Source organism: Gossypium hirsutum, chromosome A11 (genome assembly GCF_007990345.1).
Source record: "Gossypium hirsutum isolate 1008001.06 chromosome A11, Gossypium_hirsutum_v2.1, whole genome shotgun sequence".
Taxonomy (NCBI): Eukaryota; Viridiplantae; Streptophyta; class Magnoliopsida; order Malvales; family Malvaceae; genus Gossypium; species Gossypium hirsutum.
The window spans coordinates 23,782,322-23,839,717 of NC_053434.1; the positions used below are offsets into that span (position 1 = coordinate 23,782,322).

General features: G+C 34.3%; 3 protein-coding genes across 3 annotated transcripts; all 3 read left to right on the plus strand.

The window, feature by feature from the left end:
* The first annotated feature begins 13,139 nt into the window (after positions 1-13,139).
* On the plus strand, positions 13,140-14,758 carry LOC107895471 (endochitinase). The gene is made up of 2 exons (XM_016820746.2): positions 13,140-13,762; positions 14,260-14,758. Exons 1-2 carry the CDS (start codon positions 13,176-13,178, stop codon positions 14,627-14,629), a joined length of 957 nt encoding a protein of 318 aa, XP_016676235.1. The 5' UTR covers positions 13,140-13,175; the 3' UTR covers positions 14,630-14,758.
* A 21,361-nt stretch (positions 14,759-36,119) lies between these two features.
* Positions 36,120-38,386, plus strand: LOC107958313 (uncharacterized). The gene has a single exon (XM_016894046.2). It carries the CDS (start codon positions 37,354-37,356, stop codon positions 38,272-38,274), a length of 921 nt encoding a protein of 306 aa, XP_016749535.2. The 5' UTR covers positions 36,120-37,353; the 3' UTR covers positions 38,275-38,386.
* Positions 38,387-39,573: 1,187 nt separating this feature from the next.
* Positions 39,574-40,781, plus strand: LOC107958320 (uncharacterized). The gene has a single exon (XM_016894058.2). It carries the CDS (start codon positions 39,748-39,750, stop codon positions 40,627-40,629), a length of 882 nt encoding a protein of 293 aa, XP_016749547.2. The 5' UTR covers positions 39,574-39,747; the 3' UTR covers positions 40,630-40,781.
* The last annotated feature ends 16,615 nt before the right edge of the window (positions 40,782-57,396 follow it).

Consider the following 57,396-nt stretch of genomic DNA (forward strand, 5'->3'; position numbering starts at 1 on the left):
TTCAAGGTGCCTGATTTCGAAAAGTACGATGGGACAAGATGTCCAAAAGCACATCTTGTCATGTTTTGCCGAAAAATAACCGGTTACGTGAATGAAGATAAGCTACTTGTACATTGTTTTCAAGACAGTCTAGTAGGATCGGCTCTTCGGTGGTACAACCAGCTTAGTATGGAAAGGATCCGATCTTGAAAAGACTTGGCGTCGGCATTCTGTGAGCAGTACAAGCATGTATCAGATATGGTGCCTGATCGGATGACTTTACAAATGATGGAGAAGAAGCCGTCAGAAACTTTTAGACAGTACGCGTAGAGATTGAGGGACGTCTCAGCCCAAGTGGAACCCCCACTAACGAAAACGGAGATAACCGTCCTTTTTATCAACACCTTAAAGACGTCGTTTTATGACAAACTAGTGGGAAACGCTACGAAGGACTTCGCGAATATTGTAATATCCGGTGAGCTTATAAAGAATGTCGTCAAGAGCGGTAGAATGGAAGGTCAAGAAAGTTCAAAACGGTAGCACCCATGAAGAAGAAAGAGCCAGAAGCCCACATGGTGAGAATGGGAAGTCGTTATACCCCTAATCCATATCCAAACCAACCCCGACCTCGAAGTTATCCACCTCCAAATTTTTATTATCCCCCTCAAACCCCTTACTACCAAGCACCACCTCCTTCCTACCCCATATACGCCACGAACAACCAAAGACCCGTCACCATATTCCCACAAAACACGGTACCCGCTCAAAGCCAGCCCAGAAACGAACCAAGACCAGCAAGGCCTAATCCCGAGAGACCGCAATTTACTCATATCCCTGTGTCGTATGGGGAATTATACCCAAAACTTCTGGAGAAACAGCTAATTTCTTCCCATTACATGGCACCCCTTAAACCTCCATACCCAAAGTGGTACGATCCAAACGCTAGTTGTGAATACCACGCGGGGAACCAGGGGCATTCCACGGAGAATTGCCTAGCCTTTAAGAGGAGAGTTCAAGGACTCATTGACGCGGGTATCCTACGGTTTGATAGTGCCAGTAACGCAACTGGGAACCCATTCCCTAACCATGCTGAAGGGAATGTGAGCACAGTGGGGAAAGAGGACGAATGGAAAGTCAGAAGATGTGTTTCGGAAATAAGGACGCCTCTGCAGAAAATCTGAGAGGTACTGGTTAAGAAAAGATTGCTTTGTCACGCCGATAGAATTCTCGGAGAAGAAGGTCAAAGTTTTTGCAATTTCCATGAAATTGTAGGACACGACATTCAGTCGTGTAAGGAATTTAAAAGGTTGCTTCAAGACCGGATGGATAATAAGGAGATTAAGGTCTTTAACAAGAGGGAAGAGACCAACGAAAGAGAAGTATAGCGCGGATCGACCGTTAATAATTTATTACGACGCGACGAAAAAGCCGGTGAAACCAAAAATGATAATCGAAGTACCGTCTTCTTTCCCGTACAAGGACGACAAAGCCATACTATGGAAATATGACATCAATATCGTCACACCGGAAGGTGAAAAGCTCAAAGCCATAACTGGAGATGTTGGAGAGGTAGGTCATTTTACCCGAAGTGGAAGATGTTATTCGAAAGAGGTCGAACCAGTGAAGAAGAACAGTGACTGGAAGCAAAAAGAGAAAGAAGTGATGCATGAGGCCGAAGTCGAGCAAGAAATCCCACCCGTACAAGAAACTAAAAAGCCTGTGGATGAGGAAGAAGCACAGGAGTTCTTAAAATTTATCAAACACAGTGAATTAAATGTGGTGGAACAATTGAATAAGAAACCAGCACGAATCTCGGTTTTATCTCTGCTACTAAATTTGGAGCAACACCGGAACGCTTTGCTGAAGGTGTTGAATCAAGCTTACGTGGCAAACAATATATCCATGGAGAAGCTGGGCAGATGGGTGAACAACTTGAATGCATATAATTTCATTTCTTTTAGTGATGACGAAATACCACCTAATGGTAGAGGCTCCGTGAAAGTACTACATGTTACGACGCGTTACAAGGGCTACATAATACTGAATGTGCTTATCGATAATGGTTCGGCACTCAAAGTCATGCCTTTGGCCACGCTTTCCAGAATTCCGATAGATCTGTCCTATTTAAGGCCCTGTCATTCCACGGTAAGGGCATTCGATGGGACAAGGCGTGAAGTTATGGGAAAGATTGATATCCCTTTAGAAGTGGGCCCTTACATTTACAATGTCGAGTTCCAAGTCATGGACATCACACCCTCGTATAACTGCCTTCTAGGAAGGCCCTGGATCCATTCTGTTGGAGCAGTTCCATCCTCTCTCCATCAAAAAGTAAAGTTCATCATGGATGGTTGTTTGGTCACTGTCGAGGGAGAAGAAGACATTATCGCATCTATCTCTGCTGATGCGCCATATCTTGAAGTAAGAAAAGATGCAGTGGAATATTCCTTCTGATCCTTTGAATTTGTCAATGCCATTTTTGTCGCTGAGGAAAATAGAATTTCGGTGCCAAAACTGTCGAGAAATACCAGAATGGGTGTCAAGTTGACTATAGGAAGGGGAGCTCGAGCGAGAAGAGGTTTAGGGAGATATCTGCAAGGAATAGTCAGGGATCTAAAGCCAGTACACCACAAGGCTCGATACGGTTTAGGGTTCCTGCTGGACATGCGTTAAAGAAGAAAGCAGTGGAAGAAAGATCAGGAAAGAAGGATCGCGAGAACATTAAGCCGAGAACCAGAATGGGAGCCCATGGAATTCCCTAATTTGTCAAGAACATTTACGTCTACGGGAATGATATACCCAGGGCAGTATAGTGCACAAAGCACAATGTTAATGATCGAAGAGAGTTTTCAGAATATCAGTATAAATGCATTGGCAAAGGAGCTGACACGAATAAAGACGTCTCAAAGATACGCCCTTGTCCCCCGGGTTTCATGTTGAACAATTGGACTGCCGAGGATCTTCTTGTAGTTTATAAGTCTTCAGAGTAATGCTCAAACGTTAACATTCTGTTATGTCCTTAGATATAATAGAATTCTTTTGTAAGAGCTTGCATTCATTCTTTATCATTTAAATGAATATTAATGAAGATGCATTTTGTCACGATTTTTCGCATTATCACTAATTCCATAATCATTTCATAGCCTATCTTTACATTTGCCTCATGCCATACCATAACAATCAGTTTGTTGGTTTCAATACTTGGATGTCCCTCTATAGTTTCCTTTTCCATTCAACTTTCAGGTGCTCAGATATCAATTGCATGAACAAACCCGTTACGAGTCCTGAAATCGATTTTGAGAAGGCTGTTTGTTTAGGAGAATTCGAAACCGAAGAAAATGCTGAAGACTATGTCTCATCTTCTAACTTGCTAAGAATGGTGGAACAAGAGGATAAACAGATTTTGCCTCATCAAGAATTTGTTGAAACAATAAACTTGGGAGCTGAACAAAGGAAGCAAGAAGTGAAGATTGGGACCTCTATTTCAGGGGGCACCAGGCATAATTTGATTACTTTGCTCCGTGAGTACAAAGATGTATTCGCATGGTCATATCAGGATATGCCAGGATTAGATGAAGATGTAGTGGTCCATAAGCTCCGATTGAAGCCAGAATGCAAACCCATTCAACAAAAGCTAAGACGGATGAGACCTGAGATGTTGTTGAAAATAAAAGAGGAAGTCAAGAAATAATTTGATGCTGGCTTCCTACAAACCTCCAAATATCCAGAGTGGGAGGCCAACATAGTTCCGGTACCAAAGAAAGACGGCAAAGTACGAATGCGCGTGAATTATCATGACCTGAATCGAGCAAGTCCCAAAGATAATTTTCCCTTACCACACATTGATACGTTGGTGGATAACACAGCAAAACATTCATTGTTTTTTTCATGGATGGATTCTCGGGGTATAATCAGATCAAGATGACCTCTGAGGATATGGAGAAAACTACATTCGTAACAATGTGGGGAACATTCTGCTACAAGGTGATACCATTTAGGTTAAAGAATGCTGGGGCAACATATCAGAGGGCTATGGTGACGTTATTCCATGACATGATGCATAAAGAAATAGAGGTCTATGTTGAAGATATGATTGCTAAATCCCGAGGGGAATAAGAGCATGTAGTGAACCTGAAGAAGTTGTTCGACAGACTGAGAAAGTTCCAGCTAAAGCTCAATCTGGCCAAATGTACGTTTAGGGCTACCTCAGGAAAATTGCTTGGCTTCATTGTCAACGAGAGAGGCATTGAAGTTGATCCAGATAAAATAAAAGCCATTCAAGAGTTACCACCTCCGCGCATGCAAAAGGAAGTCAGAGGATTTTTAGGGAGATTAAACTACATCACCCGATTTATCGCTCAACTTACCAACCAATGCGACCCAATCTTTCGACTCCTTCGAAAACATAATCCTGGAGAATGGAACAATGAGTGACAAGTGGCTTTTAACAAGATAAAACAGTATTTGTCTAGTCCTCCAGTGCTAGTACCACCAATGCCGGGAAGACCATTGATATTGTATTTGACTATGTTCGAGAATTCAATGGGTTGCGTACTGGGGCAACATGATGAGTCCGGAAAGAAAGAAAAGGTGATCTACTACCTCAGCAAAAAGTTCACTGAATATGAGGCAAAGTATTCGTCCATAGAAAAATACTGTTGCGCTCTGGTTTGGGTAGCTCGAAGACTCAGGCAATATATGCTGTATCATACGACATGGCTAATTTCAAAGTTGGACCCAATAAAGTACATGATGAAATCACCTGCACTCTCAGGAAGAATGGCATGATGGCAGATCTTACTATCAGAATATGATATCGTCTATGTAAGCCAAAAGTCGATAAAAGGGAGTGCAATAGCTGACTTCTTAGCAACTCAAACAACGGAGGAATACGAGCCATTGAGATTTGATTTCCCAGATGAAGACTTGATGTGCATTACAGAAAAAGAATGTGAGTCATCAAAAGAAAAGTCATGGAAGATGAGCTTTGATGGTGCATCGAATGCATTGGGGCATGGGATTGGAGCAGCCTTAGTATCACCAGAAGGAAACCATTACCCACTCACTGCCAGGCTGAACTTTTCTTGTACCAATAACATAGCAGAATATGAGGCTTGTATTATGGGACTTAATGCAGCAATTGGACGAAACATCAAGACTTTAGAGGTATACGGAGACTCAGCCTTCGTGATATACCAAATCCGTGGAGATTGGGAAGTGAGAGATTCGAAACTGGTCAAATACAGTGATCTAGTGGCAGAGCTGATTAAAGAATTCGAAGAAATAACTTTTAATTACCTCCCACGAGAAGAAAACCAATTGGCTGATGCCCTGGCCACTTTGGCTTCAATGTTCAAAGTAAACAGAGAAACAGAAATAATGCCTCTTCAAATGAGCATATATGAAGTCCCTGCACATTGCTTCAGCATTGAAAAAGAGCCAGATGGACGGCCATGGTTCCATGATATCTTAGAATATGTCAAGAACCAAAAGTATCCCGAACAAGCAAATGAGAATGACAAACGAACAATCAGAAGAATGGCAGCAAGATTTGTTCTTGATGGGAACATCCTGTACAAAAGAGGAAAATATCAAGTACTCTTGAGATGCGTAGATGCTGTTGAAGCCAGAAAAATACTTGAAGATGTCCACGAGGAAATTTGTGGGACACATGTCAATGGTTTCACTATGGCCAGGAAGATTATGAGACTCGGTTACTACTGGCTGACGATGGAAAGCGACTGCATTAGTTTTGCAAGAAAATGCCACAAATGTCAAATTTATGGCGATAAGATTTATGTAGCCCCTTCGCCCCTTCATGTCATGACTTATCCGTGGCCCTTTTCTATGTGAGGCATGGATGTTATAGGGCCAATTTCCTCAAAAGCTTCTAATGAACACCGGTTCATTTTTGTGGTTATTAATTACTTCACAAAATGGATAGAAGCTGCTTCGTTTGCCAATGTGACAAAGACTGTAGTTTGCTGATTTTTGAAAAAGGAAATCATTTGTCGATATGGTTTGCCTGAGAGAATTATTTCAGATAACGCTTTGAATTTGAACAACAAAATGATGAAGGAAGTGTGTGAGCAGTTTCAAATAAAGCATCATAACTCGTCACCCTATCGCCCGAAAATGAACGGAGCTGTTGAAGCAGCCAACAAGAATATTAAGAAGATTATTGGGAAAATGACTGAGATATATAAAGATTGGCACGAGAAGCTACCATTTGCTTTGCATGCATATCGCACATCTGTACGGACATCTACGGGGGCAACTCCTTTCTCTCTGGTCTATGGAATAGAAGCTGTGCTACGTATCGAAGTTGAGATCCCCTCTTTACGAGTCTTAATGGATTCGAAACTAGAAGAGGCAGAATAGGTTCGAGCTCGATATGACCAGTTAAACCTCATCGAAGAAAAACGTTTAAAGGTAATTTGTCACGGACAGATGTACCAGAAGAGAATGATCACGGCCCATGACAAGAAAATACGGCCAAGAGAATTCCACGAAGGAGAACTCGTGCTGAGAAAGATTCTTCCAATACAGAAGGACTTACGAGGAAAATGGGCACCAAATTAGGAAGGACCATATGTCGTAAAGAAGGCATTCTCGGGCAGAGCTTTGATTCTCACTGAAATGGATGGGAAGGAGTTACCAAATCCAGTGAATTCAGATGCTGTGAAGAAATATTATGCTTAAAAAAGGAAAATCAAGATGAAAACCCGAAAAAGGGCATCTTAAAAAAAAGAAAAGAAAAGAAAAAAATAAAAAGAGAGAGGGATCAAGGTGAAAACCCGAAAAGGGCATCTTGATTAACACAAAATATTAGGATGAAAACCCTAAAGGGCGTTCTAATGAAGCAAGCACTGGCTTAAAAAGCAAGGCGTTTTGAACGGTGGGTCAAACAGAGAGACTACAGTATTTGAAGCAGTTCTGAAAACTCGAAATCTCTTACGCAAGAAAGCCATGCTCGAAAAGATTGTTGATTGAGAAACGTGGAAGAGTTCATGCGTTGAATATCTAGAGCATTTGTATTTGTTGAAATGCGATCCCCTTTCTCTTTATGACATTTTTTTTACTATCATTGATTAACTTTCTTTGTTTGCTACATTTGAAATGAATAAATGTGAGGTATCCTTTTGTCCCTACCTGACCATTTTCATGCATCTCATTATGTGGTTCATTTACATGATAAATAGTGAAATGACATACTCTAAACAAAGAAGTGCTAAGCATTACCCGGATAAGAATTTGATAAGTACAAGAGCCTCAAAGCAAGGACAAAGTTTAACCAGGGCCAAAAGAGCGATATCTAAGAAACGCAGATTAGTAGTGAAGCTAGAGGACGGGTACAGGGCCTGAAGAGAAAGTCAAGAGTCAAAGCAATGAACGCAGATCATCAAAAATCATGACGGAAAGGGACATATGACAAGCAAGCCCAAGGCACATAGCATGATCATGTAGGCATAAAGGCATTTAAGGCAAACATGTGCATTTCATGATAACATCATGCATGACATATACATGTATTTCAGCAGAACAAGAGATTTCGATGATAGCTATACTGAATCAAAGGAAAGGACACCTAAGTTCCACCAGATGACATCTTTTGGTATTTTGATGTTTTTATTTCTATCTTTCAAAAAAATCAACTCATATTGCGAGAGGTGAGTTGGGCCTCAGGTCACACACTGAAGTATTTTCAATTTTCTTTTTTTCAATTTATGCTTTTCAAAAATCAACTCATATTGTGAGAGGTGAGCTGAGCCTCGGGGCACGCCGAGGTATTTTTAATTTCTATTTTTCAATTTCTGCTTTTAATTTCTGTTTTTCAAAAATCAACTCATATTGCGAGAGGTGAGTTGAGCCTCAGGGCACGTTGAGGTATTTTCAATTTCTTTTTTTCAATTTTTGCCTTACAAATTCTGCTTTTTAAATCAACTTATATTGCGAGAGGTGAGTTGAGCCTCAGGACACGCTGAGGTATTTTCAATTTTCGTTTTTTCAATTTATGTTTCTAAAAAATCAACTCATATTGCGAGAAGTGAGTTGAGCCTCAGGACATGCTGAGGTAATTTCAATTTTTGTTTGTCAAAACTCAACTCAAATTGCAAGAGGTGAGTTGAGCCTCAAGACACGTTGAGGTATTTTTAATTTCTGTTTTTCAAAAAAATCAACTCATATTGCGATAGGTGAGTTGAGCCTCAGGACACGCTGAGGTAATTTCAATTTTTGTTTGTCAAAAATCAATTCATATTGCAAGAGGTGAGTTAAGCCTCAAGACACGATGAGGTATTTTCAATTTCTGTCTTTAAAAAAAATCAGCTCATATTGCGAGAGGTGAGTTGAACCTCAAGACACGTTGAGGTATTTTCAATTTCTTTTTTTCAAAAAAATCAACTCATATTGCGATAGGTGAGTTGAACCTCAAGACGCTGAGGTAATTTCAATTTTTGTTTGTAAAAAATCAACTCATATTGCGAGAGGTGAGTTGAGCCTCAAGACACGTTAAGGTATTTTCAATTTCTGTCTTTCAAAAAAAATCAGCTCATATTGCGAGAGGTAAGTTGAACCTCAAGACGCTGAGGTGTTTTCCATTTCTGTTCTTCAATTTCTGTGTTTCAAAAAAATCAGCTCATATTGCGAGAGGTGAGTTGAGCCTTGACTCACACGCTGAGGTATTTTCAAATTCTGTTTTTCAAATTTTGTTTTTCCAAAAAATCAACTTATATTGCGAGAGGTGAGTTCAACCTCAAGACACGCTGAGATATTTTCAATTTCTTTTTTTTTTTCAATTTATGTTTGTCAAAAAAATCAACTCATATTGCGAGAGGTGAGTTAAGCCTCAGATCACACGCCGAGGTATTTTCAATTGATTTTTTTTTCAATTTATGATTTGCAAAAATCAACTCATATTACGAGAGGTGAGTTGAGCCTTGGGTCACATACCGATGTATTTTCAAAATCTGTTTTACAAATTTTGTTTTAAAAATCAACTCATATTGCGAGAAGTGAGTTGAGCCTTGGCTCACGTGCTGAGCTATTTTCAATTTATGTTTTTAATGTCTAGTTTTAAAGAGTCAATTCATATTGCAAGAAATGAGTTAAGCTCAGGATCACATGCCGAGTAAAGAATAAAGACTGGAATTAATCGAAGACACAGATTTTATATCCCTGAAATTACAGTGAAGCTAATTGAAGTTGCAGTGGAGCTGATCGATGATATCAGATCTTGCCTTTCTAAAAGTTGCAGAAGAGAAGACCACAAATTTTATCTGACTAAAGCGATGGAAGAGCAGATTGAAGCTGAAGATTTTATCTTTTTGAAGTCACCTTGGAGTAAATCGAAGCTACAAGACATATATCAGAAGATGCAGTGGATTTGATCAAGACAACAAGATACAGTGGTTTGGAAAGAGACTACCTGGATGAGAAGAGCACCAAAGAAGTCCATACTTAGTAAGACCGGGCAAAATTGGCCTTTCTTTGTGTCTTTGCTTTATTCCCGTTACACGATAATAAGTAAAGAGGGGCAGCTGTTGTAGGCCAATTTTAACCTATTTACATCAAAACCCAATTTAACCTTACCTAACCCACCAAAATTAAACCCCAAACCCAAAATCTTAACTACCCAAAGCCCAATTTACATCAAAACCCTAATGGCCCAAACCCTAAGCCCAAATTAAAATAAAAAAACCCTAGCCCACAACCTAAACTTTTCTCAACTAAATCCTAGCCTTTGCCACCACCGACTCCACTAGCCACACTTGCTCCACCACCAACTCCACTAGCCACACTTGCTCCACCACCTACTCCACTAGCTACACTTGCTTCACCACCTACTCCATTAGCCACACTTGCTCCACCACCACTTGTACCTACAAATGAAGATATAAACAATAAAAAATATTTTGTAAATGGCTATATAAGCCTTCTCATATTTTGTATTTAGGGGAGGAAGAAGTTTTGGGGGAGAAAGTTATTGTAAAGGATTTTTGAGAGGTATTTTGAGAGTAATCAAGGAGAAGAGTTATTGTAAAGGCTAGTTTTTGGAGAGGCTAGTTTTTTTTTTGAGATTAATCAAATATCAAAGCAAAAGAGGTTTCTTGGTCTATTCTCGTTTTAAGTTCTTTGTTTGCTTATTGTTTTCCTTTCAGTTTTATTTTGTTTCTTTTATACGAAAGTAAAAATAAAAGGAGGAAGCTTTCCCATTTTTACCGAAAAAGTTTTTTTTGAGGTCCGGTTGCCGTGTACGGTGGCACCGACGGTAGCCGGCGGCGGTCCGGTAACCGGACGGTGACCGGCCTTGTAGCCAGAAATCACCCACCTCTCCCTCTCTTTTTTGTTATTATTATATTTCTTAATATTATATTATATATATATTCTTTTAACATATTAGGTATATTCTAAATTCTATATTACGTATATATATATTATACTATTTTATGTATATATCTTTAATACTATATTATTTATATATTTTTTTTCTACATGTTATCTTATGTATATATTTTAATTATATTATGTATGTATTTTTACACTATATTATGTACATATTTTTTATATCTATTTTATACATATGTATATATTATATATATCTTAACATTACTAGTTATATTTTCACTATTTTATGTATATACTTCAAACACTATATATAGTATATTTCTAACACTATTACTATTTATAAATATATATATATTTTACGTACATACTCTTAATATCTTTATTATGTATATATTCGTTGTTTTTATTTCACATTGGATACTATTATTACGTTTAATATATCGCATGCATTGTTATTGTTTTAATATTGTTGTCATATTTATTATTTGTTTCAATGTATTTCCAACTCGTTTATTTTTGTCTCCCGCCTATTTTATATCATTCTGTTGTTCATTACTTTAAAGATTTTTATTCATGTTTTTACTAATTTCAATAAATAAGGTAATGTTTCGCATTTTGGAACATTGAAGAATTGTGCCCTAACTTACGGGGTTTCGGTTCTCTTGTTGGTTCTAAATAGCTAAATATCCTTTTGAGTTTTGAAATGCACGGATTTCCAATTTAAATTAAAAGACGACCTTGTGCTCGGGAATTCATGGTATTGTGTCCTAACTTACGGGATGTGATACTCCGATATCTCGAGATAAGGAAATCTTTAAACAAATCGATTTAAGCTAATTCAAGAATTTTAAAATCAGTATTAATAGAAAAGATCGTATTTCAAGTCCCTTCCCGATTTTTAATTTTCGACATTAAGACACTAACTAATCAATTCGGTACCAATTTTTTGGGCGTGTCGAGGGTGCTAATCCTTCCTCGCACGTAACCGACTCCCGAACTCATTCTCTCAAGTTTCGTAGACCAAAGGCCCTGTTTTAGTAAACTAAAATTGATTTATTAAAACAAATGTGATCCGATCACACCTGATAAAAGATTGGTGGCGACTCCCGTTTTAATTTTCACTTTCAAACAAAGTCGATCCCCGTTTTCAAAAGAATGGTTTCGACATCAATTATCCGTTTGAACATTAAATGTCAATTTGAATATGGTGTGGATAATGTTTAAAACATATAGATCAAATTTTAAGCACGTGTACCTACTACATTGTTAATATTATTGTATGTTGCATGTTGTTGACTGACCCAATTTCCTCAACAATTACAACTATGGACTAGCTGGAAGAGCCATTGGAGAAGATCTGATAAATAATCCGGACCTTGTAGCCACTAACGCAATAATATCCTTCAAGACAAGCGTATGATTCTAGATGACTCTGTTAAAAAAGTGGAAAGATTTGAATAAAAATATAGACGCAAAAAATAGATTTGAGGAAAAAAAGAAAAAAATGGCTCGTTTTCTATCTAGTGAGTAGTCTAAACTGGTGATAGTTTTGAAAAATATTGTTGTACAAGGTGTTAATATAGTAAATATTCTATTTGGGCAAGATCCTATAGATGTAGGGAACTGAACTGCATAAACATCTATTATGTTCTTTATTTTTATGCACTTTTCATTACTAATGCTTGAAGTAGTTGGAGTTGCTCTAAGCACCGCTTGATTTTGCCTTCAAATATCAATTCAAACTCAAAAATCATTTTCAAATTACTCTAAAAAATTGATATTATTGATATTATCTTAAAGATAAAATGATATTATATCAATAATTGTGTTAATAATTTACAAAAATTTGGTCAAATTTAAATTTTATGTATAAAATTACACAAAATCAAAATTTATTTATACAATTGCATATTAAACCATAATTTATATATAGTTTTTGAGATTTATTTGAACAAAATATAATAAATAACTTATAGAAAAGTTATTAATAATTTAATATTTTTAAGATTAAATAATAGTAATATAATTGATTTTAAATTAATTAAACACTTTTAAAAATATTTTATAATTACATCCCTTTTTAATTCATTAATAAATTGAAACAAAATTAAAATTATAAAATTAATTTACACAACAAACCCGTATATCTCAGGAGAAAGTAAATTAATAGACTATAAGTTAAATTATTAGAGATTAGTGATTTTTCTTTCACCAATTGAGATATTTGGATCTTAACTAAACGCCAACTTATCTCAACTGGTTACTCTGACCTAATTAAATATAATTTAATGTTGATGTGTAATTTGTCAAATTTCTGTTCCTTCATTATCTCATCTTTAATAAATGAACATAGACTGCAAAAAAATCTTCAATAATATCTACATGCCATTAAAATTTCAGATTTATTAACATCTCAACTCTTCATCACTTTCAGTCACCCAATTTAATGTATTATCGTACTATACATTATTTTTATTTTTATTATGCCATAGTTAACGTTAAAATTTTCACCAAAAAATAAATATATTTATTTTTTTATTAAATTAATATAATTATTTATATGACACATACAATATATAAACATAAAAAAATTTATGTATAAAATGACTCAAAATTAAAATTTATATATAATTTCAATATTTATCCGAAACTCTTTCTCCGCAAATAAATTGAAATTTCCTGCAACCGAATGGGTTCTTAAATTCGTATATTAGGGTAATAGGCCCACAAAATGAATGAAGCCAGCCAGCCCTTTTTGAATGGAAAAGTCCAAGAAATATCCAGCAATTATTTCTATATAGTTATATATACCCTCTAGAACTTGTTCAGTACAAAATCCACACAAAGTATCAATGGATATAAAAATGTTGTATGGTCTTTTGACTTTAACTAGTCTAGCAATTCTCTTGCAAGGCCTAGGAACATCAGCACAACAGTGCGGAAGACAAGCGGGAGGTGCACTCTGTGCAAACAGACTGTGTTGCAGCCAACATGGGTGGTGTGGCAGCACACCTGAGTACTGTGGAACTGGCTGCCAGAGCCAGTGTGGTGGCTCCACTCCAACCCCTAGTGGTGGGAATGGTGTTGGCAGCATTATCACTCGTGACCTTTTTAATCAAATGCTTAAGTATCGAAATGATCCAAGATGTCCCAGCAATGGTTTCTATACTTATGATGCTTTCATTGCTGCTGCTCGATCTTTTAATGGATTTGGCACAACCGGAGACCTTGCAACCAGAAAGAGAGAGCTCGCTGCTTTCTTTGGTCAAACCTCTCATGAAACAACAGGTGGATGGCCAACTGCACCGGATGGTCCGTATGCATGGGGATATTGCTTTATTAGGGAACAAAACAACCCAGGTCCTTACTGTACTCCTGGCTCTTGGCCATGCGCTCCTGGCAGACTGTATTTTGGACGAGGACCCATTCAATTGACTCAGTAAGTTTCTTAATCTGTTGATAATTGATATAATATATAATAAATTGCATTCTAAATTGGTCCCAACTTCAAAACGTTTAATTTGATTACTTAAAGTATCAATATTATATCAGTTAGGTTCTTTTGCAACCTAATTGTTAGCTTGAGCATTAAATGTCAACTCGAATATGATGTGGATCATGTTTAAAACATATAGATCAAATTTTAAGCACATGTATCTACTATATAAGTAGCTTGGATATAACGTGTTCAAAAACAAACAATTTTATTAAAATTTGATCCATATATTTTAATTACACTCTACGTATGACTTGAATTGACATTTAATTATTAAATTAATCAGGTTGACAAAATAATTTGATTAGTAAAATAATGATACTTTGAGAACTCGACTACAACTTTTTAAAGTTTTGGATATGTAAAAACTAAACTATAGTTATGCATAACTCTCCAAATGAAGTACTAGTGCATGTTGTTAACGGGCTCAATTTCCTCAGCAACTACAACTATGGACCAGCTGGAAGAGCCATTGGAGAAGATTTGATAAATAATCCAGACATTGTAGCCACCAACGCAATAATATCCTTTAAGACAGCCATATGGTTTTGGATGACTCCACAGGGAAACAAACCGTCATGCCATAGCGTAATCATCGGGCAATGGAGACCGTCCGGTGCAGACACGGAAGCAGGCCGGGTCCCTGGTTATGGAGTCATCACTAACATAATTAATGGTGGGCTAGAGTGCGGTCGTGGTCCTGATAACAGGGTGGCTAGCAGGATTGGTTTCTACAGGAGGTACTGTGACATCTTGGGTATAAACTACGGAAGCAACTTGGATTGCTATAACCAAAGGCCTTTTGGCTGAATTGTGAACTGCACTACCCCACTCCAACAGAATAAAGGCACTATTGAGTGGAAGTTAATAAACAAATCAACAGGATTGTCTAATAAATTTTAAAATAAATAAATAAAAAGTAAAAAATAGAGAAATTAATTACGCTTTAATTTTTAATATTTTGCAAATTTTGATGTGACCGTTGAATTGCAACCAATATCTAACAATCATGTTTTTAGTTAGTTTCTGTTTCTCCGTCTCTCTCCAAAGCTTTTAGCCAAAAACATCATTAATCATTTTAAACTTGAAATTTATCTAAATTTTAATTTAATAAGTAGATCATAATTTTTTAAATACAGCATATGATAAATTTTCAAAAATTTCCCCCACATATATACTAAAAAAAATGATCTAATGTCCTTATCTCAAAAAGAAAAAAAGAAACATATATACTCGAATTTTTATGTTAATATTGATTTTTTTTTCTCAAAAATACTAAATATGTAAAATTATGTATTTCGGGAGAAAAAACTCTATTCGAATTTAAAAACATTTCGCCACTTTTAAATGGTGAGATTCTTTCAACAAAATTTGGGTCAACTTGCCACTCACCCTTTATTTTTTTTCTTGAAGGAATAATCTGATTTTTTTTTGTTTAAGTTTGAATGAAAAATGCAGCCCCTTGACCTTTTTTATTTAAATTTATTTTATAATAAATTTTAAAATCATATAAATTTCAAGTTAAAATATGTTATTTATTATAGTAATATCTAAGCTTGAATCTTTATACTTAGAAGAGGTTTGAATGTCTTTATACTTAGAAAATTTCTAAGTTGAAATTGATTTTAGGTTTAGATTATTTTAAAATTAGGTACTTTTAGATTTGAATAAATTTAGATTTAAGCTTAATATTTTTTTATTTTATTTGAAAATTGTTAAATTTAAAAATATCAAGATTGAAATGATTTAAACTTCAACATGAATCTTAACTATAAATAATTTGAATTCAAAAATAATTTTGAGATTATTTGAATATTTCAATAACTCTTCGAGTTCAATTTAAGTTTAAATTTAGATTTTTTTATATATAAATAACAAATTTTAATTTTTACAAATATTTAAATTTTAAAAAAGAAATTATAAAATTCAAAATCAAAGACCAGATTTACTAAACTGCTAGACTAAAATCAATCTATTTCAAATTTCATTGGATTTTTAGTTCATAAAAAATAATTTTGTAATTAAAATTAAAATTCAAAACTTAATTTAAAAAGTGAAGCGTCTGCGATACATTGCAGCTTCGTTTTTCATTCAAAGTACAAACAACGAAAAGAAATTTAAAAAAAAAAAAACCCAACAAATATGATCGTATTTGTTTTGGCAAGGAAATTGAAAGTTTGCACAACCGAGTGGTTCTTAAAATCGGGTAATAGGTCCACTAAAATGAAGGAAGCCAGCCAGCCTTTTTTGAATGGGAAAGTCAAAGAAAACCCCAGCAATTATTTCCATGTAATATTTATTATACCCTCGTACTTGCTCAATCCCAAACTGAGAATCCACACCAAGCATCAATGGATACGAAAAAGTTGTATATTCTTTTGACATCAAGTAGTGTAGCAATACTCTTGTTATGCCTTGGGGCATCAGCAGAACAGTGCGGAAGACAAGTAGGAGGTGCTCTATGTCCAAATAGACCATGTTGCAGTCAACATGGGTGGTGTGGCACCCCGTCTAAGTATTGTGGAACTGGCTGCCAGAGCCAGTGTAGTGGCTCCACTCCAACCCCTATCCTCCCTAGCGGTGGCGACGATGTTGCCAGCATTATCACTCAAGACCTTTTTAATTAGATGCTTAAATATCAAAACATGGCAGATGTTTCAGTAATGGTTTTTATACCTACAATGCTTTCATTGCTGCTGCTCGATCTTTTAATGGATTCGGCACAACCGGAGACCTTACAACCTGAAAGAGGGAGCTCACAACTTTCTTGGCTCGAACTTCTCATGAAACAACAGGGCAAGTGCACCAAATGGCTCGTATGCATAGGGGTATTGCTTTACTAAGGAACAAGATGACTTTGGAATTTTTTGTGTCACACCTCAAGTCTAATGGGTCAAAGATTAGGCATTAATAGGTAGGAAAAATAATCTATTTAGCGAAGTCCTATCTGCCCAATTATTTATTAATTTTGGCGTGTAGGATGGGCGTATAACAACAATTGTGTAAGTATATATGTCAGATCACTTTGTTAGTTGAAGAGAGATAATTATTAATTAAAAATGTAATATGGTATAGGTGTACGCTAGAAGTATAACACGCCCTGTTAGTTTGAGTTAGTTTGAGTTACCTTACTAGTTAAGTCGTAAGGTAATCTAGTTACGAATCAACTGGATAGACTGATCTGATATTTATTATTTAAGATCATCATTGATGTTCTATTCAGAAACTGTAAACCATTATTAAGGACAACTCAGAGAATGTGTGACACTTATTAAGTTCCACCAAATAAGTTGGGTCATATTTATATGTGCAAGAGAGGTTCTGTAGCGACGTAAAAATTTCGCTTTAGTCGCTAGTTGAGGCGATTATTTGAAAATTTGAAAATGAAATTTCGGTTTTAAAGAGAAAAGGAGTCGCCGCCGATCTTTTTTCTAGGTGTGATCAGACACCTAATAAATCTTCTTTTTTAGAAAAGAAAATTTATTCTTGAACAAAAATGAAGGCCGAATTTGGGTCTACGTGAAAATCTAGAGAAAATAGGGTTCGGGAGTCGGTTACGCACAAGGAAGGTATTAGCACCCTCGCGACACCCAAAATTGGTATCTTGTTAAACACGCGTTGTCTTAATTCTCAAAAATACAAGTTTAATTTAATATTTAATTGCAATCCGATTAAAATACGAGAATTTGAAATTTTTGGTCTTTTAGAAGGACGTCTCGTTTTTAACACGAGCCAATGATATCCACCCAACATAGCGATGAAATCAGTGACTTAGTGTTGAAATTGGCACGTTGCCTTATTTATTAAAAAACATAAAAAAATAATATCATTTGCAATAGGAATTTGTAAATAATGCGAACGATTATACAATTAATGAAAAATATTAAAACGTAATATTAGAATAAAAATAACAATAATATTCAAAATAAAGAAAATGATAATAAAAATAATGTTCTAATAATATAATAAAAGAAATAATATATTTGTAATAATAGTAGAAAATACTAATATGTACATGAAAAATACACATGTATATATATGTTAATAATAATGATAATGATAATATGAAAAATATAACAATAGTAAAATAATGATATTAATACCTAAATATAAACATAGATATAGTATCTAAAATATAATAATAATGAAAATATAAATAGATAAGAAATATAATAGATGAGTAATAAGAAAATGAAAATATAATAATAATAATAATAATAATAATAATAATAATAATAATAAATAAAATGATAACAGTGATATTAGTAATAAAATAATAGAAAATAATAGTACATTAATAATAATATATGTTGATAACAATAATAATATATAAAAAATAGGAATAATAATATGGTAAAAAAAATAATATGTTAATAAAAATAATGGTAGTAGTAATAATAATTAATGGTAATAAAATACATAATAATAATAATAATACATTAAATTACAATAATAAAGTAATAATAGTGATAATGATAATAATAATAGTAGCAAAAAATAATAATATTAGTGGTAATAATAGTAATAATAAAAATATTAATATTAGTATTAATAATAACGGCGTAGTAGAAAATAATAATAATAATGGCAAATAAAAATAATAGTAATAATAATAGCAATAATAAATAGTACTAATAACAATAATACAAATAATTAAAGTTTGAAATTATTTACAAAGATACAAATGATGAAATGATAATAAAGGGAGTGATGATGTATAAATAATATAAGTGTGCTAAAAAGTACACATGTATATTAGTTTGATATGAAAACGTTAACATATAAGTAAACATGAAAAGAAAATGTATAAATAATAATAGTAATGGTACAACGGTAATGATAGCAACAATAACGATAGTTATAATAATAACAATAATAATAATAATAATAATAATAATAAAATTTTTGGGATAATAAAATAGCAAAAATGACTTAAAGGGATTAAATCGAACTTAAAACAAAAGTTTTGGGCCAAATCTGGAGTAAATAAAAGAGAAAATGACTAAATTGCATGCGCAAACAAATAAGAGGGACTAGATCAGGCAATAAACCCTCCCTCCAAAACGCGTACCATCGCAAGGGACCTGATTGAAATCCAAGCATAAATCCGGGGCAAAATTAAAAATCCATAAAAACTTAATTGCGAAATATCAGAAAAGCGGAAGGGCTAAAAGCGCAATTAGCCCTTCCAATGAAAAAACACGCGGATCCTGAGCGGAGCGGGTCGAGTCGCACGGGTCAAGCATGAAACGACGTCGTTTTGGGCGTTTAAGGCCAGTCCCAAAACGACGTCATTTTGGTGGCCTATATAAATCCAATTTTTTTTAAAAAGTTCATTTCTGCTCTGTTTTTTTAAAAAAAGTTATTTTTCCTCTTTGCTCTCTGCAGAGGTCCCTGTTCCGGTGAGAAATTCGACCGGTCGCCATCGCCGATCGCCGCCGCTGGCCACCGCATACGGTGGCCGAAAAATAAAAAAGGTATGTTTTTTTATTCTTTTTTTTTATTTCTTGTATTTTGTATATATCTATATATATGTTGCTTTTTAAAAAAAAAAGAAAGAAAATAAAGGAAATATATATACGTATATTCAAGGAAAAAAGAAAAGTAAACTAAAAAAATCAAACCTTTACGCGACGAATTTGTTTTTTGTGTTCTGCTTGCTTGCTGTTTTTTGTTCTTAAAGAAAAATCAAATCTTTTTTTTGTATTTCTCCAAAATTGCCGAATCCCTACAAATGATTTTTGTTTGGCTTTTTATAGCCATTTTACATCAATTTTTTATTATTTGCTGTCTTTTCTTCTTTGGTTTGCAGGTGCAAGTGGCGGTGGGTGGTGGTGGCAGACGGCATGGGACAGTGGTTAGGCTATGACAGTGGCTAGGAGGGCTAGGGTTTATTATTTTTTGTTTTATTTTCGGGTTGGGCTATTAGGGTTTTATTTTTGGGATGTTTGGTTTAGTGGTTAGGTGGGCTGTTTTAGTTTAGTTTGGGTTTGATTTGTTTGGGTTAGTTGGGTTTTGGGTGTGGGTTTTATGTATGATGTCAAAATTGGCCTACAACAGGTTCTATAGAAGATTCTTCTTCTTCTTGAGAAATGTAACTTTCTGGTTATTTTCCTAAAAATTTAAAATGTACCTTTTCCTGATTAAATTGGAAGTTATTATTCTGGATTTAATCAATGGTTATTCTATTTCCAAGTAAATATGATAGTTCTGCATGTTAGATTTTGATTAAATAAGTCTTTAAGAAGTATAATAATAGTTAGATTGTAAGTGCAAGGTTTTACATGAAGGTTGTCAGCATTTGAGATGATAATATATAGTATGTGAATAAGTTGTAATGGTGAACCTATGTTCTGTAAGCAGTTGTGATTGTTGGATCGTGTTGGATGTTCAAGTATAGAGCTTCGAGATTCAGTTTAAGTGAGTTATCAAGTGAGTCTTTACTCTGACTCTTGTGTGTAGATTACAAGTAAAGTATATACATAAAGGATGATAAAATGCATATGATACTTGGTAAATGAAAGAGTATAGAAAAGGGGAAATTTAGTGCCATGATAAAATGTATAAGTTTCTTTTGACAAGAACAATGATTGGTAAGTACGTACGTAAGGACAATGTGAATAATCAGGAAACATGGATGGTATGATAAGTGAATATTATAAGAATGTTCCTTTTGTGTTTGTCTTTGGTATAACAACTATCTTTCTAACAAGATCGATAGATCACGTTTGGAAAAGCAAGAGTAAGACCATGTGATTATGATTCATGGCATCTTAAATGATATGGAAACATTCATGGTGTAGCCTCCAATAAAATGAATACTAGATTGGCAGAACACGATACATGAATGTGTATAAGATCATGTGGTTAAAACCCATGGCAAGATATGTCTATACGATAGTTCATAGTGTAGCTTTCGAAATATGTAAATTGAATTGGCGGATTATGATACATGAATCTATGTATAAGTCCATGAGGAAGAAATATAACACCCCTAACCCGTATCTATCGCCGAAATAGGGTTACGGAGCATTACTAAACAAACAGAACAATAAACCATTCAATTCATACATCAATGCAAACATAATCTAATTTCATTCACATACATTCATAATGCCCATTAATCGAGCCCTCGAGGTCCTAAAAATACTATAGAAACAATCTAAGACTAAATTAAAAACATTTAGAAAGTTAAAGAAAAAATTGAAAAATTTGGACTGCAAGGGTCACACCGCCGTGTGCCTTACATGGCTGAGCACACACCTGCGTCTCAGGTCGTGTGACTTTCAAAATAGGGACACATAGTCGTGTCCCTCCCCATGTAACTTTCTGACTTAGGTCACAAGGCCAAGCCACACGCCCGTGTGCCAGGCTATGTAACCTTCGAAATGGCCTCACATGCCCGTGTGCCAGGCTGTGTGCTAGGCCATGTAACTTTCAAAAAGAAACCATGAAACCTACAGGTGACACATGGCCGTGTCGCATGGCCGTGTGTCACACGTGACTGAGTCACACGCCCATGTTTCAGGCCGCGTGGACACAAAATTGCCCAAATTCAAGCCATTCTCAATACCAAATCATGCAATCACTTAAAAACCTCTTGTACATATCATCCATGCATCAAAACTTGACCAAAATCTACATAAAATGACCAATTCAAAATTCTAAGATCATTCAACCAATATGCCATACAAGGCACCTCAATTTCAAACATTCAAACATACCTACTCAATGTGACATTAATCAAGCCAAAAACATACCAAATCAACCTATTACATGCCTAACCAATGTACCCTCATTAGTACCACAAGTATATACAATTGTACATCAAAATGAAAGCTAAACACAACTTATCAATTCATCAAATTCACACTTAACCAATGTACCTAACATAGGTACTTTAAATACACATATCAATAACACATACCATTTTTATTTGCATTGTAACATCTACTTCATTCACATATGTCTTATAGTTAACAACATGAACATAAGTCATACTTAACATTACACACATCCAAACCACTTATAAAGACATACATTCATAATACATGCCATATAAACTGAAAAAGGCGTTCCAAAAACTATCGAAATTAAGTTGGATAGTGTGACTTCAGTGTCGAACCTTCCGAGTATCTACAAAAAAAAACCAAGATTAACAGAATTAAGCTATAAGAAGCTTAGTACATCGTCATCTAACCAAAACATACTAGATGCTCACACGAGCCAATCCAACTGAAACACACCAATGCTCAAAAAGCTAGTCCCTCCTGAACACACCAAATAAAGAGTATAATACGAGAGTTCGCAACAAATACTAAACCTCAATTTACTCGGGTAATATAAATATACAAACCCTCCAAAGTCATCTCTACTCCAAACCCTCATAACACACCAAATCACGACTGTACTCTATCCCGCGTTCAATCCAAACCGAGCATCAAATTTCAAAAGTATATATCAAATAATCATTCATTAACAACAATTAATATATATATATGTTGTAGCATGTTATTTTACTCAACAATTCATAAATATATTAAATTCTAAACCGTACGAACTTACATGGACTTAATTGTAATAGTTGCAGAAGTTCAGAGACTATTTCGCCATTTTTCCTTTTCCATGAGTATCTACGAGATCTTAATCTAAAATGTAAAATTTCTCAATTATCAGCTTATATTTTACATTTCAATCCATTTTACAATTAATACCCTTTTATTTTTTAAATTTACACAATTCCCCAAACCTTTACAATTTTTGCAATTTAGTCCCTTAACCTGAAATTCATCAAATTAATCATTTTTCTCAAGTAAAAATTCTATCCAAATATACTAGGCCCTTAAAAAGTCCCTAATGAATATTAAATTTACTATAAAACCCTAAAATTTTAACATTTTCACAATTTAATCCTAAAATCAAAATCTAACAAAAAATCACTTTACAAAATTATCAAACAACACAACCAAAATTCCAAATACATGGTATTCATAAAAAACATTCAATATTCATCAATTCAAACTTCCAAAATTTTTAAAAGAATTAAAAAGAAGGTACGGGCTAGCTGGACCTAATTGCGATGATTTCAAAAACATAAAAATTACAAGAAAACAGGTCAAATTCCGTACAATGAACGGATAAAAGATGAACAAAGCTTCCTAGGTCATTAATGTGAGTTTCGGCCATGAAGAAGAAAAAGAATGAAGAATTTAGCCTTTTGATTCAATTTGTATTATTTAATTTTAACTTTTTTATAATTTTACCATTAAAAGTTTAATTTTTTTTATCATTTTATTCAAGTTGTCGTCCAACCAAAATACTTATGGGTAATTTACCACATAGGTCCTTTCTCAATTAACTTTTAAACTATTTAATCATCTAAATGTAATAATTACTAAGTTTTACACTTTTTTTTTATGATTTAGTCATTTTTCATTAATTAGCTATCTAAACGTTAAAATTTCTTGACCAAATTTTATTACGATTGTAACACTGCTTACCCGTATCCAACGCCAGAACAAGATACGAGGCATTACTGGACTTAATCTCAAACAAACATTCAAAATCGAGACATGAATTTCCACTCAAATTTAAAACTTTTCAAAAATATTCATATCATCCCTTAAACGAGCCTACGAGGCTCAAAGCATACATTGAGAGTGGTTCGGGACTAAACCGAGAACTTTAGAAAATTTCTCTATACTTAGAAATTTTTTCATCAAAACAAGCGTCACACACCCGTGTGGCTTGGGACACGCCCGCGTGGGTAGGCAGTGTGGTCACACACGCCCGTGTCTCTAACCCGTATAACTCTCTGTTTATTACGTCATGCACCCAAGGAAGTCACAAAGCCAAGTCACACTCCCGTGTGCTAGGCTATGTGGCAAATTTAATTTTTGAAAATTTTCATAAAATAAATGCAGACTTCACACGCCCCAGACACACGCCCATGTCCCTAGGCCGTGTCCTTCACACGGTCGTGTCTCTGCCTGTGTGGGCAAAAATAAGGCTATTTACCAAGCCATTTTGCCACATTTACTTGTCCCAACCTACACAACAACAAGCCACACCAATCTAAGCATACACATACAACCAAATCAGCCACAACAAGATATCAATACATCATTCGCACATGCTAACATTTATCATGCATTAACATCATATACTTTCTTTTCCATTCATGCCAATTTCATCTTCATGATAAGCTTCATCACATAAACATACCAAGGACCAATAAGATTAATATTAGCCAACTTCCAATGGCCATATACAAAATGAATCATTAACCATTACAATGCTAATACATTTGGCTAAACCAATATAACACATAACAAAATGACCAAGTCCCTATACATGACGTACTCAAAATATAGAAACCAAGTATACCCAAAACAATAGTTTGATAGTGTGAATCGAGCTCCGATGTTCCTCGATCCCCAAGCTAGCCTGGCGATATTATAAGGAATGGAAAGAAAATAAGAGTAAGTTTTAAAGCTTAGTAAGTTTGCATGCAAATAATAAGCAACATAAATCATTCATTAAATATATAACTACTTAACATAAGTTAACATAAATATCATCATGTATCTTAGGCATAACTTACTCATTTGCATTCTTACCAAGAGTTCATCTTATACTAAAGTCCATACTCATGAATTTTACATACATACCTGTACCAACTTGTAACATAGTCACATACTTTGTCATCTTTGACATACTCTTCGGATTACCTGTTGAACACTTGGAATACTATTGGATACACGAAAGGTCTCACACATAAGTGCCACATACGTAGCTGCTACCTCATATCTCATAACACATGGGTTCACACACGAGCTAATCACAGGCCTGCTCACACAAGCTGTCAGTCAAGACGTAACTACACGGGCTGCTCACACAAGCTTTCAGTATCCGCAACACATGCCGGACTACCCAGCCACTAGTAGGACGTACACGACTAGCACCCGGATTCATTAGATCACGTAACACATGGTTTCCTAGTGACATGTCACTTGTATCCTAATCTATTCCTAAGGTTCAACCGGGATTTTCTCATCGTCGAAACTTAGTTGAATATGTCCATAAAAACAATTGTACAATTTATGCAATATTAAGCATTAAATACATAATATAACGTTGCGTTATTTACACACAAACTTACCTCGGTAAAAAATAGTTGGAAATGGACCTAATCGTCAATAACCTTGTTTTTCCCCCGATCAAGGTCCTAACTTCATTTTTCTTGATCTATAATAGAAAAATTAACTTATTTAATTATCACATTACTTAATTCTGTCCAAAAATCAACTTACGGCAAAATTATATTTTTGCCTCTAAACTTTGACATATTTACAAATTAGTCCTTAAGCTTGTAAAATGAAATGTATCTATTTTCTTTGTTACCCAAGCCTAGTCGAACCTAAATCATATTCATAATAGCCCACATTTTTCATTAAATCACATTTCTACCACCCATTTTCACAACTTTTATAAATAATTCCTTTTTATGCATTTTTACTAAAAATCACTTAGTAAAAATTGTTTATCACACCTTAAACATTCAAAATCTTCCATCAAACATCAAAATACAAGCATGTCACACATGGAAAAATTTTTAAACATGAACCTTACTTCAAAATAATGGTAGAAATAGGTAAATCGGGTTACGAGGACTTCAAAAATGTAAAGAATATTAAAAATGGGGCTAGGATGCACTTACAATCAAGCTTGAAAGTTGAAGAAATCCTAGCTATGGAGCCCTTATGAAATTCGGCCAAGGTAGAAGAAAGATGAGCAAATTTTGACTTGATTTTCCCTTTTTATTCTTTTATTTACCAAATGACCAAAATTCCCTTAATGCCTTTCGTTAAAATTTTATCTCACCATGTCCATTTTTGTCCACTAACTTAACAAATGGTTTAATTATCATATAATGACCTCTAATTTAAAATCTCATAGCAATTGGACACCTCTAGCATGTAGAACTCAACTTTTGCACTTTTTATAATTTAGTCCTTTTTACTAAATTGGCTACCCAACGTCAAAATTTTCGAACGAAATTTTCACAAAATCATCTGTGAAACCGTAGACCATAAAAATATAATAAAAATAAATTTTACTGTGTTGAATTCGTGGTCTCGAATCCATTGTTTCGACTAGCCCCAAAATTGGGCAGTTACAATGACTAAAATGACTCTATAAATATTCTAAAAACAATATTTAAGAGTCAACAAGAAAAAAATTTATGGTCCCGAAACCACTATTCTGTCACCACTAAAAATCAAGTTGTTACAAGAAAATCATGGCACACTTTGTGAAGTCCACCAGGACAATAGATACGTGACTCTTTATGTCACATTTGTGGCGTATTTTGTATGATTTCATTATGGCATATTTTTTTATCGTATGTTTTCCTTTGAGGTGTATTCTTGGTATAGTCTGATGGTGTATTATGTTTGGATCTTTGATGTGCTTAGTTTTTTAAGTATGAAATAAAGTGAGTGACTGTTGTATGGTAAATTCAGTATAATTTTGATCAGATGATAATAAGGATAAGATAATTGAAGTTGACTGAGGGAAATAGACCTGTGTGTAATTGTATAAGATAGAAGAAGATGTTCGTGAATAGCAATGAAAATCCGTATATATGAAAAGTGTATTTGCCATATCTGAGTAAACTAGGTATTACCTTGAAATTGTAGAATCTGAGTAGTTCCATTATTCGGGACATATTGATACTTTGGTTCAGATAATTTTTTGTCAGTATATAGCAAGCATTGAGACTGAACTGAATGCTATTTGGTTAAGAGTTGACAATATGTAAATTGTATAGGTATATTTCAAACGTGAAATTATTCGCCCAATATTTAAAATTGTAAATTACCATTATGAAAGAAGTGTATGTGAGGAGATATGATCAGTATATAATGTACTGTGAAAAGATCTTTGTTGGAGTATTAAGCAATATAAGAGTACTGAAAGGAATGGAAAGATTGCAATTCAGTTTAATAGTATAAAGAACGGGTAAGAGTAGAAGTGTAGTAATTAGCGTATAAGTATAAGTATAAGTTTGAAATTGTGATGGTATTTGCCCAAGCCAGTAAATGAATTAAAAGAGCAATTGGCATGGATGATCTTTTAGTTTTATAAGTATTCGTTAAGATGCTTTATTTCAACTCTCACTAAGTTCTTTGAACTTATTTATGCTATCTTTATGTTTCAGGTATTGATGTTAGGTTGCGTTTGGAGGGACGTTGCCAAGAATACGCCAAGGAAGGGACACGTTGGATTATTATGCATACAGTGTTGTGGTAGTGGTGTAATGTAGAGATTCATTTTATAAATTATGCAACCATCCAAATGTAGTTGTAAAAAGGATATATTGTAAAGTTCAAAACATGTTTAGTATAAGAAGAAAGCCAAGTGTTAGTCATGAAACATGTAAATGATTTTATAAATTATGTAACCGTCTAAATATAGTTGTAGAAAGGATTATTATTATGTAACTCACCAACGAAGAATATGAATGATCTAACTCTTCATGAACCATGGAGTGGAAGAAAGCCAAGTGTTAGTCATTTATGAATGTTTGTAGTATTTGTAGTCATTTATGAGTGTTTGTAGCATTCCTTATGCATATGTAGCAATCAAAAAAGATTGAATCTTGACAATCAAAGTTTAAAACATGTTTTCATTGGCTATGACTCAAATTTTAAAGGCTACAAGTTGTACAACCCAAGCAAGGGAAAGATTATTGTAAGTCGAGATGTTAAGCTTGATGAATGAGAAAAGTTGGAATTAGGAGGTCCAAGAAGAACATTCTTATGATTCCTTTCTATATACTGAGGAAGAAGAGGAGACCATGGCATTGGTGTAAGATGTTAATCCTCTATCTTCACCTGCTCCTATCCATGAAGAAATTTCCAAAGAAAGCTCGATTAAAAAACCTTGAAAAATGACAAGTATCTATGATTTGTATGATTCTACTGAAGTTATTAATGACTTATTTTACCTTTTTGTAGGTAGTGAGCCACTAAACTTAGAAGAAGCTATGAAAAACGAAACATAGAAAGTAGCTATGGATGAAAAAATCAAATCTAATGAGAAAAACAACATTTGGAGTTATCAATACTTCCAAAAGGTCATTAAGCTATTGGAGTTAAGTGGGTTTTCAAGAAAAAGAAGAATCCAAGTGGAGAATTTGAAAGATACAAAGCAAGACTCGTTGCTAAAGGTTACAAGCAAAAGTATGAGATTGATTATGTGAAGTATTTGCACTTGTTGCTCGAATTGAAATAATTTATTTACTTATTTCCTTGGTGACTTAAATGAAGTGGAAAATACATCAACTTGATATAAAGTCGGCATTTCTTAATGGGTTTTTAGAAGAAGAAGAAGTTTATATTCAACAACCCATGGAATACAAAGTCAACAGGCAATGAGATAAATGTCTAAGGCTAAAGAAGACACTATATAGGTTGAAATAAGTACCCCGAGCATGGTATAGTCACATCGAAAAGTACTTTCAAGGTAATGGATTTGTACAGTGTCATCATGAATATGCTCTTTACATCAAGATGAATGATGGTGGTGGTATCTTGGTTGTTTGTCTTTATGTGGACGATTTGATCTTTACGGAAAATAATCTAAATTTGTTTGAAAATTTCAAGAAGGACATGTCACTTGAGTTGAAATACCTTCTAAGTTACTCATGCTTGGGGCCTTCATAGTATATATAAGTTGAATGCTCAAAAGCAAAAAGCAAAAAAAATCATAGTAAAAGTGAGTTTCAATCCTAATATTTTTCTTGTCTTTCTTACCAAAACCTTTTTTAAAACTTATTTCTTTTATTCCACTTTCCAACATTGCCTTACCCACTCTAAGAGAATAACTGAAAAGATGAAGGGTGGATTTGGATAGGCGATGGTGTGTGGTACAGTATCTAATCTCATCGCCACTGCTGTTTTTACACTAATCGCAAGTAAACACATCGCCTATCCAAACTTACCCTAAATCAATAAAAATATTAGTAGGAAATTTCAAGTTTTAATCACTGAACTAATTAGATTGTCTTCTAAAATCAATAAAGTTGTGATATGTGGTAAAAGATAAAAGTTTTTTTTAATGTATTTGTTTAAATAAACAATATTTTGTGGTCTCATTTTGTAAACTTTGACATCAGCATAAAATGTTAAAGAATTCAAATTCAAAAACTTTTTAATTTCTTTGTCGAAAAATATCTTGAACTTGACCTGGACCTTGACTTTGTCAACAACCACAACCATAATCCAGCAGGAGAAGCAATAAATGTGATCTCTTGAAGGACCCCGATGCGGTAGCAGAGGCATCTGTACTCAGTCGTCTAACTCCTCACACACAACCGGATCCAGAAATCATGTAAAATGAAATGACAACGCTCTCGACCCTCCGTCTCTCATTTGCTTATCTAGTGTACGTGGGTTTTGTAAGGCTATGTTGGCTCTTATTTTATAATATGATATTCCTTTCGGCTGGCCCAGAATAAGGATCCTCAGCCTGAGATGATTTTTTTGGGCTGATAAACAATTGGGTCTAAAAATCAAATTTAAGCAGCACATCCACTTCACCTATTTTTATTGGCATAATAATCTAGTCGTCTAATTCAACTGCATCCTCCGTATATTTGAAATTTGTTAATTTTAGAAATTTAATTTTTCTTCTTATCTAATTTAAATATTAGAATCTAATTTAAAAAATTTATTAATAGTGCTACCCCTTAGAAAAGTAAAAGATTTCAATTCTTGAAATTTGACGCCTAACATTTTGACATGTTAAATTAAAGACTTTTATTATAGAAAATGTGCAAAGTGATATTAAATTGTTGAGCCGGAGTAATTGATTTTGTGTTTACTCCAAGTAGTCTTGAACCTACATGTTCATAAGCCTAATTCGTACTATTACCGAACTATAATAATTCCATTCTAATTATATTAGCATTAGTGTACATATTTTACTTCACCAAGAAGCTCAATATTGATGATTTGACCTGATTAAATTGTTCTAAATGAGATAATTATGTATTAAGGGACAACATTTATATATGTGCGACTTTGTAATAATATTTGAAGTCTTTACAAATTTTTAGTTCTTTTTTCTTTTTGGTGAAATCAATCATTTAAGAATTCATTTTAATGTTTTTGCTGATTACCCTATATGATTGCAAAAGATTATGATCAATTTTAAAGTTAATGTTGCAACGAGATTAATTTGATGTCATTATGAACTTGAAATTGAGAGGGAGAGATATTAATCATAATTAATTACCATAATCACATCAGTTAATTTGAAACTTATTGAGGCATAATCACGTGTAGTTTTGTTGAGGCATATAAGCTCCTAGCTGTACAAACAATATCTTGGTGAGCTTGATGAATGAAATCAAGTCTAAGCAGGACCCCGTACGTACCACCAAGGTAGATTTCTAGATTTGTAATCCAGGAAAACATAATTGCAAAATTTAATATTAAAAGAAAAGCACCGTTCAAAATTATGGTACGACAACCGCGGATATGGTGGATTTAGTCGCTAAAAAGAATCTTGGCACCCTCACCCTCTTCCGATCTTCATTTGCGGATGGCATTTGGGCATACGTTAAAAAAAAAAAGATGTCCACCTACATCCAAATTCGACAACAAAATTTATGGTAGATTGATGTCCTCTGCTTCTGCTAATGTATGTAGATAAGACTTACGACAGGTTATTAAGGAAAACACCAACATTTTCCTAAATTAAACTATTGGACAAAAGGTAGAAAAAAACAACATTGTTTTTGGTTGAGTACAATGCATTTGGTAACTTCAATAGTGCCCCCATTAATTAATGATCAGGAGAATCAATGCTTCTTTCCCTAGACTATGAAACGGAGCATGTGAACCATGCCATTTTTTGCATTACAGTATTACACTTTTTGCATCACGGTATTACACTCTGCCGCCCCTTTGCCCTTCTCTCAACCACTAAGCTTTGTTATTCTACTGTTTCTATTTAGTTTTACATTAATCATCTTCCAAGCTTGTAAAAATTGAATGCCTTCTTCAACAAACCATCAATCTGTCTTTTCAGCAGGTGGCCTATACAATTTGTTGCAGAATTCATGGGGTTTTGTTGTATGTCGTGGCCGCCCTATATACATAAATGTAAGATTCTGGATCATGAAATTGCCAGACCGTTAAACTAATTTTAAGGACGTGACAGTGGTTGAGGAAATGATTGAGGAGGCAAGGCAGCATACGGCTTACACGGCCTGTACGAGTTGTTGGCGATTTGACACCATACATTGTTCATCTCTCAAACGTAACTTGAAAGAATGATAAACAATTGTAGGTTGCTGGCTAGATATGCTACAAGCATCTTTTCGATTGTAAAGTGTCATCACGTGGTCAATGATTGGCCTAGCTTCGGCATGAAATTGCTTTGTTATACGTAGATGGAAGAGTTACCGATATGTATAAACAAAAACGTGGTGAGAGGCAGGTTCAAATTGCCTGTTTAGATGCCTAATCAGAAACAGGGTGTCGTTACTTCAATATCCTTACACGTCGAGGACACAATTGTACACCTCGTTAATTGTTCATGGCATCAGTATTTTAAAGGATTGGTCATTGTTCATGAACCAGATTTTGTGAGAGATACGATTGTACAACAATCGTGTTGAAATCTAATGAAGGGCAATTTATTATAATATCATATTTATACTTCACTTTAGATTCAAAATATCCATTTGTATAGATATATAGTGAGATTGGTTCCGCAAGATTTAAGGTAGTATGAGCGATGGGATTAATTATTATAATGATCAAATCAAAATTACATTTAAAATCGAACTCAATACTTCATTTCGTTTCACTTCATTTCAGTTAACGATTAACCTATTAGTCAATTCGGTTAATGATAATTCGGATCAGTTAACCGATTGAGCACCTCTAAATATATATATCAATTGAGTTTATATCAAGTAATAATTTATGATTAACTTATATCAAGTTGATGATTAATGAAATTTATAGATTAATTAAATTATTATATACAAATCAAAATTATAAAAATATTGATAAGTTTTGCTTATAAATTTATTTTTCTAATTGGAGAAATAAAAAATCTCCAAAGAGCTAAACTTGAAGAGGATCCCAATTTATTGTTTAATTAAACATAGAAACTCAAGGGATTAAAATATATTTAGTGATTTCTATAATAGGCATTTCTACAATTACATTTCATCTATAATACCAATATTAAATTATTTTTTTTGTAACAACCTCATGTTTCAAATTTTAGTAAAATTAATTTTATTTTTAAGTGAAGTATTTTAACTTTTAAAATATTTAAAATTTATATAAAAATATATTAATGATATTTTCTTAAATGAGAATAACCGTTAATAAATGTAATTTGATTTAAAGATATAATCAAAAGTTCACTAACTAATATTATTAATATATTATAATTTTAAAATTAAAAATTTTAAAATTCAAATATAATCTAAATATCAAATGTTGTTACTAGGATATAACAACTACATTTCTATAATATCCAAAAATTTTGTTATAGAGAAGAATAAATGTAATAAAAATCCCTGCAATAGGACATTCTATCGGCAAAAGTATTAAGCTTCGATGAAAGATGATGGGTGTAGCATGATGGGTCTTTTGTTTCAAATTATATTTTCTTGGTATTATCAAGTATCCTCTATGTCTGTTTTACGGTTCATAGAGACAAATTCTTTTAGAGTTCGTGAATACATTTCCCAATAACATCTCTAAAGTTCGAACCCGAATCTTTCATTGAGAGTGCAATGAATAAAAAAAGGGTAAATTGCCAAAATAGTCACTTTTGTTACTTATGTTTGAAATATTACGTTATCGTTTGTTTCAAAATGGTCACTCTACCGTCAAGATCTATTACCTCCCAAACGACAGTAATGGATTTTAAATTCCAACGTGGATGTCCAGCCAAGTAAATTAATTGATTTTTTAATTAAATAAATTTAATTAATTGAATTTTGTTAATTAATTAAAGGAAAAAGTTAATTTAGTTTCTTGAAATAATCAAAATCAATGCATTGGATTAATCCTTGGACTAGAAAAAAAGAACCCTTGGTCTCCTTATTCTTTTAGTTTTCGTTTCCATTTTGATTGAAAAAACCATACATTTTCATAGTCATCTTTGTTGAATCGAAACAATAGAAATCAAATTGACTGCTCCATCAATCGGTTGAATTTTTTTATTCAAAATGGAAGAACAAATAATCAATTCAATGGAAGGTCCATGCATGGATTATAGTAGGTAATGGGGTTTTGTTATTTACCTGAGTTTTGGGTTTAGATTTTTTTTTTTTTGTATATGTGACAGACAAAAAATACATGCTTCCCCTTTGTTTATTTGTATATTATGGGCAACCACAAAAGCAAGCAGGTATAAAGGTTGGAGTGTCCATTTCTTCTTCTTTTTCTTCTATGTCCTTCTGCTTTTTTATTCTGTTCTCCGATTGTAACAAAAAAAAAATCAACTGTTGCTTCTTTTTAAATTGGAGAAAATTAAGTTTTAGGGCAAAATTTTGTATTCTATTTTCATAAAAAGAAATTAACTTTTTTCATCTCAGTTGGACCTTTCACGTTGACATTTAAAATTTATTTTTAAGTGTCGCGTCAGACTATCATTTGGGAGATAACAAATTTTAACAATAAAGTGATCATTTCGTAACAAAATGATAACGTAAGGGACTAAAACAAAAGTGGCTAACAAATATATATGTCTAAAATTTCATTTCACGATCAATTAACCTAAAGGAACAGCAAGTTGTCATATTCCATAGATATTTAATAGAGAGTTTCAAACAATTTGAAGTGAAGGAAGGCATGCAAATGTTAAATTAGGTTGGTGAGTTTCGTTTGAAGAAGAACATAACCTAACTAACAAGCTAGAAATACTTTGTATTCAAAATGTTAATCCTCCTCCTCAAACATCTTAAAGTTACAACCTTTACTTGTTACCAATAAAGCACCTCTCAAATTAAGTAATTAGTGATTACTACCTTTACTTATCTCTATTCTTTTAATAAAAAAAGTGAAATGCATTGACTTTGAGTCATGTTGGCAACGTGGGCAATTGACGGAGGGCATCGTTGGCATTATCACCATGCATCGTCATCTCAAAACATGCAAAGGTTCTCTCTTCTTCAATTATTCTTGGAATCAAACTTTGAAAATTAATATTCTTAATTTATTTAAATGCCACTTGGAATACATAAATACATAGAGTTGTGAGGGGAAAGATAGATCCACGTAAGCCATCCTCTCTAACCTAGCTTATGTTTGGACAAATACATGCAGTGATGCGGAATGAAATTATTGAGGGATGAGGATGCAATATATTCAAGTCCAGGGGTTTTAATTTAGCCACATGCAACTGATTTGGGTCTTGAATTGATATTAAATTCATTATCTTAGATAGTATTTTTTTTATATAATTAATTTGCTGATTACACATGACAAACATTGGTTTGTTTAAATTTAATATATCTTTCTCTTGTTGAAAACATGTAGAAAGAGTTTGAATGATAATAGCATCATCAATTTTAATCATGGAATTAGGAGGTGGTTCTCCAAAAACAAGGCAGCAGGTACATAAATTAATTAATCATTAATTCAGGTTAGATGATCCATTATGGGCTACCGGCTAACGACTAATGCCTCTCATTATTTGATTATTAGTGAAAAATGAATGGCCGACCTGACAAGTGGGGGAAGATGGATGTTTAGAGTCGGCAGATGATACATATCCAACAACTAATAATTATATATTTTTAAAATATAAATTTGCAAGTAGCAATCCGACACTGGCCATTGATTTTAGGAAATGAGCGGCCACCTCTTCTTAAAGTATTTCATGCAACCTCTTCTATGCAAACTCATTTTATCATATTTTTAAAATAAATAAATAAAATATTTTAATAATATTTAAAGAAATTAAAAATATGTTAAAGATTACAAGAATATTATTTATTCATAAGTAATATTTTCTTTTTGTTTTTTCAATATTGTGTGATGTTATTTAGGGGTGTTCAATCGGTTAACCGACCCGAAATAACATTAACCGAATTAACCGACCCTTTAAAATTTTTAACCGTTAATCGAACCGAAATTTTTTCAAAAAAATTAACCGAACCAAAATTTTTTCGGTTAATTCGGTCGGTTAACCGAATTAATCAAAAAATATATTTTTTTTTATTTTTGGTTAAAATAAGTATAAAATTAACCGAATTAACCGAATTACCCGAATTAACAGAATTATTTTTATAAAATTATATTTTTTATATTTTTATTTTTATTTTTAGATTTTTATTTTTATTTATTACATTATTTGTAATTTTTATAATTATGTTGGGTTGGGTACTTGGGTTAATATATATTAGATTGGGTATTTGGGTTTATGTTGAATTGAGTTTGAATAAATAGTGGATTATTTATATATTATAAATTTATTTATTAATATTTTCGATTAACCGAAAATATTCGGTTAACCGACCGGTTTCGAACCGAATTAACCGTTAACCGAAAACTCAAAAAATTATTAACCAACCCCCGACTCAATTAATTCGGTTAACCGACCGATTAACCAAATTCGGTCGGTTAACCGGATTTTTTCAGTTTTACCCGAATTTTGCACACCCCTAATGTTATTAGTGGTAGTACGCATACTCTTCCATAATAATAATGTTGGTTTTATAAGTTAATCGGGTATCAACTCAGTTAGGATCTTACAAAAATATAATTCTACATTTAAAATAAATTATATTATTTGAGAGTATTTTAATTTTTTTATCTTTAAAAAAAACCAATAAATTAATATACTATAATAGGATTTGTACCCATGACATTTGGGCTAGAAAAACTTTACCACTTAACCATATTATTATTATTTAATTATTAAAACATTTGACTGAGTTGGTGTCATGAGTCAATCGGGCACCAACTCGATTAGGAAAATTATGAAAATGTCATTTCATATTTAAAATAAGATATGTTATTCTAAGGTACTTTAGTCTTTTTTTATTTATATATTCAAAGAAAAACCAATAACTAATTTACATATGGTAAGATTTAAACCCATGACATTTTCATGGATAAAACTTTACCACTTACTTAACGCTTTATTTTGAGTTGATATTATAAATTAACACAACGTTGACTCAAAATTTATGTTAATACCATGATAAATAATTGTATTACATTCAATAATCTTAACATGATGTATACATGTTTAACATGATACATGATGTATACATGTTTAACATGATGTATACATGTTTAAGTTTGGTTTTAAACTCAATATTTTGTTTCCCATTTTAATATAGTACATAATTTAGTTTATGACCTGATAAGAGGCGATACATCAGCCAAATCAAAGAAGACAAAGCGAAAATGTTAAAAAGAATAAAGCCACCCCACGGATCATCATGGCTCATGCATGCTCTTGTTTTTTATAAATAAAAAAAGAAGAAAAAATGTCGTTTGCTTCACTTTGTTAAGCCAGGTGCTTCTCTGCACAACTCTCCAGCCTTATCACATGTTTGAGAAACAAAAAATCAGTGACCTCTGGACTCAGTTCCTTCACATGTTAATGTATGCCTCGTGCCTTACGGGACCGACTGCCTGAAACATCTGCTGCACACCCATCTTTGCTTTCCTCTTCTTAGATGGGCATGTGCTTTGCAACCTTATCATACATAATCTACTCCTTACAGATCACCCTTTGTCCTCAACTAAAGCAACCGCTAATGTTGTTCATCTCTTCAGGTTCTCCACTTCTGTTTTACAAAGCCAACACACAAGACCTCAATTTGCATGTCTTTCCGGACCTTGTTACATTCAAAAAACTATACGACATTAAACTATAAATAATAATCTCTATTCAGTTCCCAAGATAAATGAAAATCTTCTGCTTCATGCTTCCTTGTCTCCTTTTGGACACCAACTGCACAGTAACAACCATTACCCATAGATTCCGTTCAAGGACTAGGGCTAATATTTTTAATGCTCCAACATCTTATCTTAAGGTAACCCAATATTCTTTAGTCTATGACGGTACAACTCGCTGTTGGTTCTTTGAAGAAAGACATGAATTTCAAACATCAACATGTATATATATGAGTAATTATTATCATCATCATCAAAGAATCAGAATGACTTATTGTTAATTGAGAACATGGTACTATTGGAGAGGCAAAGAGGCATGCAGTTAGAGTATTGGCCTGTGTTTGCTGTCTAAATATTCCATCTCGTTAACGTTGCCCATCTTATGACCATAAGAATTAAAAAAGAATTACGGGTTACCTGGTGTTGCCTTAAAATACTACAGAAAGTTAGGTCACCCACAACGCCATCACATGCGTTTAGTTACCTTGACGCGAATATGCCAAGGGTTTCCCTTGTTATAAATAGCTAAGTTAGCGAATCATTTGCAAATTAAGCTTTCAGAACTGGTAAAGTAACTAAAAAATGGCAGCCTTACCTCCCATCTCTGATGTGCATCAACCCGTTAGGTCAATTAGTTTACCCTCCAGGGTCCATCCCACTTGTGTTAAACTTGAAGCCGCACTTAACCATCTAAAAGCCTGGAAAACATCCTCAGTTTCAACCAGTACTGCTGGTTTTTCCGGTGAGACCATTCGGATTGGTCTAGTTGACCTTGCAGATTTGTATAACTGTGTCCGAGAAACCATCACCTCTCCTCAAACCCAAAGAACACTTGTTCAGTATCAAAACGGGAGACTCGTAGAAGAGGCATTAGATGAGTCCGTCACATTTCTAGACACTTGTGGCAAAGCTAGGGATCTATTGTTGGCGATGAAACAACATGTACAAACCCTTCAATCGGCTCTACGCCGAAGGCGTCGAGATTCAAGCATTGAAACTCAAATTGCAGCTTACATCAACTTCAGGAAGACGGTAAAAAAGGAAGTAGCCAAGTGCCTTGGAGCATTGAAGAAATTAGAACGCAGATTCGTTTCCTCGTCCACACCCTTGGATGTAGACCCTCATCTGCTAATGGTGGTCAAAGTCCTAAGAGAAACAACCTCCATTACCATCTCTGTTTTTCAATCTCTCCTGTTCTTCCTGTCAGTTCCTTCGATGAAGACAAGGGTTGGAGGATGGTCAAAGATTACAAAATTGATTCCATTACTTTCATCTGAAAGAGAGCACAAGGTGATAAATGAAGTTGGGGCCGTCGATCTTGCTTTCTACTCCATCAACGGACAGTTGAAGAATGGCGGTGGCATGGTCGAAGTCGAGATGTTGCAGAGGACTTTGAAGGCTGTTGGTGCCACCATTGATGGCTTTGAAACTGGATTAGATTGCGTTTTTAGGTGTCTAGTTCAAAACAGGGTCACTTTTCTCAACATCATCACTCATCAGTGATGCCAAATTGTTGTGTAGTTATACTTTAGTTGAAAGTTGGATATATAATACAAATAGAATTAGACTTCTATAATTCTCTCCATTTTGCTTTCGTATGGTTGTTTAATAATTGAATGCATAAAACATCTTCATTATAATTTCAAAAGACTTAAGCTAAGGCTAAATCTATAAGAATACAAAGGCAGTCAGCAGAGACAAGACCAGCCCCTTAGGCCTTATCATTGAATATTTTCTTCTCTTGTACCATGGCATGATTGCCTTAAAAGCGTAAAAGGTGTAATGGTAAATTATTTTTCCCGAAAATGGATAAGTGTAGCAAATCGTTAATAAATAATAACATAATATATAATCATTAAATTAAATTAAATATTATAAAAAGTTAAATATGAGTATCAACTTATGATGAATTAAAAATAAGAATTCGTATTTTAAAAATTATCTTGAAATCTTTCAAAAATTATTAAAATATCAATAAGTTGAGTTATAGTCCGATCAATAATTTGGCATTCTTTAAGGGTAGTAGCTTAGATGTTAAATGTCTTTTAAGAAATTATTGGAATGGTAGGGTGTTTGACTGTTTGTTTTAGTCAGTTCTTTTAGGTTTTTTTTTTCCAAAAAAAATGAAGGCTAAGTTTTAAATATTTAAAAAAGAAAATTCAAAATTAAATATAGCTAGCCCACCAACTAGTGGAGGATTGGTAATTTCCAGATTTTCATGGAAAGAGCAACAGCTGTGATGACAAAAGGCAAATCAATGATTTACACTCCTTATTATTGGCACACGTGTTGGCATAGAGCAATACGTGGTCTTACCTTATTACCCGAATTAGATATGCCATGGATGGCTTAAAAGATAGAAAAAAGGTGGGTTGCTTTTAAACAACGTCCAATGGGCGAGCAAATAAAACAAAATGATGGAGACAAGAGTAGTACAAGCCACTCGTGCACACAATATAATAGCATAAAAAGGGTTGCCAATTATGCTATTATCAAGATCTTGGAATTATAATATCCTAATAAACTATTACACTTTGCCATTCGGTTTATGTAACAGATCTAGATCTCAATCTCGAGAAATACTATTAATAAGCACCTTTTGCTGTTATAAGGTTCTTACAAATGGAGACACACCAGGTAAGCCACATATTGAGAAAGTGAGACAGCTGCTACTATTTTTTATAATTTGGGAAGTTGGGATAATGTGGCAAGCAGGCAGGGAGGCAAACTCTTTAGGTTACATCCAAAACATGACACCTCAAGCATGCATGCATATTTCTTCATCATTTTGGTGAATGACGTGACATGGTATCCGGATTCAAAGGTGGGAAAGCCCATGCTGGCTCACATGATTGCTCACATTAGAATTGCTTAGCATTCAATACTTATATAAATAGATATTCCCTGGTGTGGTTTTGACAGAGACCATCTCAAACTCTCAAGCTCCGAAAGAAGAAAAAAAGCAAACTAAAAAATATGGGTGGCAAATACCATGTAAGATCAATCAGCTTGCCTTCAAGGTCACATCCTACCACCCTTAGAATCGAAGATGAGCTCAACAGGCTCAAAGCTTGGGAAGCATCATCACCTTTGACCACATGTGAGTCGATTTTTACATGTCTTTCGGGATTGGAAGACTTGTACCAATGCATGGACGATCTTCTCAGCATGCCTTCGACACAACAAGTCCTCTCCCAGTATCATCAACATGAGAAATGTGTTGATGAATTGTTGGATGGATCTGTGAGGCTTTTGGACATTTGTGGCATTGCAAGGGATAACATGTATGAAACCAAGGAACATGTTCATGCTCTTCAGTCAGCTCTCCGAAGGAGAAAGGGTGATTCGAGCATTGAGGATAACATTGTTAACTACACTAAATTCAGGAAGCAAATGAAGAAGAAAGGAAAGAAATTGATCACAGAGTTGAAGCAAATGGGAAACAAACTTGGAGAATCACCACTCCTCCTGGACCAGCACCAGGACGAGGAGCAGTATCATCATTTCTCAGCTGTGATTCGGGTCCTAACACAAGTTAATGCAACCAGTGCTTCAATCTTCCAATCATTTTTCTCATTTTTGTCGGCACCAGTTTCCTCAAAGCAAACAAGATGGTCTGTGGTGTCAAAGTTGATGATGCACAAGGGGGTAATATCGTGTGAAGAGAATGTAAATGAATTGGAAAGCGTGGATGCTGCACTTTGCAAACACACTTCAGATGTTGAGAAGATGCAGATGGCACACAAAAGATTGGTGGAGTTGGAAAGTGGGATTGAAGGCCTAGAGAAGCGTTTGGAATGCGTGTTTAGGCAGTTGATCAAATCAAGGACATCTCTCTTGAACATAATCTCTCAATAGAGATTTCCCAAATCTATTTCTTGTGCTGAGGCATCCAAATTTTAAAGGACATGCCCAGAGATTTTCTATTCCAATCTGAGTTCAAACCAATTTGTACATTACACACAAAAATTATTGTTATAGAATGATATATAAGTTACGTCATTGGATCATTCTGGCATGTGTTTTGAATTTCTTCCATGTAATTTGACAAGAAAATTATCAAAGTACAAGTTTAACAAAAAAATTATCAAAATACAAGTTTAAGAGATCAAAAGGTAAAATAAAATTAAATGGAGAATAAAAATAATAGAAAATAAAAAAAAATCATTACTACCTTTATTTAATAGTTTCTCAAATCAAGAATCACCTTCAAAAATTGATCCCATCAAGTTGAAACTAATAATATTAGGAACACTCCATATGAATCATTATCTATTGAATAGATGAACTTACTTTGGAATATGGCATGATTATGGATAAAACTCGTTGAGAAACTCATTGCATGCTTGTTTGTGTCTACACATTTGTAAATTAAGGCAAGAAATGTTATCAAAGTTCTTCAAGTTTTCCATTTGTAAATTATAGCATCCATGTAGCCAATATTTCCATCAACGGGCAAACTTCCATTTTCAAGATATTTTAACAACACAAACCTAGGGAGAAAGGCAGCAAGAGTAAAAATAAAAAAGCATAGGAAACAAAACGCAATTCAAGAATAAGGAGAAATCTATCGATAATATTAATATAATAAGTTATGACGATAGAGTGCAACGAAGAGTAGAGCTTTCTTTGGATAGTGGTGGTAGTTAAAGTCGCATATCAGGATAATATTGGGGATTCGTTTATAAAGACTCCAACAAGGAGTTTTAAGAAACATGTAGAGGATATGAGAATGTAAAATATGACTTCAACTATTCCACTAGGACGAGTAAGCGACTATTGGGATCTAGTGTCTTTAGTGTAGTGATTATGTCTATGTACTTGTAATTTTTTTAGTAAATTGCTTTAATAAAACTCTATCATTATCATTAATATATTTTGTATATGTGGACGGATCATAACGTGAGAAGATAATTTATATTAGTAGATAATATAAAGCAAGTCTTTAGTCTAATCAAGACTGAACAAATCAATTAAAATACTAATATGTCATCTATCAAGTCCAAATGAGCAGATACATTGTCTTAAGGATTGGAGCAGATGATCCTAGAAAGTATAGACATATATGTGATTGTCTGGACTAACAATACATTAGATAGGACCCAAGTTGAATAAATCCTACATCCATTTATGGATTTATTTGCTTGTCACATCCATAGTGTCGCTACCTTAATCATAAGTAAATGACAAACAATGTGTACATGGCTCATACGCTTTGATGTATTGATAGCCCTAGTTAATGTAACGACCAAGTTTCTAATGGTACCGAAAATTATGATTTTGGGACCCCATTTCTGTAAACCGAGCTTCTAAATATCAAATAAAAATATTTATGGAGTTATTATATAGGTGAACTGAAATTTGGTTAGTCAATTGAGTTGAAATTGTGATTAATTACGGCTAGGGACTAAATTGTAAAGTCCAATCGCTATATATTTTTAATTATAAAATGGCTTGATGACTTAAAATGCAATTAACCCAAGGTTCAAAACAGAAAATATACCATGTTAGATCTTAAGTTAGTGGATTGTAAGGTTTTGGAATTAATAATTTTATAATAAGGTTTATAAGTAAATTAAGGTTAATTATGTTAATTAACCATTTAAGTATAGTATAAAAGACAAATTAAAAGGGAAAGCAATCAACTTTCTTTCTCTTCCAAAATGTACAAAGAAAGAAACAAGAAGAGGAAGCTATCTTTGTTAGGTTCAAGCTTTTAGCTTTAAAATTCAAGTAAGTCCTTGGTTATTTTCTTGTAATTTTTATAGATTTGAGGACATGGGAGCTTGATTTAGCTAGCTCATGTACCAATTTGTAAAAATTTTAAAGTTTTGAAACTTGATATTGTTGAGAATTGAAAGTTTTAGGTGTTAAATTGATAGAAATTAAGCTTAGTTTAAGAAAATGACTAAATTGTAAAGCTTAATTGATAGTTTTGTATATTAGGGACAAAATTGAACAAAATGTAAAATTGATAGTAGGAATAAGAAATAGGAGGTCCCTAATGGGTATTTGTACAAGTAGGTTTCAATTCGAAGTTATAAATTGAAAGTTAGGTTAGTCCCAATTTTAAAGACTAAATTGAATAAATTGCAAAATTTGTATAAATTGATAATTGATTGTGAATTGGTTGATTATTGATAGTGTGATATGTTCTATATCAATTCATAGCTAACGTCTACCCAAATTCGTCAAGAGAGAAATGAAAATCTAAAGTCATCGATGAGTAGCTCGGAATGTCAATTTGCATTTCTATGATTTGGGAACTATTTATTTTCCACATATGCATATCATTTTGCATTATATGGAGTTTGAGGTGAGTTATTGGTAATTACTTGAGTCGATTGATGTATTTGAGATCAATTTTCGAGATAAGGACTAAATTGAATAAAATAAACATTTTATGATTTACTTGATATATGATAATTGCATGAAATTATATTGAAACATATTTTATATGCTTTGAAATTATGAAATGCTGATAAATTGTAAATTAAACTATATGTACTGAATTGGAAGTTGAATACTCTATTAGTTGGTCAGATCAAGTCGGATATAGTTGGCATGCCATAGGGTTAGAGTATCAATTGAAAGCCATCATTTTTTTGAAATCCAGGGTGGTAGATTGTATTTCTAAGTCATCATGGCCAGGCAACCCGAGGTGAAAAAATAATCAATTTGTGAAAGCCATTGTGGCTGGGTAATCTGAAGTGGTTATATGTACTTGATAGCGGCATCGTTGCTGAGCAACCCCAAGTGACGGATCCGTGTATCCGCTCTAAGTCTGTGGTGATTAATAGGGTTATAAATGAATTAATTAGTTGATTGATATGTAGAGGAATATATATGAAATGGAAATACAGTAGGCAAAATGAATTGAAAACGAGCCCTAGGGACCGGTTGTGCATTAATGAGCTGATAGGCTCAGAATCGATATAAAATGTGGTATAAGATGAGAAGTATGTGTATATAAATATATGTTAAAGATGAAAAATTATGAATATAATTGTAATTAGATATAGTGATTGAATTGAATCAAATAGTTTATGGGATTGTTGAGAAATTGTTAACTTGTATGCAAATCTAATGAGTTACAAATGAAACTAGTTGTATACTTGCCTTGTGAAAATGGAAGTGTTTTACATAGAATTGTATGGAATTAGATTATAAATTGAATGTATACATGATTCATAAGTTAATTATTTTGTTTGAATCATAGATTTACCATTGAGTGTATTGTTCAGTGTACGGTTTTGTTTTCTTCGTGCGCAAGTTAATAAATTCTCGAGTGAGTGACAAGTTAATTCCAGCATCAAGTGGACAATTCCCGACTCAGCAAAGATTGTATATCTCTTTTTGATTTAAATATGACATGTACCTAAGTTAGGTCAAGTTTTGTTTTGCTTCTAAATTCTTGTATCTTTTGAAGCTGACATGATAAGGTGTAAATTGGGCTAAGTGAACATATTTTGTTTATAAGTATTTTGCATATATGATCTAAATGGTATGAATGGTTGATATGTTAAATATTAGTTGATTATGTATTTTTCATAAATGATCTAAATGGTATGTATGTATGTATGTATGTATGTATGTATGTATGTATGTATGTATGTATGTATGTATGTATGTATGTATGTATGTATGTATGTATGTATGTATGTATGTATGTATGTATGTATGTATAAGTTTGTGATTATAATGCATTAGTTTTTTAGGTTATGAATGATAAGGTATTAACCTAGTATAGTTAAGGTAATTGATATGTTTAGAATGGTGTTGAAATGTAGCTTATAATAGCTGACTATTAGGGTGAGTGGGTATATGATGATGCCCATAAAATTTGCAGGTTTGTGCACACTAAAATTTCAAAAATAGTATGTGATATCACGACGTCAAACGTACCACGTCACGACAAGAAATAACCTATAATGTCACAACAAGACAAGGAACTCCGTCGTCCTGACGAGACCAAAACAAAATGTTACGTCAAAACGAAGAACTCCCACACATCACGACGTCAATCCTGTAATTTTAATCTTTTACAATTTGATCCTGGTTTGGTCTCGAGTTAGCATTAGAGCTTTCGTAAGCTCATATAAGACTCGAGAATGATTATTTGTCCTATTATTTGCTTATAACTCTTGTAATATGTATGCCTAATGATATCAATTGTATTAAATTCAATTGTAGTTGCTCCGATGATGAATGTGACACATTGTAGCTCGGACCCGGTGATTGGGTCGGGTATAAGGTGTTATAGTTAAATTGGTAATAGAATCGAAAATTTGTACATTGAGTATTACAACTTCTGCATGACATAGCTTCATTTACTATAGAGGAATTCATAACCCAATAAAAGATAAATGATATTATTTCATTGACATTACATAATAGATAGAAAGTAACATGGCCACGAGTTATTTGTCTTAAGACGAGTTATTTAATTACTATTTTTTAGTAATTGACTTTTCATGAAGAAAGATGCCATGGTTATTATGAGATAAAATAGGATTTTACTGGGGGAACAAATTTATTCCAAATAGATTAAAGATGTCCTATGAAGGTAACACATATATAACAAGGTAATTGGACGAGCACTTAACAAAGTAATAATGGTATTTAATAGGGAGAGCTCAGGCATGATACTTTAGTGGAATGACTCCATGACTAAATATTGTTATAATTAATAGGTGAAGCATAGAAATTTAATTACAAATTATTTGAAAATTATATATAGCCAATTGGTCTCTCCGCTAGCTCGGTATAACCTTGATGGTTTGTATTAATTGATAACAAGGAAAAAAATTTGAAACGATGAACTACAGAAATAGATCGCATGTATCCGCAGTAAATGCTTTTTCTCGCAATGAACAAGAGATGACTCGAGAACTAATTAATTTCATCAAATTATTTTTAATTAAATAATTAGAATTCAAAATGGAAATTAAATTAATTTAACCCCTGTTTGATAAAGTATTGAAAAAAATTAATCAACTGAAAGTTAATATTTTCGGCAACTTAATTTTTTAGACTAGTTTGATAACCCACAATAAAAACAACTAAATAAAACTTTCTATAAAAATATGTAGAAAATGATAAGTAGATAGGGTGAAACACCCCTTTCCCGACTTGGTTGTCGGGTTCTTACTATGGGATGCTACATTTGTTGCCAGAGCAACTACAGACAATTATACACCATACGATCATTCGAACATATAAAAAAGTATCATTTTCATATATAATATGTTACCTAATCATTTTTGGGTCACACACGAGCATACGAGAGCTCTTTTATTAACTCGATGGTGCATTAGGACCAAATTGTAAAGTTTTTAAAATTTTGGGATGACATCGGAACTTCATGGTTTCCACGTCGCCACATCATCAACTCAGTGAGTTACGTCATGACTTCAGCTGTATCGACGTCTTGACATCACTCACTGTCAGCCCTATGTCGCAACATTAGGGTTCGAGGTCATGACGGTGTCTCTGTTTTTGGAAAAATGCACATTTGGTACCTATTCACTTGACAAAACATGCTAAACCAAGTTTGTAACAATTTGAATACAAGCATTTAACATGACATTTATTACATATCATTATGTCATTCAAGTTCATCACATGCTTACCTATACATTTTTTACACACCAAGCACTTATATGACCTTAGTTAAAGCCAAAACAAACATATACCAATTATGTTTCAAGCATAACATTCAATTATACCAATTCCAACTATTCATTAACCTAGCTATCTTATTTATTTCATTTTGTAATCTTCCACATGTCAAAACATATAAGCTTATATCATCACTCATACTAGCATGAAACATGATTAGTGCTATACATTTACCAAGTCAAAAGGAAATCATATTACAAAGATTTAACCATGCCACAATTGCCATATAATCAACTATCCAAAATGATCATTTTCACACTAAGGTGCCTCTATACACATGCCACAAACTTTGGACTCTAAATAAAATAATTCTACCATTTTTTATAGTATGTGCTTCCCATTGATCCAACTCGACAAGTTGCGCAAGGTGACAACCTACAAGGAAAGGAAACAACTAGAGTAAGCATTAAGAATGCTTAATAAGTTCAAATGGAAATACTATGCTTACCTTGATCATTTATAAGAATAACAACTACCTATCACTTTGGCATACAATTTGGCTATCTTTGCCAAAATGTCTTACCAACATTAACAATCAAATAAGTTAGATATACTTGCATATCGTGAATAATATCAATTAATTCCAAAGAAATTTCATGTCACGTAACAAACTATAAACATATATCATTTCATATCAATACATTTTAAGTTTTTCCATTTCAATTCAATGAATTTCGCCTGATGGAACTATAGTAAAACAAACTTGAATACACGGATGAAATAAATTGCTTACACAAGCTGAAATTACATCAGTTTACCCATCCAGGCTAAAATTATGTTACATATAACCCGATAATCTACAAAAGATGCTAAATCTCGTTATAACATGTAAAATTTCTGATTAAGCACGCGTATAACTCTATTGGCATCTCAATCATATCCAAAGCTTTTACTAAGTTCACATGGGCATCATTTTCATATATATATCATTACGAATCCTTGTAATCAACCATAATTCATATTTTACCTTGTACATGATCAAATATTTTCATTCGCATGCCCTATAATCAATCAACTTTCACATTTGTACTTTGTACTATTACATAATATGATCACATAACATTTCAATTTAGTCCATTACTAACCATACATTCAAATTTCACTGATGTTCTAATTATATCCAAACATATAAATGAAATAAAACATAAAAATTGCACATCATATAAAATAATATAGTAAGTTCCATATGAACCTACCTATTCAAAATGTGAAAAGAGTGGATCCTTCAAGGACTAATTCATAACTTTTGCCTTTCCCCTATTAGCTCCACTTTGATCCAAATCTTGATCTATACAATTATTTTATATGCAAATCAATACTAATCACTTTCATACAATGTTATGATATGCATGAACCTATATAAATTCATTTTTTTGATTTTCCTCATATTTTACATTGTATTCAATTTGGTCTCTGAACTCGAGATAAGCATAACTTTCGATTCCTAGCTTCAAATTAAAATTTGATTTCATATATTCTCATTTGGGACCTTATACTTCCTATTTCTAACATATTTCTTGAAATGTTTAACATTTATTCAATTTGGTCTCTAATGTAACCAAGTTAACAATAAGTTAAATTAACTTTACAATCTAGTCCTTTTCATAATCTAAGCTTAAAATCTATCAATTTCAAGCCTAACTCTTCAAGAAATCAATAAATACAATTTTCTAAAACTTTAACGGTTTCACAAATTGGTACATGGGCTAGCTAAATCAAGCTCCCATGACCTCAAATCTATCAAAAATACAAGAAAATAACTTAAATTTACCTTTCAATTTATGGTTGAATGTCATGAAAATTTTCTAGGTTTTCTTCTTCCCTTGGACGGCAAGAAAATAGGTGGAAGACAAAGATGACATTTTTCCACTAACTTAACATATATCTATAGTTGAATTAAAGAATAATCAAGTTAGTTTACTTAATTTAACATTTGTAAGCACTAAATTTTTGTCCGACTAGAATTCGTGTTTAAGTTCCAAAATTTCAAAAAAATAAAATAAAAAATAAAAAAAATTCAAAAAAAATTACATCTTAGACCCCTAAACTTTCCTTAAATTACATTTTAACCCTAAATTTTCTAAAAATTACATTTAGCCCCAGAAGTTTTGCTGCATTTGTGATTTGGTCCTTCAGACAGATTACGTGATTTGGGGCACCCACTTCCCAGATTTTCAGGCCAAAAACATGGGTGGTTGTTCCTTCTTCACCCACTACCTGCAAATGGCATAAAAAACAAGCAAAATGGTAGAAATGAAAAAGGAACACAAAAAAAAAGAGAATTCTCCCATTTGAAAAAAAAAAGAGCAAAAAATTCCAGCAAAAAAAATCCAAAAAAAAAACATTAGCAATCAAGAGAAAAAACGCAGAAAGGTGGATCTACGATTTCATTTTATTTGTTTTCATTTCGTTTTAACTACTTCTTAGTTTCCTTTCAAATTTACTGCAAATCAATAAACAAAAAGGGGGTTTTGTTTTCAAATACAAAAAAGGGGTTGTATTACACAGATTATTAATACAAAGAGAACAAAAAAGGTTGTTTTCATATTTTCTTTCCCTGGTTTTTTTTTTCATTCTTTAGATTTTTTTATTTTATTTTCTGTGTTAAATCTTTTAAAAAAATAAAAATAAAAAACAAAAGAGGGGCTGAAAACTTACCTATTCTTCGCGTCCCACCCCCATCGGAGATTCCCCGATCCAAAAGGGCCACGAAACCCCTCAGGTTTCTCGTTTAGGCCATGGAAAATAAGAGGGGGACGAGTACTCGGAGGGCAAAATAGGAGCTTTCTCACTTGAACTTGGTGAGAGAGAGGTTTGTTTGAGAGAAGTGAAAATGAAAAGGGGGAAAGAAAGAGTTTTTAGTTTTTTTTTCTCTTGAAAAAGGGACCAGCAGAATAGAAAAGTAGGAAACTTTTTTAAAATCATTTGAAAAGGTACCGTGAGTGTAATGGGGGGGTTGTGAATTCTCCCTAAAAGGGATATTTGTGCGTTTAGTCCTTTCCATTCGCAACTCCATTCAATCGGCCCCTATTTCCAATTTTCTTTTGTTTTTTTTTAATTCTAACCCTCAAATTTCGTTTGGTTTTTGATTAGGTCCCTGATGAACTTTCCAGTATTTATAATTTTGTACCCCAATTTTTAACTCGTTTTCAACCATGTCCTAAATCTATTTAATCCATTTATTAACTTTTAAAAAAAATAATATTTCACCTATGTGTTATTTAAAATATTTTATATGTTATTTACTTTACATCTATTCCAACTTATTTTAATGTATTGTTTGTTTAAATTCTTATTATTTATTTTAACTTGCTTTATGCATATATTTTATATTGGTCTATTTTATATATATTATTTATTCCTTACCTACTATATATATGTGTACATATATTCTATTTTTAAATTGTTTTGTACATTGTTGATTAAATTTCTTTTCTCATTATTTATTTTAAATTCATTTATTAATTATTTTGAAATTTGTTTTACGTTTTAGTCATTTTCGTTTGCGTTATAATATTTTTAATTCACTTGTCTTTGATTATTAATGATTAGTATTCAAGTTACATATGTTATGTGATTATTGCCATTGTGTATGGTATAATTAGTTTATTCGTATTTTCGTTATTGCCATTTGCTTGTATAATATTGTATTTGTGTTGTTATTACGTACTCTATGTTATATTTTTGTTTTATCTAGTTTAAATCATATGATACATTAACCCAACATACTTGTCCGACTTGGATCGCTTGATTTTTTTTATTCCAAACAAATAATATACGTCGTTCAAATGCCATATTCGCTACTACTCAAAAACGAAATTTTCCAAATAAGGCAATGTTATGCATTTTGAGATATCAATGAGTTGTGCCCTAATTTACGGGGTTTCGATTTTCTCGTTATTTCTAAATAGCTAAATATCCTTTTCGAGTTTTAAAACACACGAAACTCAATTTAAATTAAAAGACAACCTTGTGCTCGGGAATTCATGGTATTGTGTCCTAACTTACGGGATGTGATACTCCGATATCTCGAGATAAGGAAATCTTTAAACAAATCGATTTAAGTTAATTCAAGAATTTTAAAATCGGTATTAATAGAAAAGATCGTATTTCAAGTCCCTTCCCGATTTTTAACTTTCGACATTAAGACAGTAACTAATCAATTCGGTACCAATTTTTTGGGCATGTCGAGGGTGCTAATCCTTCCTCGCACGTAACCGACTCCCGAACTTATTCTCTCAAGTTTCATAGACCAAAGGCCCTGTTTTAGTAAACTAAAATTGATTTATTAAAACAAAGGTGATCCGATCACACCTAATAAAAGATTGGTGGCGACTCCCGTTTTAATTTTCACTTTCAAACAAAGTCGATCCCCGTTTTCAAAAGAATGGTTTCGACAGCTTAGCGACTCCACTAGGGACCTTGAGAGTCAAGCCTTAAATTGATTTTTTTTTCTTTTGTCAAAAATCGAAAATCGGTTTTAAATTTACTGCATTGCATGTTGTCTGTTATTTTCGCGACTCACTTCATAATATGCTTGCTTTAAGTGGTTTAATTCTTTGAGGGATCTTTGCATATCGCATCATTGGTCAATTTCACCCTCTTAAGTGGAAGTGAAAAACTACTCATTCGTGAGGTCTTCACCTCTGTATAGGATAGTGGATCGCTTTCGGGATACATCCGTACCTGCGCCTTCGTGAGGTTTTCACCTCCGTATGACCGTAGGGAAATGTATTCCCCTGAATCGAACTCGGTCTGTATGAACCTATAATGGGTGAGGATCGAGGAATCTGCTGGTTCAGGTACCTTTACTTTAGAACCAAACTACATGTAATGAGCCATAGGAGCCTACCCTAGGTAGAACCATACCGAACCCTAGTGGTTACCTGATTAGGTGCTTATTTACTCCTTATTTGTTTTGAATTCTATGCTTTGTATATAATACTGACTTGTTGTATTTTGATTATTTTCGCATGACATTTCATCATAAAAGGGTGGTGATTTACGTTCAGTTACTAATTAGAAGAGTTTAGCATGGAAAAAGGATTTCTTGATAGAGTGGAGGATAATGCGGCCGTCCGAGTGTGGTCTGAGAGAACGCAACAGGAGAAAGGAGATAGTTTGACCGAGGGATATGAATCAGAGTTATGGGATTTCACTCGTATCAGTGTGACTCAGAACGACCTACAAGAGTTAAAGGATATATGGAATAGTTGGAATGGCGAAGTCAAACAACTCTTTTACTGTAACTACGGTGACTTACCCTATTTGCTCGATGTAAAAGTGGACAAGTACTTGTTTCGGGCCCTCGCGCAATTTTGGAACCCCGCTTACAGTTACTTCACTTTCGGAGGAGTTGATTTAGTACCTGCGGTGGAGGAATATATGGCGTTACTTAATTGCTCGAAGATTCAGGCTGATAGGGCTTATTCAAGACCTGTCAATGTCCCTCCCTTTTTGAAGAAGTTGATGAATATCACAGGGATGAGCGAACAACGGGTTAAGGCCCGCATCAAGCAAAAAGGGGATAGTAAATGTATTCCTTGGAGGAATTTGAGGGACTTGATCCTTGCACACCCAGATTCAAAGAAAAAGGTTGATGTTTTTGCCTTAAGCATCTACGGTTTGATTGTCTTTCCTAAAGCACTTGGACACATAGATGAAGCCGTCTCAAATTTATTCAATCGACTTGATAAAGGTACCACACCCGTCCCGGCAATCCTAGCAGAAACTTTTCGATCCTTGAATGCATGCCGTAGAGCGGGCGAAGGAAGATTTATTAGTTGCGCACAGCTTCTTTTAGCTTGGTTCCATAGTCATTTTTGGAAGGTGGAGAAGGTCTCCTATCGGGTATTCTCTAAGGATTATTTCCCATTAAGAGAATTAGTGGTCACATCGAGGCAGGACGACATCTCCGAAGAGAGGTGGATAACTATTCTCCAAAATTTACGAGCCGAAGACGTTGAATGGAGGGCTCCATGGTTGATTCCTAATGAGATCTTATATAGGTGCGGTGATTTTGACTGGGTCTCTCTGGCTGGAATATGGGGAGCCGTTGGATACGCTCCACTGATGATGTTAAGGCAGTATCGATCAAGGCAGTTTATATCGGTGACACAAGTGTTGGCACAATGTGAGTTCCCCTATAAAGACAACAATTATAAGAAGAGGGTTCGCGAGATATCAGATGCATGGAACCAAACTCGAAGAATGAAAGGATTCACCGCAGGCCTGATGACGACCCCTGAGTATGAATGGTGGTGGGGTAGGAGAGTCAACGACAACATCCCTAGGCAGAATTAAGGGAACACTCAACCGATAGAGGAGCATTTACGGATCATCCCATCCGAGTTAGAGATCATTAAGTAAGATTTTGAGAAAAGAAACTCGGAGTTGGGGAAGAAGATAGAGCAGCTAGAAGAAGATAAAATAAAGTTGGGGTTAGACGTCGATATCTACAAGCTAGAGGCCGAGAAGTTAAGGAAAGGAAAGAATAAGGCCGAGAAAGATTTAGATAGTCTGAAAACTGATTACAAGAAGCTTCGTATAACGATAAAAACTGCCGGATTAGGTAAAACGTCAGAACAATGGCGTCAAGAGATTAAAGAGGAAAAGACTAGAGCCGACCATTGGGAGAAAGGGTTTCAAGATGCCCCAGTACGAGAGGACACTCTGAAGAAGAGTTTGTTAGAAACCCAAAACGATAAGGAGAATTTACGAGCTCGGGTGGCTGAATTGGAAAGATTACTTCAGCAACATCGTAGCCATAATTTGATAATTAAACTGAAGGCTAGTCTAAGCAGGATTGAAGAGTTGAAAGGGAAAATAGAAGAACTCGAGACCGCACTGCGAGATAGCAAAAGTCGAGTGGAACTTCTTGAGACAAACAACGACCATTACAGAGAACAGCTTCACCACTCTCAAAATCAGATTAAAGATAGAGACTATGTCATGGGCGAAGCTATAGCTCAGGTTCGGGAGGTAGCTGATCACTTGCAAACCTTGGCAGTTTAGGCTGATATATTGAGTTTGAAGTATGAGTCAGAATCAAACTGAGGCTGAAGCTTAGCTTGGCTTCTTAAGAAAGTTAAGACTTTGGGCATTAGGGCGAAGTCGTATATGTAATCATCTGTTCTATGTAAAGAAATTTTTCTTCTAGTAAAGTTCTTCTAATGAAATTGAATTGGAATCAACGCCTCTTTTTGCATTCATTCATTGCATGTACATGTCCCATAATTATTTGCTAAGGTTAAAACATAAAATTTGCAGTTGTAATACCACAAGACTGGAACCACGTCATTCGTATAGAACACGCCGACAAGCTAGAGTAATGGAGGCCGAATTCAACGAAAGGATTGAGAGGATGGAAAGAATTCAAATGGAATTACAAGAGTAACTGGCCAAATCGCAGCAAGAGACAAGAGACTTAATGGTGAGATCCCGAGAAGAATCCTTCGAACAAAAGGATCAAATGGCCAAGATAATGGAAATGATGTCAGCTTTAGTTAAGGGAAAGGGACCTATGAACCCTGACGTTGTGGAACCACGGTTAAGGGGTAATCTCGATCAAGATCCGCCCCATCTGCCAGGATTTACTCCATCGCACACCCAAGCCACATAAAGATGATACACTCAATGGGAACCTACAGGCCCGGAGCAACGACTTGCACCACCTGTTAACTTGGGACAAGGAATGTTCATGACGAACCTAGGGGCTAGTCCTGCTAATCCATTAGTTCCAGATTTGGACGACCCAGCAGAGATAGCTAGGCTGAAATTAGATAATCATGATGCAAATGAAAAGTATAGGAGTCTAGAGGAAAGACTCAAAGTGATAGAAGGCACTGAAGTCTTCTCCGCACTAGGTGCCAAAGAACTCAGTTTGGTTCTCGATCTAATTTTGCCTCCGAAGTTCAAGGTGCCTAATTTTGAAAAGTATGATGGGACAATGTGCCCAAAAGCACATCTCATCATGTCCTGCCAGAAGATGACCGGCTATGTGAACGAAGATAAGCTACTCATACATTGTTTTCAAGATAGTCTAGCAGGATCGGCTCTTCGGTGGTATAACTAGCTTAGTAGGGAAAAGATCCGATCCTGGAAGGATTTGGCATTAGCATTCTGTAAGCAGTACAAGCATGAATCGGATATTGTGCCAGACTGGATGACCTTGCAAATGATGGAGAAAAAGCCGTTAGAGACCTTTAGATAATATGCGTAGAGATTGAGGGACGTCTCGGCCCAAGTGGAACCCCCATTAACAAAAACGGAGATCACCGTTCTCTTTATCAACACCTTAAAAGAGTCGTTTTATGACAAACTAGTGGAAAGTGCCACGAAGGATTTTACGGATATTGTAATATCCGGTGAGCTCATAGAGAATGCCGTCAAGAGCGGTAGAATGGAAGGTTCAGAATGTTCAAAAAGGGTAGCGCCTATGAAGAAGAAAGAACCAGAAGCCCACATGGTGGGAATGGGAAGCCGTTATACCCCTAATCCATATCCAAACCAACCCCGACCTCGAAATTATCCACCTCCAAATTTCTATTATCCCCCTCAAACCCCTTACTACCAAGGACCCCCTCCTTCCTACCCCGTATACGCCACGAACAACCAAAGACCCGTCACCATATTCCCACAAAACATGGTATTTACTCAAAGCCAGCCCGAAAACGAACCAAGACTAGCAAGGCCTAATCCCGAGAGACCGCAATTTACTCACATCCCTGTGTCGTATGGGGAATTATACCAAAAAATTTTGGAGAAATAGCTGATTTCTCCCCACTACATGGCACCCCTTAAACCTCCATACCCAAAGTGGTACGATTCAAACGCTAGCTGTGTACACCACGCCGGGAACCAGGGGCATTCCACGGAGAATTGCCTAGCCTTTAAGAGGAGAGTTCAAGAGCTCATTGACGCAGGTATCCTACGATTCGATAGTGCCAGTAACGCAACTGGGAACCCGTTCCCTAACCATACCGAAGGAAATGTGAGCACAGTGGAGAAAGATGACGAATGGAAAGTTAGAAGATATGTTTCGAAAATAAGGACGCCTCTGCAGAAAATCTAGGAGGTATTGGTTAAGAAAGGATTGCTTTGTCACCCCGATAGAATTCTCGGAGAAGAAGGTCAAGGTTTTTGCAATTTTCATGGAATTGTAGGAAACGATATTCAGTCGTGTGAGGAATTTAAAAGGTTGCTTCAAGACCGGATGGATAATAAGGAGATTAAGGTCCTTAATAAGAGAGAAGAGGCCAACGAAAAAGAAATATGCGCCTCTGACAACCAGTCATCAGGTCCCCCTTATAGCGCGGATCGACCGTTGGTAATTTATTATGACGCAACAAAGGAGCCGATGAAACCAAAAATGATAATCGAAGTACTATCTCCTTTCCCGTACAAGGACGACAAAGCCGTACCATGGAAATACGACGTCAATATCGTCACACCTGAAGATGAAAAACCCAAAGCCATGACTGAAAGTGTTGGGGAGGTAGGTCATTTCACTCGTAGTGGAAGATGTTATTCGAAAGAGGTCGAACCGGTGAAAAAGAACAGTGACTGGAAGCAAATAGGGAAAGCAGTGATACATGAGGCCGAAGTCGAGCAAGAAATTCCACCGATGTAGGAAACTAAAATGCCTGGGGATGAGGAGGAAGCACAGGAGTTCTTGAAATTTATCAAACACAGTAAATACAATGTGGTGGAACAATTGAATAAGCAACTAGCACGAATCTCGATTTTATCTCTGCTATTAAATTCGGAGCCACACCGGAACGCTTTCCTGAAGGTGTTGAATCAAGATTACGTGGCAAATAATATATCCGTTGAGAAGCTTGACAAATGGGTGAATAATCTAAACGCGGATAATTTCATTTCTTTTAGTGATGATGAAATACCACCCAACAGTAGAGGCTCAGTGAAAGCACTGCATATTACGACTCGCTGCAAGGGCTACATAATACCGAATGTGCTCATCGATAATGGGTCGGCACTCAATGTTATGCCTTTGGCCACGCTTTCTAGAATTCCGATAGATCTATCCCATTTAAGGCATTGTCATTCTACGGTAAAGGCATTCGACGAGACAAGGCGTGAAACCATAAGAAAGATTGAGATCCCTCTAGAAGTGGGTCCCTACATATATGATGTCGAGTTCCAAGTCATGGACATTACACCCTTATATAACTGCCTTTTGGAAAGACCCTGGATCCATTTTGCTAGAGCGGTCCCATCATCCCTCATCAAAAGGTGAAATTTATCATTGATGGTTGTTTGGTCACTGTTGAGGGAGAAGAAGACATTGTCGCATCTATCTCTACTGATGCGCCATACCTTGAAGTGAGCAAGGACGCAGTGGAATGCTCCTTCCGATCCCTTGAATTCGTCAATGCCATATTCGTCACTGAGGGAAACAAAATTCCCATGCCTAAATTGTCGAGAAATACTAGAATGGGTGTCAAGTTGACTGTAGGAAGGGGAGCTCGAGCGAGAAGAGGTTTAAGGAGATATCTGCAAGGAATAGTCAGGGCTCTAAAACCAGTGCACCACAAAGCTTGATACGATTTGGGGTTCCAGCCAGACATGCGTCAAAGAAGAAGACAGTGGAAGAAAGATCAAGAAAGAATGATCGCGAGAACCTTAGGCCGAGAACCAGAACGTGAGCCTATGGAATTCCCTCCTTTGTCAATAACATTTACGTCTGCGGGAATGATATACCCAAGGCAGGATAATGCACAAGGCATAATGTTAATGATCGAAAAGGGTTTTCAGAACATCAGTATAAATGTTATTGACAAAGGAGCTGACACAAGTAAAGATATCTCAAGGATACGCCTTTGTCCCCCGGGTTTCATGTTGAACAATTGGACTGCTGAGGACCTTCTTGTAGTTTATAAGTCTTCAGAGTAATGCTCAAATATTAATATTCTATTGTGTCCT

What these genes read in the sequence shown, in the direction of transcription:
- LOC107895471 (XM_016820746.2), top strand. Translation starts at nt 13,176, where the DNA reads ATGGATATAAAAATGTTGTATGGTCTTTTGACTTTAACTAGTCTAGCA. An exon ending in GGACCCATTCAATTGACTCA is followed by an intron (nt 13,763 to 14,259) that starts GTAAGTTTCTTA and finishes CAATTTCCTCAG; the next exon opens with CAACTACAACTATGGACCAG.
- LOC107958313 (XM_016894046.2), top strand. Translation starts at nt 37,354, where the DNA reads ATGGCAGCCTTACCTCCCATCTCTGATGTGCATCAACCCGTTAGGTCA.
- LOC107958320 (XM_016894058.2), top strand. Translation starts at nt 39,748, where the DNA reads ATGGGTGGCAAATACCATGTAAGATCAATCAGCTTGCCTTCAAGGTCA.